Genomic DNA, 72,089 nt, shown 5'->3' with positions numbered 1-72,089 from the left:
ACGTCTATTAGAAGTGAAGGCCACAACAGGAGAGAAAAAAAAATGGATTCAACCCAAATGCTCAGGAAATAAAATCTTAGCGGAAGGACATATACTTAATTTCATGAAGAGATTATTTTAACAAAACACTTAAGTACATGCATTTCTTTGTCCTGCCATTGAGACCTATGGCCTCATTTAACTACAATTTCTTACAAATGATCCTTTCCAATTTTAATTCCATTTAGCAGCGGTATCTGTGGGGGAGGGGCAGTGTTTGAAGCTCCTCCCCTTAAAAGCAGATGGGCTTCAATCACATGATAGCTTCCATTTTGATCTTTTCAGATTCCCTCCCCATCTTACATTACCTGTAAGATTGTTGCTTTATTTGAATCTGGCCTCTCAACAGCATTGATGCATTTATATTTTGTTATTCCTTTTTTTTAAAAAAAAATCCGCCCACCCCCTGAAATAATATTTCTGGATCTCTGATCATTTATTATTTGCGTGAAAAATATGCATCTTATTTTTTTTAAAGGTGGCTTACTCCTGTTTTCGTCTCCTCTCCTAACTCCCCATAATAAAAGGTTAGACCGGCTGAGTGAAAATGGGATAAAATGCACCTTTAAAAAAAAAACGCTTTGCAAAAAAAATATTTTTAAGTATTAAATATTTATTCCGAGAATGACCACTTTGGTCCTGAACAAATTCTGGATGAGGCAATGCCATTCACAAAAGAAATTTTTTTTAAAAAAATGCAACCTGTGCTGTCCCCATAATTACCTTTAACTAATGTAAGATGACTTTCTGGAAATTCAGCCATTGGAAATCTCACAATTTCAGGGGCCTGCAAATTATTCTTCTGCAAGAATAATTTTAAAAATATTTTCTTGCAAGTTTTTTTTTTAAACGGTGCATGATCTGCAGGACGAATGCTAACTTTTGCACCGTCGATGGGTATTCCTGGTTTCTCTTCTTTATGGCTTTGCTCAAACACTATCCCAAAATTTCCCTGGTGAGTGTGAGAAGATTTGCCTTTGCTAATTCTTGTCGACAGCTTGGGCTGAATTGTGAGAAGCTTACACTAACCTCAGGGTCAATTGCAATCAAAGCTCCCTGGTCTGGATCCCTTCATTAAAACTGGGTGGAATTGGGGAAAACTGGAAGTTTATCACTACAACTGTCAAAATATTTGCCAGGCAAAGAACACGGAGAAACAAAGGAGTAAAATTAATAAGATGGTTTATATCTTTGAAGTCATTATATGAAGCTTTATAAGAGCGCTTCTAACTAGATTCGGGAAGATTTTCCTGGCAACTGCTCGTCTACACCGATACTCATCCTTCTCTAGTTTCTGAATATTTACCGTACCAAATTCTCTGTAAAAACACAATCGAGTAGAAAACAAACTTAAACGCACAAACCTGAACTCACAACTTGGCCTATGTTGCCAGAGTAACATCTCAAGATAAAAGCACCTGCTTTCCAATTAAAAAATAAATAACAAAATGAGATACGAGCAATGAAAATCCAAACCAACAGAATCTTGTTTCGAAATCCGATTTCACAACTTCAGATTTAAAAGAACAGCCTTGGTTTAAAAAGAAATAAAACAAGAGAAGAAATTAAAATAAAATTATGAAATTTGTTTCTTACCTTCTGTGTGATTGCCGGACAGGAAATTGCACATTAGAAACACTGCAGTAATGCCAGTCTGCTGGCATTTTAACTCTGTATGGAAAAGAAAATAAATGTTAGTTTCATGGAATTTTCCACCCTATCAATCAATCACAGGTATATTCTAAATGGATGACAGTTCAAATTACATATTCACAAGCCTAGTCCCCCCCCCCCTTTTTTTTCCCTAAAGGCAGAACAGAGAGCAAAGTTTTAAGATTAAACATAAAGGGTAATGAACCTTTTGGAAATGTCGTCCCCATCTTGACTTGTCCATGAAGGGGGGAAAAAAAATTACAAAATATGCATTGAGAATCCTGCCTCAGATTTTACTCTATGTCTACTCCTTACCAGCTGCAAGTGGGGGGCGGGGGGGGGGAATAGCCCACTGGCTTAATTTGCAGTTTTGCACGGCTCCCTGTTCCTAATTTTTGCAGCCTGAACCCAGATGCTGATTACAAACTAGAGAAGTCCAACTTTTATAACAATGCCGCGGGTAACAAGCTTGTGGGGAGTTTCGCTTTGGATGCCAATCTTCCAAGGGTCACCCAGGTGTAGGGAAAGGATCTGCAAGTTACATAACCCCCGAAACATTAGAAGTTGTCAGGAAAACACAACAGTGCAAGAAAAAGAAAAAGAAAACCAAACTCCCGGATCATTTAAACGTTGATCCCAAGCATCCCAATGTGAGATTTGCAGCTGTCTCAGACAGATGAAAGCCAGACCTGATAAGGGGCCCAGATCCAAACCGCTTAACTTACCTTGGATCCCAAAGCAGACAAGTGAAACTAAGGCTGTTAGAGACCTCCAATCTTTTGTCGGGGCCGCTGTCTTCTTTACACCCACTTTTTCTCCATTTTGCTGCCATCTGCTGGGAAGTGAGGCCTTCCACAGGGTTTTTTTATTTTTTTATTTTTTACAGGAGATAAATTTGAATTACACAACCAGCATACAGTAGGAAACAAATGTGGGTCATGCCCCCCCCCCCTCCTCCTCCCCGCCTTGCTGGCATTTGTTCTCCTGGCCAGCCAATCAGACACAATTACAGATTCAAGTCATACATTTTGAAATACAGCAGAAGGGATACAGAGGCTGACATTTGACTTCCTTTCGCTTCGCTTCAGCAGCTGCTCTGGGCAAAAAAAATAATAATTTTAAAACACACACACACACACACCACAAAACAGTGTTTGTGCCTTGCCTTCGCTGCCTCGATTTCCAGCCGAAACTTGCCAGGGGTTGGATGGAAGCGAAGAGGCAAGGTTGCATTGGGCATTGCGTTGAGAAAATTTACCCTGCCACAGTGTTTTCCTGAGAACAAATTAAATGCTGGAGAGGGTCCAGAGGTGGGTTCCTACCAGTTCGCACCAGTTCGGTAGAACCGGTTCGTCAAATCTACTGTATGAACATGGACAGGAACAAAGGAAATGAGTACAAATAAATGGGGACAGTAGGACAGGGACGGTAGGCACACTGGTGGGCTTATGCACACCCCCTTTACGGACCTCTTAGGAATGGGGTGAAGTCAGAGGTGGGTTCCTACCAGTTCTCACCTATTCGGTAGAACCGGTTCATCAAATCTACTGAACCGGTTAGAAGAGGTTCTACCAGTGGACCCCGAAAGCAGGCCACACCTACAGAAGAGGTTCCAAAATTTTTTGAAACCCACCACTGCCACACACACACACACACACACACACACACAGACTGACACACACACACAGAGAAAGGAAGAAATAAATAAAGAAAAAAGAAAGAAAAAGAGTGAGAGAGAGATGAAAGAAAAAAAGAAAAAAGAGACAGAGAGACAAAAGGAGAGAGAGAGAGAGAGAGAGAGAGAACACACATGGCCAGCAAGCCACTCCCACAAAGGAGGCCACACCCACAGAGTAGGTTCTAAATTTTTTTGAAACGCACCACTGAGAGGGTCCATGCCCAAGGGTGGGTTCCAGCTGCCGATGCTGCCGGTTTGCTCAGGGACGCGCCGTGCACACTTGATGTGCGCTGCGTGCATGCGCACATTGCAACAAAAATTGTTCTGCGCATGTGCAGAAGGCAAAAACAAGATGGCAGTTCCTACGGCGGTACCAAGAAGAACCAGTTCGGGAGTGTGGCAGGCCTGGATCACTGCCAGCGACCCAGGCCGTCAATTTACTACCAGTTCGGCCGAACCGGTCCGAACTGGTAGAAATCCACCTCTGGTCCATGGCTTTGTAACTGGAAAATATGTTTATTCCAAATGAGTTTAATGGAAAGAAAGACTAGGGGTGACGTGATAGCAATGTTCTGATATCTCAGGAGTGGCCACAAAGAAGAGGGTGCCAAGTTATACTCCAAAGCACCTGAAGGGCAGGACAAGAAGCAATGGATGGAAACTAATCCAGGGGAAAAGCAACCTAGAACTAAGGAGACATTTCCTGACAGTTAGAACAATTAGTCAGTGGAACAACTTGCCTCCAGAAGTTGTGAATGCTCCAACCCTGGAAGTTTTTAAAAAGAGGTTGGACAACTATTTGTCAGAAATGTTATAGGGCAGTGATGGCTAACGTGTTTTGGCTGACGTGCCAAAAACAGGAGGAGTGCAGGAAGTTCGTGTGTGGGCGTGCCACACCCATAATGCTATGCGTGCGATCCCCAGCACACATGTGCGCGCAACCAGTGCTCGTCCCCACTTTTGGCGTGCTTTTTTCACCCTCCCCAGACTCCTGAGGCTTTCTAGGAGCCTGGGGAGGGCGAAAACAGCCTCCCTGGAGGCCCCCCCGGAGCATGAAAAACCAGCCCTATGGGCAAATCGGAATTTTGGGAACAGACTTCTGGTTCGCTTGTAGGGCTGCTTTTCGCCCTTCAAGGAAGCCTCCGGAGGATGAAAAAAACGGCCTCAAAACAAGGCCAAGGTCAGCTGACCAGCATGCGCATGTTCTGCTTTGGACACTGATTTAAGCCTCAGTTGTGAATTTAAAGTCTCAGCAGGTAGCAATAGGTGAATGGCATTGTCTGAGCTGAGAAGGCCCAGGCTAACTCTTGGATGAGAGACTACCAGGCCTATACACCAGTCTGGGACACAAACACATCCAGATGTGGTATTCAGCTGGTTCGGGTTGGTTCAGCCGAACCGGTAGTGGAAATTGTGGGTGGGCCTGCCCACCCGTCCCGGCTCTATGCTGTCCTATTTAGGCATGTTTTTGAGGCTGGGCTCAGGCGCAGGAGGGGTGTGTGCGCCCCTTCTGTGCATACGAAGCGAATAGGTACGTGCAGGGCAAACCGGTGTGAAACCCACCTCTGCACACATCCCAGAATCAAATAGCGAAGTGCATGTTGTTCCTGAGAAAACATGGAATCCCCATGAGTCAAATTTGACTCACACTTGACCCCTTTCCTTGTTTAACGCTTTTATTGAGTTGTAAGATAAAATAAGACACAAAATACCAGAGTAAATAGGGAAACGGTGGGGAGGAAGAGGGGGAAGAGAAGAGAGGGAGGATAAAAAAGGGAAGAAAAAGAAACATTGATTTCCGACTCCCTCTCCCTCTCCCTCCCTCTCTCCCTCCCCCCCCCCTCTCTCGTAGTAAAACAAGGCCATCCTGGGCCCAACGTTTGGGAAGCCAGGCTCTGCCTGTCACAAGCCAGGACAAAAGGTGAGCGATGGAAGAGTAACACCTCCTTAAAAAAAATCTTGGTCAGCTGGCCTGGCTGGGAGCACCTCATAAGGGCCCCTTTCCAGGTTACAGGAGAAGACAGTCGATGGTTTTGAAGATGGAAGAGGGCTCTACGCCCCAACGGCAGATCAAGCGGCAGAACCATCTTCTAGGAGAAGGGAGACTCTGATTACAAACCTCCACTGCCTTGTGGCTATATCCACTACTGGAAAAGGCTTCGGGAGTCAACCTCCAGGCAAATCTGGAACCGGAGTCCTGGAACCAGTTCGTGACTGTGTACAACCACGTTCTGGTAACTCCCGTGACGCAGCTGGAACCGATCGTATCAGCTCTGCCATTCCACTGGACTATTTCAGTGACGCAGAGAGGGGGGATCTGCTGCTTGGGTAACTATCCAAATCTATCCTCCATATTAATTTACCCAGACCTCGGGCTGGAGAGGACATTCCAGCTTTGATCTCTTTCCAGAGCACGATACCATAGTCTTTTGAGACTGAAGGATGCCAATGCCAACATCAAATCACAACTTTTTGTTTTTTCATAATAATATGAAAAAACCATGTCTATAAAGATCTACCAAGCTAATAGCTTACCTTACAATAGCTCACAGCACTTTCTAACAGCCAGCTTCCAAAACACTCAGATCAGATCAGCCCAGCATCTAACAAACAGAGAGCTAACATCATTCTGGCTCCCTCTTATGGCCGATTGAGGAAAAAGCAACCAATCACATTTCATATGTGAACCAATCACATGTGATTTAAAGAAACAGGTACAACATTGTTACATGATTTATATATTGCCAACCCAACCGTTAAAATTATATTCCTAACAAGTAAAACCCAAAATCAAAGTTTCATTCTTTTCCACTTCAAGCACAAAGTCCAGAAGGGGAAACAAAAGTACTTTTATTCTTCTGTTTAATCAAAACAATCAATTTGCCATTTCAGCCAAATCCATCAACTTCTGCAACCGTTCGTCCATGTTAGGAATCGAAGGGTCAAGAATTGACCCTTTTATTTATGATTTAGAATCATAAACTCATGGTGGAAAGGACCTTCTAGCATAAACCTTGCTCAGACTAGGAATCCTCAAACCATTCCAGATCAAGACTAATATTTCCTTGAAAACATCTAGCAATGGAGCTCCAGAAGAGAGTTCGTGCCACTGCTTCCTTGTTCTTGCAATCAGGAAATCCCTCCTTATTTGAGCTTCAATGACTTCTCCATAAACCTTGCTGGCTGGTGTAGGAAGTTAGCATCCAATCCTCTCCTAAGAAAATGAAATATTTCAGGAAATATTAAAAGGGCAGAATATTTCCCCCTAAAAGGGAGGCAGAAACTCAGCTCTCCCCCACCTTTGTCAATGGGCCATTAAACCAGTCTATTCTACAAAACCGCCCTAAGTCTCTTGAGAGTGGGCGGCATACAAACTCCATAAATGAATGAATGAATGAATGAATGAATGAATGAATGAATGAATGAATGAATGAATGAATAAATAAATAAATAAATAAATAAATAAATAAATAAATAAAAACAAAGATCTACCTCCTTCGGGCAGAGCCATACTAGGAATCGCAAAGCCCTTTCATTACATCATCACCCAGCAAGAGTCAACCAAGCCTGGGAGACAGACAGCCTACAGTTAGCTAAGATCCCCGGCCCTTGGTAGTTTGACCACCAATCAAACTACATTTCTTACACAGGAACAGGAAGCTCCAAGGCGAGGCACAAGAGAGGATATAAAACTCAGGCTCTCTCAGCGCCTCTTCCCTTTTTTCTTCAAGATCTTCAAGGCATGTGATCACCTTTCCCCCCCCCCCCAGGACCTCAAACCATGTGGTCCTGTCCACCATTAAAACCATCTTTCCAAGTAGCCACCATGAATCCAGTGTCTTTCTCCCCACTTGGAACTGAACCCAGAAGGACATTTATTCCAACACTGGGAATTTTGGGACTTAACATCCACCCATCTCCAAGTTGCCAAGCTTGAAAAACACTTCACCATGGGACATCCCATTAGACAGGTGTCTTGTCTCACTTCAGCCACCTCTTCTGGAAGCTAAATTATACCCTCTTCTTTTCCCTGCTCTTCGTGGGAGTTAGACCTCAAACCTCCTATCCTCTTTGTGGTTCTTATCCACAGCATCCTTCTTGTTCTGTGGCAACGAGAAACGGCCAGGTATGGCTTGACCAGTGCAGCAGAGAGCTGAAAAATGCCCATAAATTTAGCCTCACCTGAGAGCATCATTTCAGCTCAGCAGTTCCCATCGGACGATGGCGGTTGAAGGCATCCATCCCTGAATTTGCTGCGAGGATGTTTCCCATGCCACTTCCCCTCAGCCTGCCTGCGGTTCCCACGCCACTGCTTGCCATGCTGCCTCCCAGCCTCACTCCTATGACATCAACCACTTAAATAATGGCCCAAATAAATATTGGCATATGCTATTAATATTGAATGCAAGCTAATGTATCTCACTTGAAATCCCTAGCCTTTTAGCTCCTTGATGAATCGCTGGTCAGGCCCAGCGACAGTTGACATGCTGGGTGTAAAATGAAATAAAGGTGTCTCTTTTTGCTAAAACACATGGGCTTGAATGAATCCATTAAAAAAAATTAATGTTACTGGAGATAAGTGGCTTTTACACTCACTTAAACATGGCACCAGACAGAAGCACATGATAGGCTGAAAAATGGCTGTGGGGGGAACGATTAATATTTTAAAAACCGTGGCATTGGTGGTGAGAAGAGGGAGAGGACAATTGCATGAATTGAAAAGAAAACGCCTTCCATTTTCTCCGCAAGAGTATGAGGAGGCCCTGCCGTTTCTGACAGGGTTTTGTGATGAAAAGCAGGTCAGCTCTGCTTCTGAGCTGAATTTTCGGCAGAAGGTTTTGAGTATGTTCCTAAAAATGTAAGGCAGGAACTTAACGTGTAAGTTCTGAAGGGCCTGTCAAAAATTCAAGATGGCAGCAGTGATGAAGCAATTGAAAGCCCACCTCAATTTTGCTTAGGTGTTGAAGAAGAGAGGCACCAGTGGTGGGTTCCTACTGGTTGGGACCAGTTTGGCTGAACCGATAGTGGTTTGGTGGCCTGGGTCGCTGGAATTGGCAGCGACCCAGGCCCGCCACACCCCCGAACCGGTTCTCCAGGCGGCGCCATAGACACCACCATCTTGTTTTTTACTTCTGCGCATGCGCAGAACAATTTTTATTGCACTGTGCATGCATGCCCATGAGCAAACCGGAACCCACCCCTGAGAGGCACCCCACCTTTTTTTTCCATCTGGAAGCCTGAGTCAACAAGACCACAAGTCAACAAGACCAAGTGGGTAGTCCTCATTGGGGCTAGAAATACAATTCAGAACCCCAGACAACATGGGGTTGGAAAGACATTGGGTTGGTGAAGCCTCAGTCAGACCATTTAGTCCTTTGGTAATCCTAGTTACCAAAGCAAATATGTACCAGACACGTAAAAATTTTGAGGTTATAAAAAACATTCACTAGAATACTTGTAGAGAATAGCAATTGCCATGATTAGTGGAGAAGATAATTCTCCACTATATATGTAACAAATATCTCACTTAACAACATATATTTTGGGCTCAATTGTGATCTTAAGTCAAGGACTACCTGTATATATTAGCTGCCAATGGGAGTTTGTTAACTTGCTGAAATTCTTGTAACTATATCTCTTTCTTTTCAATAAATTCGGCTAAAGAGAAGACTGTGGTTTTAGGCATCTGTTAAAAAGCTGGCTATTTGGGCACGCCAGACTGTATTTCTTGGCAAATTCGGTGGCATTTTTTGAGGGAGGGAATACTGAGGGTGAATTCCTCGGGATGCCATAGCTAGATAACTTTATTTTGGTCAGTGGTCAACTGGAAGCGGGAGAGCCAGCCGTAGAGAAAAGACATTCCTAGGTACCAACCAAATAATGCAATGTTACACTGTGTGAAAACTTAAGATTAAAAACTAAAGCTGAAGTTTACAAGGGGGGGTGTCCAAAATGTTATGCTTATCAACAGGGGTCCGCAGAAGGGAGAAACTGGGCACAATGGTGGGCACAGTGTCTTGATTGAAGCTTAATGACCTAAATTGCAATATCACAATCTGTCACGTTGCAGATGTTGTTTCTCAGTGATGTCCCCATTTTTCAGGAAAGTAAAATTGAAGTTTCTAGACACTGATATCTTGCCAAAGGAGAGAAGACAGGAAAGGTATTGACAATGGATCCTGTGAAAATGCCAAGTTGTGGTTGTGAAATAGTTTGATGTTTCACTACTGGTGGCAAAGACAAAACCCCTCTTTTATCAACCTTTGAATCCGGTTCTGGGAAAGAGTGTTTCAAAACCAACTGTGGCAACCAAGGGAGTATTTCTGGGCAACCAGATAAATGTGAAATTGTGCCCTCTGATATTGTTCAATCCCAGGGCACTTCGACTCTGCCCACCTGGTCATGGTTCATCAATCAATCAATCAGAATAGAGCTGGAAGGGACCTTGAAGGTCTTCTAGTCCAACCCCCTGCTCAAGCAGGAGACCCTATACCATTTCAGACAAATGACTGTCCAGTCTCTTCTTTAAAACCTCCAGTGATGAAGCACCCACAACTTGTGATGACAAGCTTGATCATTTACCTTAATCATTTTACTCAGTTGTTGAGACCGAGCACCAAGGCCTTGAGTTTTCTTAACATCTTCCCTTAACATTTTCCTTAACATTTTCCTTAACATCTTCCCAAGTGAACTTAATGTATCTGTTCACAGACTTGATGTGTTTGGTGAAGGCTTCCAATTCCTGTGTTCTTTCTGTGTGTGTGCTTCGATGCTATAGTTGATGGTTGATTGCCTGACTTTGCCTAGTACGTGTATGTATATATTCCTTGTAGATAAACCACTATTGGAAAGACAAACCTCTGTTTACTGTGTTTTGCTTCTGTGTTGTCTCAAAATAGTCACATTGTGTGCACTCTGACAGAAGGAGTTCAGTGCTTTGGTTCCTACATCTTCTGTGTAGAGTTGACCACAATGGGGATAGTTGCATTCCAAATTTATTAGACCAAACTTCCCAGTTGATTTCACAGCTTCGCCCCTTAATGGTTGACTCTTCCTTTCTAATTTCCAAGACCAGATCTACATTCCTTCCCACCTTTGTGAATATGGAAAATGGGATAACTGAAGAGGTAGGCATGTTAGAATGATGCAATGTTCTCCAACCCAACTAGGTGAAGGATGGAGGTGTAGTTTGATAATATCTGGAAAGCCAGAGATTCCCACTCCAAGTTACAGCAAATACCCTGGAAAGCAACAATTTGGATGTGTCTGCTGAGGTTCTTCCCAGAAATAGATTATCTTTCTAGGTTTTCTGGCAAGTTAATTGCTAAATGGGGGACAGGACATTTTCTCAAAGTTCTAGATTCCATTTTTTTGTTCATACTTTCCTCACAGAATATGTAATTCAGTGTTTTCTCAACTCTGGAAGATGTGTAGTCTTGAATTCCCAGAATTCCCCAGTCACCCAGTCCATACATCTTTAACTTGAAAACACTGATGTCATCTAAGGATACACTCAACCCTAGATGGGACCCCAAGGGAATCAAAATGAAAGCATTCAGAACAACAAATGGGGAAAGATTTTTGGTGGACATTTAATTCAAGAAAGTTTCCAAAGGGCAAGGTGTGGTTAATTTTTTTTAGAATCTGGAACATTTTATTTTATCTTTTGCTTTGCACATTTTGCGAAATTAAAATGCAGATTTATTGCCTTTGGAAAGCAACTAATTTGGCAGTTTCAAATTTTTATATATTTGAAAGAAAGCAAACCTACACATCTTGTGGCCATCTATCAGTCATCAATAATCATTATCAATCATTTCTGCCTGCCTGTCTGTCTGTCTGTCTGTGTGTGTGTGCCTCTCTCTCTCTCTCTCTCTTTCTTCTTTTTTTCCTTCCATTTAATTATATCTGATTCTCACAGACTCATAGGATATGTCTGCAACTTGGCAAGGGTTTTCAGAAGTGGCCCGCCATTGCCTCCTTCCTAGGACTGAGAGAAAGTGACTGGCCTCAAGGTCACCTTTGTGGCAAGGTGGGATTAGAACACTTAGTCCTCCAGTTTCCAGCTCAATGCCTTCACCACCACCCCAGTGGTGGATTGCAGGCGATATGCCCCGGTACGCGCATACCGGTGCCTGCCGGAAGCAGCAGCCACCATACCGGAACGGTGCTTTGGAGGGCCCGCCTCCCCGCCCTCGTTCCTTACCTGTATTTGAAGGAAACGTGCCATCTGCACATGTGCACGCAGCGTACGGCACCTGTGCGATGCTCCGCCAAGCAGCTGGAGCGTGGCAGGTGGTGGGTGCGCATGCGTGCATAGCGTGCGTGGTGCACATCCGGCTCCTGTTGCAGTGTACTGGTCGCAACGGGAGCCAAAACTCACTACTGTACCACATGAAAGTAGTTGTAGATTATCTCTTCTATATCTGGTCTTTCAGTACAAGCGTTGGTGAGAGAAGTGATATCAGAAAGGAGAAATGGAAGCCAGAAGTATGTGGATAAGAATTTCCCTCTTTCTAAAAATTCCATGCCCGTGACATGTATAAAAAGGAGAATCACACAGTCAAATCACCTTCCTTACCTTTTTATTCTCTGAAGATACCACTATGTAACACCTAGCAATAGCACTTAGACTTATATATTGCTTTATAGCGCTTTACATCCCTCTCTAAGCGGTTTACAGAGTCAGCTTATTGCCCCCAACAATCTGGATCCTCATTTTACCCACATTGGAAGGATGGAAAGATGAGTCTGCCTTGAGCCTGGTGAGATTCGAACTGCCAAACTGCTGGCAGAAGTATTTCACGAGAAGACTACTCCACTCCTCTGCTCACAATAGAATCCCTTATGCCCCCGGGCTCAAAGTTTTAGGCTTGGAAAACCTAGAATTACTCCACCTACAGTCTGACCTAAGCACAGTACACAAAATTGTCTGCTATACAACGTCCTACCTGTCAACAACTACTTTAGCTTCTACCTCAGTAATACGCGGGCAAACAATGGATACAAACTCAAGGTAAACCGCTCTAAATTCGATTGCAGAAAATACGACTTCAGCAACAGAGTGGTCAATGCCTGGAATGCTCTGCCTGACTCCATTATTACATTTTCTAACCTTCACAGCTTCAACCTTAAACTGTCGACCATGGACTTCACCCAGTGGTGGGTTTCAAAAATTTTTGGAACCTATTCTGTGGGTGTGGCCTCCTTTGTGGGAGCGGCTTGCCAGCCATGTGACCTGGTGGGAGTGGCTTGCCGGCCATGTGGTTTCTCTCTCTCTCTCTCTCTCTCTCTCTCTCTCCCCTTCCTTTTGTCTCTCTCTCCCTTTTTTCTTTTTTTTCTTTCATCTCTCTCTCTCACTCTTTTTCTTTCTTTTTTCTTTTTTCTTTATTTATTTCTTCCTTCCTTTCTCTTTCTCTCTCTCTCTGTGTCAGTCTATCTCTCTCTCTCTCTCTGTGTGTGTGGCAGTGGTGGGTTTCAAAAAAATTTTGGAACCTCTTCTGTAGGCGTGGCCTGCTTTCCAGGTCCACTGGTGGAACCTCTTTTAACCGGTTCAGTAGATTTGATGAACCGGTTCTACCGAATAGGTGCGAACTGGTAGGAGCCCACCTCTGACTTCACCCCATTCCTAAGAGGTCCGTAAAGGGGGCGTGCATAAGCCCACCAGTGTGCCTACCGTCCCTGTCCTACTGTCCCCATTTATTTGTACTCATTTCCTTTGTTCCTGTCCATGTTCATACTTATACCTGCAATCTTTTTTTAAAATCAATTTCATATATACATTCAATTATATGATCTCATAACTGTTATTATAACAATTTTTCCCTACAGTTGACAATATACTTGAAGATTGCTTTTTTAACATCCCATAGATCCATCTTATCTTACAACGGTCCTACTTCTTCTTCCCTCCCTCCCTCTTTCCTTCCCTCCCTCGTTTCTTCTCTCCTACTCCCCTTCCTTCCCTCCCTCCTTCCCCTTCCCTCCTTCCCTCCTTCCTTCCTTCCCTCCTTCCTTCCTTCCCTCCTTTCTTTTCTCCTTCTCTCCTTCCTTTCCCCCTTCCTTTCCTCCTTCCTTCCCCCTTCCTTCTCTCCTATATTCCCTCCTTCCTTCCCTCCGTTCTTCTCTCCTCTTCTTCCTTCCCTCCTTCCTTCCCTCCTTTCTTCTCTCCTTCTCTCCTTGCTTCCCTCCTTGCTTCCCTCCCTTCTTCCCTCCTTCCTAGCTCCCTTTCTTCTCTTTCTTCTCTCCTTCCTTCCTTCCTCCTCTCCTTTCCCTTCTCTCCTTCCCCTTCCTCCCCTTTACCCTTCCCCTCTTCTTCCCATTCCTCCCCTCTTTCCTACTCTTACATTCCCTCCCATTCTTCCTCTGCCTTTCCCTTTCTCCTATTCCTCTCCTTTCTCCTCTCCTTCCTATCTTTCCTTCTACTCCTCCCTCCATCCACTCTATCCGTTGTTGTGTTTACATATTCTCCTCTTCAGGGGATGACCTGTATACCTGCAATCTTGTACATGTTTGACAAACTGAAAATAAAAATAAAAATACAGTAAAATGTTCCAATCTGTGCATAACGGCTAAGAAGTTTGAGCAAGCTGAAGCTCTGAGCGAGTCTCCTTCAGAGAACTTTGAGAGACTTGAAATTTCTTCGTCCAACACAAAGAAAATTGGTTCCATTTCTACTTGGAATCCAACACATAGAACAGGAAAGAAGGTCTCCGCTCTGTAGAGATTCAGTTTTATGCTTACAGAACGTGGCAGATTTAAAAGCTGGGTTTATTTTTCAGTATCCTTAAAAGACCTAACATTTTTTCCCCTATTCTTTTTGGCAGGCTGCGCTAGCTAGAACTTTGAGTCCAGCCAAAATAGACAATAAAACAGTCAAGAGGCAGAATGCCAAAATACAACAGCATCTGAGTCCAGGGCCTAATTTCTCTTCTCCCCCACCCTCTCAATATGATTTGCACAGGATTTTGCACACTTAAAAAAAAAAAACAATAACCCACAGAAAAATGTTTGTCCTGAAATGAACTCTTCTAATGTTAACATGGTTTGTATAAGATCAGCTGTGCTGATGTAAATATTTCAACAAGTTTTTTTTTTAAATCCGTATGTTCTTTTGTTTCCTGTGAAAAAGACACAAGCACATAGTTTTTGAATGCTTTAATGATCCCCAGATTTTTAACTTAGCTCAGCATAGAATTGTAAGAAAAGGGTTTTCAAATTGATTTTTTATAATTTTTTTTTTTAGATTGCTTAAGAACAAACGATGCTGGTTTATTTCTCCTCTGGGGGTAAAAATTTATAGTGGCCTTTTTTTTTTTTTTTGGAGTGGCCTGGCAAAGGGATAAAATGAAAGCCCACTTTGCTAAAAATTTGCTGATCTGGCGTTTGGGTTTCCTCTAAAACACAGACCAGCAGAAAACGAAGCCATGATCTCATCCAGATTGATTGGAAAGGATTGGGTAGGAGAACAGCATCCTACAGAAATCTCTCTCTCTCTCTCTCTCTCTCTCTCTCTCTCACCCCCACACACACCCCCACACACCCCCCCCCACACACACGGTCAAGATGTGGCATGTAAAAAACAGTAGGGCTTCAACCATAGGACTGCAGCTGCCATTTTGACTTTTTTGACCCTTCCTGCACCCTTCCGCTAGTTGGTTTAAGAGCCCTGCTTTCTAGGGTTCATGGAGAAGAGGGCTTCTTCCTTGCTTTTATGCTGCAGATGGAGGAACCAATAAGCTTTCTTATGTCCCTGCACTCTTTTTTTCCTTACCGTTGAATCAGGAGAACTGGTAGTGGAAATTTTGAGTAGTTCGGAGAACTGATAAATACCACCTCTGACTGGCCCCGCCCAGGGGTGGGTTCCGGATCAGTTCACTCAGGGATGCTCTTTGCATACGCGCACACTTGATGCACGCTATGCGTGCATGCGCTGTAGTAAAAAAATGTTTCTGCACACGCCCAGAAGCAAAAAAAAAGATGGCAGTGCCATAGGCGCTGACTATAGAACCAGTTCAGGGGCGTGGCCAGCCGAGTTACTACCTACTTGGCCAAACGGGTAGGAACCCACCTCTGGCCCCGCCTCCATCTATTCTCTGCCACCCGAGTCCCAGTTGATCGGGAGGGAATGAGGATTTTGCAGTAAACTTCTCATGGAGTGGGGAGGGAATGGAGATTTTAGAGTATCCTTCCCCTGCCACGCCCACCATGCCACGCCCACAGAACTGGTAGTAAAAATATTTGAATCCCACCACTGCGTTGAATACCGTAGTTGTAAGCCCTGGAAGCCATCTTTTCGATTGGTGCTTCAGGACTGCCACATTGAGTGCCTGGGAAAATGGGACAGGGGATTGTGAGGAGATGGTGGAAGATTAGCCATAACAACATTCCTTTCTCTGGGAGTCAAGGGCATTCGACCTGCAGCTGGATGGGTGACTGGGGTATGTCTCTAGTTGGGACAGTGAAATGATTGGGCCATGTGATGGACTTGTGGGTGTAGGGCAGTGGTGAAATTCAATTTTTTTACTGCCGGTTCCGTGGGCGTCGCTTGGTGGGCGTGGTATGGCTTGGTGGGCATGGCTTAGTCGGCATGGCAGGGGAAGGATACCGCAAAATCTCCATTCCCTCCCCACTTTGGGCCCAGCCAGAGGTGGCATTTGCCAGTTCTCTGAACTACTCAAAACTTCTGCTATCGTTTCTCCAGAACATGTCAGAACCTGCTGGATTTCATCCCTGGTGCAGGAGATGGATCTTTGACTTTCTTTTGGGTAGGGAAAACCCGGAACTCTCATATTTGGGCTTTCCCAAATGTGCCAATATGACATCTTTAATTAAATGGAACTTTGAGGCATTGCTAGCCCGGAGTCTTCTTTCATTAGGGGTGCTACTTGAAACCCTGAGAGTAGTAAGCCAGCCATGGCGGATGGGAACTAGGATCCATTAATAGATGGGGAGTATCAGAGATGGTCAACTTTGATACCAGGCACACGGTAACCGAGCTTTGTCATGCTGTAATGATGAGATAGCTAAATGTGTATGTTCATACTTATTTGCTAAACAATTTTCCATCCCCACAACTAGACAAGGTTGGATCAGTGGTGCGATTCAAATTTTTTTACTACCAGTTCTGTGGGCGTGGCATGGCTTGGTGGGCATGGCAGGGGAAGGATATCGTAAAATCTCCATTCCCTCCCCACTCCAGGGGAAGGTTACTACACAATTCCCATTCCCTCCCCACTCCAGGGAAAGGTTACTGCAAAATCCCCATTCCCTCCAGATCAGCTGGGACTCAGGAGGCAGAGAATAGATGGGGGCGGGGCCAGTCAGAGATGGTATTTACCGGTTCTACGAACTACTCAAAATTTCCACTACCGGTTCTCCAGAACCGGGCAGAACCTGCTGAATACCACCTCTGGGTTGGATGTACAATTATTTGCACACAGGTTCATAGCTTCGAGGTCAATAAATCAAAGAACTACCTACCTCAATGGATCTGTCCCTGCTCTAGGTCATAGAGATAGACTTTCTGTTCCAGAAATCAATCAACCTCCAGTAGCATCTTAAGGAGGTTCTCTTCACAAAGCCTCCATGCATGACCTTAGCATGACATCAGGAGATGAAATTACAATTGTACATGTAGTTGCATAGCTTGGCTTTTGCTCCCAGAATACAATCTCCCACACTATTCTTTCTTCTTTTTCTTATCTTTCTGCAGCTTCTAACAGCTATGATTAGGTTGTTCCGATGATGACTGGGATTTCTGCATCTCTTATGCTAAGAGAGAAACCTTTTGCCGTGGCTGCAGGTGCTCAATGACACCCATGGCAGAGGTGGGTTCCTACCAGTTCGCACCAGTTCGGTAGAACTGGTTCGTCAAATCTACTGAACCGGTTAAAAGAGGTTCCACCAGTGGACCCGGAAAGCAGGCTTCACCTACAGAAGAGGCTCCAAAATTTTTTGAAACCCACCACTGACACACACACACACACACACACACACACACACACACAGACTCACACAGAGAGAGAAAGAGAAAGAGAAAGAAAGAAAGAAAGAAAGAAAGAAAGAAAGAAAAAAGAAAAAAGAAAGAAAAAGTGAAAGAGATGAAAGAAAAAAAGAAAAAGGGACAGAGAGACAAAAGGAAGGGGAGAGAGAGAGAGAGAACACATGGCCAGCAAGCCACTCCCACCAGGCCACATGGCCAGCAAGCCACTCCCACAAAGGAGGCCACACCCACAGAGTAGGTTCAAAAAAGTTTTTGAAACCCACCACTGCACACATGGATACATTTTGTTGTCGTAGTGTTATTATGCAGCTGAAGTCCAGTCTCACAATTGACTGGTCTTCTCTCTCCAAGGCAAGGTGAAATCTAGCATAGACCTGCTTTTTTTTTAACACTTTCACTTTGCTAGAGTGATCAACTCCCTATGCTCCTTCGAGGGACATCCCTTTGCCCACCAATCATCCACCTGGAGAACAAGCAGCATGGACCCAATCAGAAACAAAGCGGAAATCTCAGAGGATGGGGTTCTTGAGAGACCTTGACTCCAGGGCCCTTAGACCAGGGGTCGGCAACCTTAAACACTGAAAAAGTCACAAGGATCCTAAGCAGAAGTCCCCCCCCCACATTCAATTCTGGAGCTGACCGGAAGTCCAGTTGCCTCACCACAGAATTCCTCCTAGCGCGGCATCCTTTTCCCTCTACCTGTCCTAACTGAAAGGCCTATCAATTGTGGAGCCGACTGGCGACAGGGAGCCACAGCAGAGGGATGAAAGAGCCACATGCGGCTCCAGAGCCACCAGTTGCCAACCCCTGCCTTAGACCTTCAAAGATCAAAGCCTGCAGCTTGAACCAACCCAAAGGCAAGCTTGGAAATCAGTGAAGGTTGCTGGTACAAGCCGATCATGTCCTTCTGGTGACCCCAGGCAAAGTTGGTTGTAGAGTTCCTCAGTAATAAGTACTTTTGTAGAAGCTCCATTTGTGCGGCAAAATATAGCTCTGAATTCCTGCCCAGTGTTTGGAGAATAGATTGACTCATAGGAAGACAGGCAGTGCTTCCCCCTTGGCCTTGTATTTCTCGTGCCAGCTTTCCCCGTCTCCTCTCCTGCTGACTTTCCACTCGTGAGACTTTTCAAAAACAGTTTTTCTTTTAGATAACCGTGGAGAAAGAATTGCATAACTGAATCTTGACGGAAAATCAACGGCATGTTTAGTTCCAACTTTGCTGTTAGCGAAGGGGCAGGAGAAAAAGAGTGACAGGAAACGTCAAGAAATGTAAATGACCTATAATGAGAAACCAGTATGGACTTGGCTAACCGATTCCGCGTTAAATATATTTTGGCAATGGCCCAGTTCCCCACAGAGCAAAAACCTCAAAACGTTGGAGTTCTGCTTTCAATTCTCTATCCCATGAAGTTTAAGTGGATTTGAAATTAGGCAAAACAGTATTTGCCTGTCTCTCTTGCTTTTCGTAATTCCGCAGAATGCCAGGGAGTATAGATTGGTGGGAAGTCAATCGGTGCCCCTCATCTGTGGTCTGGAGAGTCAGAATTAAAAAAATATGAATGCAAAAGTTTTCTTTTTGCTTTCCAGAACTGTACTTGGCCTTTTCTCACATCTCTTCCATCTCCAACTGGCTGTCTGGCCCCTTAAGTGGAAATTTGTTCAAGTTGCAAAAGTCACTGGCTAGAATCAGAAAAGCAAGAAAAGATTGTTCGGTCAAGCTTGGTTAAAGATTTTTCTCAAGAAGACTTGAATTTAGGAGTTTAGGGCTTCTAGGTATCAAGGCCTGTGTATGTTAGAAAATCCACTAGATGGCAGCAAAGAGAATCAGAGGATTCTGTTTCTGCCCTCCTGTGGTTGTCTGGATTGAAGTTTTGCCCCCCTCCCGCTCCCCACCAGCTTGAGTTCCTTTAGGACGGGGAGTTCTGGGAGTTGAAGTCCACAGGTTATAAAGGAGCCATAGTTGCCCATCGCTACTTTAGAGGAGAAGTGTCAAACTTGATTTGATTGAGGGCAACATCAGGGCTGTGTTCGACCTCGGGGGACCAGGGTGGGCATGGCCAGGGTGTGGGCATGGCTAGCATGACATCACTTGTGTCAGGGGTGCCTGTGGGGGTTTAAGTGCTCTGCCAACAAAAACGGGCTCCCGAGCTCCATTTTCAGCTGTGACGGTCTCCTGCAACTCCCTGCCAGCAAAAACTGAGCTTGAGAGGGCCACTCCAATTTTGTTGGCAGAGGCACTGCGGGCTGGTTCTTTGCTGTTTCTAGGGCAAGTGTGCGGGCCAGATCTAAGCACCCCCCTGGGCCGGTTCCAGCTCCCTCCCCCCACCCATCTGCACATCATCAAAATGAAGAGCAAGAGGAGGAATTCTGGGAGTTGAAGTCCACAAATCTTAAAGCTGTCAAGTTTGAACACCCCTGGGTTTTTTTTCTAAAGGGTTAGGGGTGCAAGGGTCTTGTAACTTGACAGCTTTAAGACTTGCGTGCTTCAAATGGAAGAGTTTCTGAGCCAACGTTTTGGTTGCTAAGCAAGAGCGTTATTAAGTGAGTTTCACCACATTTTACAAGTTGGCTACTCCCACCCGGTCACATGGCCAGCAAGCCACTCCCACTTGGTCACATGGCTGGCAAGCCACTCCCACAAAGCAGGCCACACCTACAGAAGAGATTCTAAAAAAATGTTGAAACCCACCACTGTATATATAACACCTAGAGGCGGGCAGCAGGTAAGTTTAATAAATATAAAAATGAATAAAGTAATAATGTTGATAAAATGAATTAGAACATTGAAAAGGTAAGAAAAACATGTCCATGTAATATTTATGTGCAGCTACCTAGCTCGTTCTATTAACATGTTGCTAACTGTACTAAACATAAAAACTTATTGAGGCAACTCCCGTGCTTCTGTAGAAAAATGATTGGTCATAACACAAATTAAAAAGGAGTGCGGATTTTGTCACATGGTTGTGATTGGTCAATTATGATTTATTTTATCCCTCTGGGCATTTGTGATGCTCCAATGGCTAAGAATATTAATATTTTTTTCAAGAAGGACCAGGGATGGTATTCACTTACCTTCCCTAATGGCTAGCAAATGTGAGCACGTGCTCAACTGTGTGAATGCGCTTAGCCATCCACGCATGCACTTTTAGCGGGAAAAAGGGTCTAAATGGGATGCCATAAAACCGGGGTGGGTGGGCATGGCCACCCACGATTTCCACTACTGGTTCAGGTGGTACTACCAAACCGGTAATAGCATCTCTGAGAAAGACATGCCTCTGGAGTTAACTGTGCTAGCTATTTATTTATTTATTTGTCTTCAAGGGAAGGGGGATAAATAGACAAAGACAAGACAACACTTTAAAAAAGATGCAACATTCACAATTCCTGTGGGGCTGGATGTTTCACAAGCCCCCCGGCCTGCTGAAGCAGCCAGGACTTGGTGACTTTGTGGAAGGCCGGGAGGGTAGTAAGGGTCCGGATCTCCACGGGGAGGTCATTCCAGAGGGCTGGAGCTGCAATAGAGAAGGCTCTCCCCCGGGGAGTCGCCAGCCGACATTGGCTGGCAGATGGAATCCGGAGGAGACCTAACCAGTTAAGGTTGACTTGAAGGACATTTTGCCTTTTAGGAAAGTCAGTGAAGAAATTGGGGGATGATCCCAACGTTGAATGTATTTCCAGTTTGCATTCAACCTTAGAAGCAAAAACAATATTACGCAGCCATTCATGTGAGTCGGAAACCGAATGAATAAATCTAACATCCCATCAGCATTCTAGCATAGCGATTCTCAACCTTGGCAACTTTAAAGAAGTGTGTACTTCAATTCCCAGAATTCCCCAGTCAGCATGCTTTAAGAAGTATGGACTTAATTCCTGTGATGGGATATTGATTTATTTATTCGGTTTCTGACTGGAAAAGTATTGCCGTTCTGTTTCATTTGTTCAGCCAGAGAGCCTTCACAGCTGTGTAATGGGGAAAGGCAGCAGGTGAAGCTGAAGCAAAGGATATTAGAGGTGGGTTATAGCAACCATTTAAAGATTTGTACATGTCCTATTTAAAATATTAGGTAGACATTCATTACTGTAGGAAATGGCTGTGAATGGTTGACTTGCCTGGACCTGTATGGGGTGGATGGAATTTTAGGAGCCGTATGCTTTATAATCGAGGCTCCAACTTACATTAACCAGGAATGTGACGTCCCAATGCGCTTGTCTCTCGTTAATCAGTGTCCAATGTGAAGTTCTTGGCCAACACTCAACTCATGGAGTCTAGTGTGCAAAGCTATTTGTGTAGCAAGGAAATTGAACAGGGGCCATTTCTTCGAGATCTAATAAATGTCTCTGGGTTCTCTGACCCACAGGTATCTACAAGGGGCACAACATCATCACACAAAGGCCAAGTTGTACCTCCTTGGACCAAAAGACCTGAACCAGGAATGTAACTACAACCTTGGTGCGAGGACCCTGCAGTCTTGTTGCTCTTTTCACAGGCACTGCTGCGCATTCACAGGGTGGGACTGAAATTAAAAGTGAGGAGGCCTCTTTCATGTGTTTAGGGTCATCATTAGGGGTGGTATTTACTTACCTTCCCTGCTGGTTTGCGAATGTGAGCAAGCGCGCATGCGCTAAGCCTTCCCTGCCTGCGCTCTTCGCTAAAAAGGTGCCTAAATGGGATGGCATTGAGCCGGTGGGCGGGGCCACTTGTGATTTTTTTAAAACAAAGGTTTTTTTTAAAAAAATTGTTGCATATTTTAACTTCTTTTATAAGCAAAGTATTGTCCGGTTTCCCCCCTCCTTACACTTTCTTTTATGCACATTTCATTTTACATCATATTTTCGTTTTACATTTCAGTCATCTTATTTTTATTCCATATTCTTCCGCTTAGTTTTAATGTCTTCTTAATATACAAACAATATCATTATTTGCCTCTCTAAATTAGTCAAATTTAACATGTCATTTCCATCCATTATTCTGTTTCACTCTTAATAACATCTATCCTCAAATTTAATTTTAAGTAGTAAACATTTCATTTTATTAATTATTCACAAGTAATACTATTAATCTATTTCCTTTCCAGCATATTGAATATATACTCAGGGGTGGGTTCCTGCCAGTTCTAACCTCTTCTATAGAAGAGGTTCCACAAATCTACAGTGCCGTTTAGAACCGGTTCCAGCTCCCTTCCCCCACCCGTCCGCACATCATCAAGATGAAGAGCAAGAGGAGGAATTCAGGGAATTGAAGTCCACAAGTCTTAAAGCTGTCAAGTTTGAACACCCCTGGTGTTTTTTTTCTAAAGGGTTAGGGGTGCTAACTTGACAGCTTTAAGACTTGCGTGCTTCAAATGCCATAGTTTCTGAGCCAACATTTTGGTTGCTAAGCAAGAGCATTATTAAGTGAGTTTCACCACATTTTACAAGTTGGCCATGCCCACCCAGTCACAAGATTGCCAAGCCACTCCCACTTGGTCACATGGCCAGCAAGCAACTCCCACAAAGCAGGCCACACATACAGAAGAGGTTCTAAAAAAATTGAAACCCATCACTGTATATATTGTTGTCTATATTTACCAAATTTCATTCTATTCTACTAGTAAATCGCCACCTGCGATTTCTGCTACCGGTTCGGGTGAACTGATCCGAACCTGTAAAATATCACCTCTGGTCATCATCTTGACCTTCTGACCTTCCATCCCCAGGTGCACCCCTGTCTATGAGCCTTCGTTGAACATTATTCAGTTTGCCAGAAGACAGGTCAGGGAAAGCACTCTCTTAGTAAGTGACATGTCATTTAGGTTGGGAAAAAAATATTTCAGACTTATTAAAGAAATCTGAAACGACATAAATTAAATGCAGTGCAATAAAGCTCAGAAGCTGGGAAAGCAATATATGGAAATAAAGTGGCATTTCTCCAAGACTTTCCCTCTCTCCTTCCTCTCTGGCAAATTGACCGATTCTACTGTTGGGCTGATAAAATTACCCCTGCAATTTCCTGTCTATCTCATTTGATTCAAGCAACATTTTAAAAATTAAAATAGAAAGAGGAAAGGCTGTAACACTATAATTTGTACACGTTTGTTCAAAGATGCTGGCAGTTTTGCCTAAAAATCCATAATTTCTGGCTACTTAGTGATTCAGACTTATTTCAGAAGGGATGCTTCTGGCTGCAACTCATCAAAGCAGCCATCTCTTTTTATGTGCTCACGAGGAAGCCACAGACATTCCAGAGGTGCAGCGTCCTCGGTGATTGATTAAGATGCTTCTCAGCATTTTTGCCAAGTGCATCTTTACAAATAGAGATGACGTATTTCCACAGTGCACTGACAAAACCTTTAAGAAATGCAACGCAGAAACAATGTTTTCAAAAGATCCCAATTAGGGATGAAAGAGGCGGGGTGGGCATGGCCAGCCAGAGGTGGGATTTGCAGATAGTTAGCTAGAGGATTTCCTGAACCTGCAGCAGCCCACCCCTGGCCCAAATGATGGGTTGTTTTTTATTCATATTGAAACAAATTCACGTGTATCTGTGATCTGAAAATTCTTCATCCTAAAGTGTTTACAAAAAACCCCACGTGACCCCCTGTGTGACGCCCCCATGCAGAGCCAAGGTGGCGCAGTGGTTAAATGCAGCACTGCAGGCTACTTCAGCTGACTATAGTTCTACAGTTCGGCTGTTCAAATCTCACCGGCTCAGGGTTGACTCAGCCTTCCATCCTTCCGAGGTGGGTAAAATGAGGACCCGGATTGTTGTTGGGGGCGATATGCTGACTCTGTAAACCGCTTAGAGAGGGCTGAAAGCCCTATGAAGCGGTATATAAGTCTAACTGCTATTGCTATTGCTATATGTGTGACCCCGGCTACGGCCTATTTGGGCTTCGCAGGCCTCCCTGAAGCTTCCCGAGACCAAAAACAGGCCACGCGGTGGTGGTGCGTGCATCACAGATACCCGAAAATCAGCTGGCCAGTGGGAGGCACAAACACATGCGTAGCGGAGCTGAGCTGGGGTGACCGTTCATGTGCCCGCAGAGAGAGCTCCACTTTTATGTGAATCACCATATCTTATCTATGAAAAAAATGCTTTCTGCTGCCCTATTTTGAAACTTTTTAAGGATCCCCATGCTTGTTTAATTTTTTGCTCTTCCTCTGGCTCACATTTTTATTGTCTGTGAAAAGCGGCTTCCTACAAAGCTATCATTCTGTGAAATAGCCTTTGCTTCTCCCCCTGTCCCCCCCTCCTAATTTCCTGAATGTTTGCATATCTTGGCCATTGAATGTTATCATAGTTTCATAAGGAGCCGACTGATAGATTGGGAATCTGTGTAAACAAGTAAGGCAAACGGTTCAATTATTTCCTTCAAAAAAAAATATCACACAATCTAAAAAAAATAACCACTTCCTTAAATTACTGGCTAGACCACCGTTGGTGACAATAATTGCAATCAAACGGCTTCCTATTATTGGTAATTCAATTTCCCTAATCTCTGTGGAACTGCAGAAAAAACAATGGCTACCAACCTGCCTTCCATTGAGGACTTGAACACTGCACGTCAAAAAGAGAACTGTGAAAATATTTTCAGACCCCCTCGCATCCTGGACATAAATTGTTTCAACTCCTACCCTCAAAACGATGTTATAGGGCACTGCACACCACAACAACTACACACAAGGACAGCATTTTCCTGAACGCCATCCCTCTGAATCAAACAAATGATTCCCTCAACACTGTCAAACTATTCACTAAGGCTGCACTACTATTACTATTAGTCTTCTCATCGTTCCTATCACCCATCTCCTCCTACTCATGACTGCATGACTGCAACTTGTTGCTTGTATCCTTACAATTTATATTGATTGTTTCCTAGTATGATTTGATTGCAATTATAGGCAAAAACGATTACTACCAACCTGCCTTCCATTGAGGACCTGCAAATATTTACAAACCCCTCCCATCCTGGACATAAATTGTTTCAACTCCTACCCTCAAAACGACACTGTAGAACAATGCACATCAGAACAACTAGACACAAGGACAGTTTTCCTCCGAACGCCATCACTCTGCTAAACAAATAATTCCCTCGCCACTGTCAAACCATTCACTAAGGCTGCATTACTATTACTATTGGTCTTCTCATCGTTCCTATCACCCATCTCCTCCCACTTAGGACTGCATGACTGTAACTTGTTGCTTCTATCCTTACAATTTATATTGATATTGATTGTTTCCTGATTGCTTATTTGGACCCTATGACTACCATTAAGTGTTGTACCTTATGATTCTTGATGAATGCATCTTTTCTTGTGTGCCCAATCACCCTTGGCCAATAAAGAATCCTATTCTATTCTAAAATGTCTTTTGGCCCATTCCTTTGTGGGAAACGACTTTAGCTCATAGGCCGTTTGCGACAGGCAGCAGCTACGGAAACCCCCTCTTCACTTCTGAGGCTGCCCCAGACACTTGTGTCAACATTTGAGGGTTTTCTAGCCTTAACTGTTCCTTTCAGTTCCTGCCCCCACATTTCTAAGAGGGCTAGGTCTGGTTTGTGACTTGGCCACTTCAGAACAATGAACTTGGTCTTGATCCATCCTTGTGTAGACTTGTTTGTGTGTTTTGGACCGTTGCCTTGCTGTATGACTCACTTCGGCGTTATCTGAGGGACAGATGGCTTGACATTCTCCTGTAGAATTTTCTGATACAAAGCAGAATTCACGATTCTTTTTTTGTGCCGGCAAATAATCGAGGTCCCAAGGTTGCAAAGCTTTCTCCAACCCTGACAGTACCATCACCCTGCTTGACAGTTTGCTATGAGGTCTTTATTGTGGAATGTAGCGTTTGGTTTCTATCACACATAACAACACCCACATAGCCCTTCATGTCCCAATTTTCATTCATCTGTTGTTAGAACAACCTTCCAGAGGGAAATCCAGGTGCTTTTTGTCAAATCTGAGATGAGCAGCAATGTTCTTTGTAGTTAACCATGGTTTCCATCACACCACTCTTCTGTAATTTCCAATTTTTTTCCAATTTTAATAGATTTGTATGCCGCCCTATCCCGAAGGACTCCGGGCGGCTTACATAAAAACAGTTTAAAAACATTTTAAAAAGTTTAAAATACAGGACAGAAACGAGTTAAAAGAAGGACACAACATGCACTCGATCTTAATGGGGCTGAAGGTCAGTCTAGATCAACAGCCCCAGGCCTGCCGGAACAGCCAGGTCTTAACAGACTTACGGAAGGCCGAGAGAGTGGGGAGGGTCCAGATCTCAGGGAGTAGATCGTTCCAGAGGGCCGGGGCAGCTACAGAGAAGGCTCTCCCCCGAGGAGCCGCCAGATGACACTGCGTAGTCGACAGTACTCGGAGAAGGCCCGCCCTGTGCGATCCTATTGGGCGCTGGGAGATATGTTGCAGGAGGCGGTCACGGAAATTCTGTAGTATACCCTCCTGACTTACAGCCAGTGCTTTTCTGATGGTGGAATCATGATTATGTATGCTGGCCAAGTATCGAGACTTGCAGGTCTCGGACATGAATGTACCGTATTTTGCGGAGTATAAGACACACCTTTTTTCTTCAAAAAAGAAAATCTGAAAATCTGGGTGCGTCTTATACACTGAATATAGCATTTTTTGCCTCCTGAAACCCCACCTTTTCACCAAATGGCTGTGCATAGCCTTTAGGAAACTTCCTGAATGCTCCTGGGTGCTGGAGAGAGCAGAAATGAGCGAAAAAATGACCCATTTTTTGCTCAATTTTGCCCCCCAAACCTCCAGGAGCACTATACAAACCTCCTAAAGGCTATGCATGTCCTTTTTTTGAAAAAAAAAACAACAACAAAAAAAACGGGCTGTTTTGGGGAGGTCTGCACAGTGCAAAAACTTTTTGTTTTTAATTTGCCGCTTCAAAATCTTGGTGTGTCTTATACTCCAGTGCGTCTTGTACTCCGAAAAATACGGTAGTTCTAGATTCTCTGTGACTTTCTCAATAATTTTCTTCTATGCTGTTAGACTCTAGTCCAGGGGTCTGCAATCCGCGGCTCTGGAGCCACATGTGGCTCTTTCATCCCTCTGCTGCGGCTCCCTGTTGCTGGGGTTTATCGGGATGAGGACTCGGCTTCGTGTTGCTGTGGAAGCCTAGGTCATAACAATTAACAACATTGAAACCTGCACTTTTCTCGGTTGCTGTAATGATGCTACTTATTCATTTATTTGTAAGGCAGTAGTTGCATGTTGCAGTGGTGGATATACCGAAAAAGGACAAATATTTTCTAAAAATGAAGATAGATTGGCAGCCGGAACAGCATGCTATGGCTTACCTGTAAGGGGCCAAGGAGGGGGAGGCAAAAATTGTCTTAGAGCAATGAAAATCCTTTTGCATCCTTTCACACACAACAAAGGGAAAAATATCCATCATCCTTAGCTCAACGCTCCAAAAAGAGACACGTAATCTAACCACTGGGAACCTGGCTGTTGGTGCATTGATTCAAATGTTTACAAAGGCAGTTTCAAAGAGGGAGAAACAGTATTTTTTTAAGTTTTACCCCATCTTCCTTTCTCATGGGCTATAGTGCATAGGCCAGTGTTTCTCAACCTTGGCGACTTTAAGTCCTGTGGACTTCAACTCCCAGAATTCACAGCTGGCTGGGGGATTCTGGGAGTTGAAGTCCACAGGACTTAAAGTCACCAAGGTTGAGAAACACTGGCATAGGGTCTGTTGCTCGAGCAAGGGTTGGATTAGAAGACCTCCAAGGTCCCTTCCAACTCTGTTATTCTGTTACGGTGTAAGGGAATAATGGTAATTATTCAGTCAATCCTCAACATGTTATCAAGATGAATCAGCAAGGTGAGATGTATTTCTGGCTTCACGAAGAAAATCATCTCAGTGATTGCTGTGAGCAAGACCTGCAAATCCACCAGGCCACCTTTCCCTTTTAAGGACCCCTGAATAGACTGAATTAGAAGCCAGCAAGAATTCTTGCCAAAAAGAAAGCAGGAACTGACACACTTTGTAAAGCTTCAGCTGTGGTATATAGAAAAGTGATCTTTTAAGTATATCTGGTTGTAAATGTGTAAGGTTTTGGATATTCTGAATCTTAGATAGTTACACTGAATAAACCAGTTACATTGCCTGGTCCAAATGACCATTAAGAACACAAGGTTGGACCTAATTCTGCACTGGTGCAAAAACTATGTGTAAAAGTGCTCTTATATATATTGTTACATACCTCCAGTGGGTTTCCGACTGGGAGCCAGCTCTCCTTTCCCAGTTCCAATTCTGCTTTGCAAACTTTTCAAATCCTCAAAAGCTCATTTTATTTCCTTTCCTTTTTTCTTTCCTTTTCCATTGTCACCGGACCAACATACTGCTTCCCTTTTGGAAAGCAAGCTGAGCTGAACAGCTGTAGTACTGTAGGGTTTTTTTAAAAAAAATATTTTTGAATTTTAAAACCTAAGATTTGTGATCTATCTTCTGAGCAACTTATATTTTGCTCACGGTTTTTAAAGGAAAGCCTTTTAACTACAGCTACAGTAAAAGTAATACTAAGAGGGAAACAATTTGTGTAGGATTATTATTGTTTTTCATCCCAATACATAGAGCTCTGACTGTGCTTGCAAAAGCAGGATAGTCAAAAATAAGATCAACAATCGCACAATGCAAGATGGGACTTTTGTGTTTTCCATGTTATTATTGATACACAGGAACTCCAAAGATCTTACTCTCTATCATGGTTGCTATCTTGACTTTTTTTTTGACCAAACATCTTAGGCATTCTTATGCAGCAAGAAGAGACACAAGAAGGATGCCTCTTAAATTCTTTTTTTTAAAAAAAAAAACATAAATCAAACATTTCCAAGATTACAGTATCATTCTGCAAGTCATCTTAGAGATTTCCTGTATCTATTTGATAGACGCAGTAAATTTGCATGAAGGAATGAGTTTTCTAGGCCCGCCTCAATTGGGTGTAGGCATATGTTGTGCATGGATGTTCATATGTATGTCTGTCTGTCTGTCTGCCTGTCTGTCTTTGTGTCTGTCTTTGTGTCCGCCTGTCTGCCTGTCTGCCTGTCTCTCTCTGTGTCTGACTGTCTTTTGTGTCTGTCTCTCTGTCTTTGTGTCTGTCTGCCTGCCTGTCTCTCTCTCTGTCTCTCTGTCTTTGTGTCTGCCTGTCTGCCTGTCTCTCTCTGTGTCTGTCTGTTTTTGTGTCTGTCTCTCTGTCTTTTTGTCTGTCTGCCTGTGTGTGTGTCTCTCTCTCTGTCTGTCTTTGTGTCTGTCTCTCCGTCTGTCCACCTGTCTCTCTCTGTCTGTCTTTGTGTCTGTCTCTCTGTCTGTCTGCCTGTCTCTCTCTCTGTCTCTCTGTCTCTCTGTCTTTGTGTCTGTCTGCCTGTCTGCCTGTCTCTCTCTGTGTCTGTCTGTTTTTGTGTCTGTCTCTCTGTCTTTTTTTTTGTCTGCCTGTGTCTCTCTCTCTCTCTCTGTCTGTCTGTCTTTGTGTCTGTCTCTCCATCTGTCCACCTGTCTCTCTCTGTCTGTCTTTGTGTCTGTCTCTCTGTCTGTCTGCCTGTCTGCCTGTCTCTCTCTGTCTGTCTTGGCGTCTGTCTCTCTGTCTATGACTTTTCCCCAACTTTCCTTTCCAATCTGGGCTTCGCCTCTGACTCTAGACTTCTACTCCTGCAGGAAGCCTACGCAAAACCCCATTTCTGCTGGGAACTTATCATTAAGCGCCGATGCGTCTCAGTTTCGCCTGCACCATAGGGAAACCTGGTCCTGTAATATACTCCAATTACTGGCTTTTGAGGCTGGTTGACGAAGGATTATCTTCTCTCACAGCTCCGGGGAGCTCCCCAGTCTAATCTTCAATTAGTTCAATTCATGGAGCACGCTGACAAGGCCAGCCCCTGGTTTTCCCACGGCTTGCACAAACAGCCTTTCTTCACACCCCACCATTCATCTTCTCCCCCTGCCTCCCCCAAACAATGCACAGATGGTCTCAGGACGGTCTGTTGCAAACTTATTGCATCTGGTCCCTTAAACCTCCTCTACAAAGAAGGGAGCCTCCAATGCACGCCAGGACGGACTTGTTTCAGTAACAGCCGGCCTTTCTTTGCCGGGACAAAGTTATTCACGGAGTCAGAAAACAGGTGGGTAAACAGAAACAACAAGCAACAAATCTCTTCGTCTCTCTCTCCCTCTCTCTCGCCCCCCCCTTTCACTTTGTGGTTCCTTGCCAATAAGTCTGGAATGCCCCCCCCTCCCCAAAAAGAAAGTTCATGTTATCTTGCAACAAATATCTTGATTCTCTCCTTTCAGTTCGGGGTGGGTGGGTGGGTGAACCAGTCCCAAGAACTAGATCAGAGGTGGGTTCGTACTGGTTCGGACCGGTTCAGCTAAGTAGGTAGTAACTCGGCCAGCCAAACCCCTCCTGAACCGGTTCTATTGGCAGTGCCATAGGTGCTGGCATCTTGTTTTTTGCTTCTGCGCATGCTCAGAAGCCTTTTTTAACCTACTGCGCATACGTGCATAGCACGCCCCCCCAAGAGATTATATGACCTGAGACTTCTCAGGAAACAGCAACTGAATGAAAAACTACTGGTGACCTTCTACCGCTGCACCCATAGAGAGTATCTTAACTTACTACACTTGTGTATGGTTTGTCAATTGCACAGTGGCAGATAGGAGAGCGCTCCAGAGGGTCAACGTCATTGCCCAGAGGATCATTAGTTGCCCTCTCCCCTCTTTGGGAGAGCTTTATAGCGCCTGCTGCCTTAAGAAAGTTCAAAACATTCTTAAAGATCCATCTCATCCTGGCCACCCCCTTTTTTTAACTATTACCATCTGGCAGACGGTACAGGATTAATAAAATCAAGGAAAAATGGGCTGAAAATCAGCTTCTATCCCAATGCAGTAACTATATTGAATTCTATGGTATAGTGTAGTGATGGCGAACTTTTTTTGGCTTGCGTGCCAAAATCGGAGGCAGCGCAGGGGGGTCGTGCACGGGCATGTCACACCCATAATGCTTTGTGCATGACCCCCAGCGTGCATGTGTGCACGACCAGCGCTCCCCTCATTTTTGCCGTGGGTTTTTCACCCTCCCCAGGCTACAGAGACTTTATAGGAGCCAGGGGAGCACGAAAACAGTCTCCCCCGCCCCCTGAAGGCCCTCCAGAGGCTTCAGGAGCTTCCGGAGTGCAAAAAACCAGCCCTACGAGAAAACCATAAGTCCGTTCCCAAAATGACTTCCAATTTACTCGTAGGGTCATTTTTTGCCTTCCGGAACCTTCAGGGAAGCATGTGCGCTGGCCAGCTTACAGGGCAACATCTCGCGTGCCCTGACAAATGGCTCCGCGTGCCACCTGTGGCACTCATGCAGAGGTGGGTTCCTACCAGTTTGCACCTATTCGATAGAACCAGTTCGTCAAATCTACCAAACCGGTTAGAAGAGGTTCCACCAGTGGACCCGGAAAGCAGGCTCATACATTCTACACTATCATGCTCATATTTATAAAACTCAGTGCCTCTGTGAAAGGTAAGGATGACTACTGCGTTTGTGGTGCAATCAGAACATTGCGTGTGTTGAAGTTGTTTTAACGCAAACCAAAGATGCCTCTTAAAAAACAAGTTTACATCATATTCTTCTGCATGCCAGTGCTGTGTGTGAGGTAATTTAAGGTGGTTCTGACAAGCGTCATCGGCATCTTCATATCTGGTCACATGGGCGGCAAGCCACTCCCATCTGGTCACATGGGCGGCAAGCCACTTCCACAAAGGAGGCCACACCCACAGAGTAGGTTCAAACAATTTTTGAAACCCACCACTGCACTCGTGCCATAGGTTCACCATCACAGGTATAGTGTAATATTAATGCAATATCGGGTTTTCAGTTTCAATTATATAGCATGTGAAAGATGTGTGCTTGTGTTTTTATTTCTATAGTTATAATGTACACTGAGTATGTTATTTAATTTCGTTGTACAATGTGCAATGACAATAAACTAAACTAAACTAAACTAAACTAAACTGCACTAGTACTGAGACCAGTGTTTCTCAGCACTTGAAGGTAGGTGGAAAATTGAAGTCCGCCCAACTTAAAGTTGCCAAGCTTGGGAGACACTGGAATAGGCAGAGCATTGGGCAGTAGAGATTTAACTTCAACCCTTTGTGGATCTATTGCTTTGAAATAGATTTGATCAGCTTTGATTGGCTCTGCAGCCTCTCTCACTTCCAAATAACTGGCCTGGAGCAACATGTTGTCAAGATCAAAATTGGAAGTCTCTCAAGTGGAGTTTCATTCTCGATGAGTTCATGATCCATGTGGACTTGTTGGACAACAACGAGAAGTGAACTTCTTCTTCTTCCTCTTCCTTTTCTTCTTCCAGGAAGTCCACTTTCCCAACTTCTCTATCTAGTCTACGCCCGCAAGATTTCCTAGCATCCCCAACAATGTGACTGAAGCTTCATCCATTATGGATGTGAGCAACACAGATGCAAACATATTGAGCAGGGATGGGCAACTGTGGCTTCCTTTACAACTTGTGGATCTCGACTCACAGAATTCCTGAGCCAGCTATGGCATGCTTGCTCAGGAATTCTGGGAATTGAAGTCCACCGTTCACAAAGGGGCCATAGTTGCCTACCCCTGATGTAGATCTCCAATCCCACCATTTAGGCTGCCCTATTGATGTCTTCGACCATGTCTTGGGGACATCATTGTCCACCCAAGGATTTAACCAGTCCAAACTTCCTTAGCTTTTGAATGTGAGTGAAGTTTGGCTGGATGTTCCTACTTAGTGGGGTTAAAAAGGAATTGCCCCTTTTCAAAATGCTAAATATATGTATATGTATGTATGTATGTATGTATGTATATATATATATGTGTGTATGTGTATGTGTATGTGTATGTGTATGTGTATGTGTATGTGTATGTGTATGTGTATATGTATATGTACATGTACATGTACATGTACATGTATATGTATGCATGCATGCATGCATAGATAGATAGATAGATAGATACGTAGATGTAGAGATAGATAGATAGATAGATAGATATACATGATATAGATATAGATATATAGATATAGAGATAGATAGATAGATAGATAGATAGATAGATAGATAGATAGATAGATAGATAGATAGATAGATGATAGATAGATAGATAGATATAGGTAGAGAGAGAAAGAGAGAGAGAGAGGGACGCAGTGGCTCAGAGGCTAAAACGCTGAGCTTGTTGATCAGAAAAGTTGGCAATTTGGCGGTTGGAATCCTTAGCGCCGCGTAATGGAGTGAGCTCCCATTACTTGTCCCAGCTTCTGCCAACCTAACAGTTTGAATGCACATAAAAATGCAAGTAGAAAAATAGGAACCACCTTGGGTGGGAAGGTAACAGCATTCTGTGTGCCTTCGGTGTTTAGTCATGCTGGCCACGTGACCATGGAGACATCTTCGGACAGCGCTGGCTCTTCAGCTTAGAAACAGAGATGAGCACTGCCCCCTAGAGCTGGGAACGGCTACCACATAGGTGCAAGGAGAACATTTACCTTGACCTAAAATCCTATAGGTTTGTCCTCCATTTGGCCTGATTAAAAAAACAACAACCAAAGATTTGATCATGGAAGCCCCCACTGCTTCACAAATAGGGCCGTTTTGCCATATATTTTTTTCAGGTTGCTCGACCTTCAAGAAGACTCTTTTGCTTTGTGGGCTGGGATGTGTTTTCCCAAAGGCAAATATTCCCACATTTGAGAGGGGGGGGGCAGCGATAGGCGGTTACCATCTGCCCACCGTAGGAATGCCAAGGCGGGCCTGGCTGGGGGACGGAGGAGGGAATGGGAACCCTTGCTCATTTGCATATCCATTTGAACGCGTGCCAACTTCAGGCTGGGATTCAATTAAAAGCTGTAGCCTGGCTCGGGGTGGGGTGAAGGTGGGAGAACATTCAAAAGATATAAAGCCCAGCTAGTAAATAGGGCATCTGATGTTGCTTCCAGACAATCTGGAGTGCTTTTGAGAATGTATGCTGAAGTGAGAATTCCCACCACTGCTTGCAAAAAGCCATGCATCATTTTGGTCAGTTCTGCTTAATTTAACTTGGGAACGGAGCCTGGCTGTTAAGAGGAAGCTGCAGCTAGTCGAAGGGGACAGACTTTGGAAGAGTAAACATGCATAAAAGAGGCACAGTAAAATAACTTACATCCATTTTAAACCTGTATTGTCCCTAGCGTTGTTTCCATGCCTTACAACGATCGGCGCTATTTTCCTTTGTAACAAAAACCAACGGTCTTATTTCTTTTGTAAATAAAAACAGTGCAGAGAAAAGAAAGACAAAAACGTTTCTAGGATCGCCTTACGAAAACTGCCGTTTCCCCCCCCCCTCTCCGTACGATGTAGTTATTTTCTTGTTGTCAAATATTTAAATAGCTTAAAAATAGTTTAATTTCATGGGTATGAATGAGAAGAGCTTGCTTTCGATCGTGTGCTGAGAATAGGGGCTGCCGTTGAACGTATCTGTCTTTGTGTGTCAAAATTTGTTAGATGATGGGCAGATGATGTTGTAGTGAAAGCCCCATCCTCTTCTCTTTGTATAACTGAACAACAGAGTTGGAAGGGACCTTGGAAGCAGGAGATCAGAAGTAGTATTCTGACAGTTCACCCTGGTTCGGGAGAACCAGTAGTGGCAGCCACGGGAGGCCCCACCCACCTGCCCAGATGTCATCACGGATGCTCTGAGCATGTGCAGAAAGTTCTGTGCATGCGCAGAAGCGCTGTGCATGCACGAAGCGAGCGCGCTCTCCCGGTTCCAAAGGTAAGAGCAAAGGATTTCATGGCTACAGGAGATAGCAATAGCAGTTAGACTTATATACCGCTTCATAGGGCTTTCAGCCCTCTCTAAGCGGTTTACAGAGTCAGCATATTGCCCCCAACAATCCGGGTCCTCATTTTACCCACCTCGGAAGGATGGAAGGTTGAGTCAACCTTGAGCCGGTGAGATTTGAACAGCCAAACTGCAGAACTGCAGTCAGCTGAAGTAGCCTGCAGTGCTGCATTTAACCACTGCGCCACCTCGGATCCTATACCAGCAGTCACTAACTGGTGATCCGCGAGAACATTTTGGTGGTCCGCAGAAAAATCTTTGCATTTTTGCATTTTTTTATATTGCACTGATGGGAAGAGTCGCAGTAATTAAAATGAATGTTCTGCCAAAAATCCTCTACCTATTTCAAACGGCACCGGTCAAGCTAGGGGAAAATTTTTATAATGATTTGGACAAAATGATTCGAAACTTTATATGGAATGGTAAAAAGCCCAGAATAAAATATATGCACCTGCAGGATAAAAGAACTCAAGGGGGAATGGGATTACCGGAATGGAAAACATATCACCAAGCAGCAACAACTATGTGGATAAAAGAATGGGTAATGTTAGCTAATAAAAGAATCTTAACAATAGAGGGCCACGACCTGCAATACGGGTGGCATAACTACCTATGGTGCGAGGGAAATAAAATTCACAATTATTTTAGTAGTCACCATTTAAGGGGGGTATTGATTAAGGACTGGCTCGAAATTAGAAGGAGATACTACACGCAACTACCTAAATGGATATCTCCGACGGAAGCCCTGATATACCCGAATTTGATAAACTTGGATAAAATTGTTACCTACCAACAGTTGCTAGACGACCAAAACAAACTAAACCCCAGGGAAAATTTGGCTGATAAGGGAATAAACATTGATTGGTGTCCATATCTCCAAATTCAAAACAAACACAAATTCGATCTAACACAACCTGGCTTCCAGAACAAGAACCAGGAATTAGATAAAATTTTAATTGGACCAGATGAGAAATTAATTTCAAAAATATACAACTGCTTACTGATTCGAAAAACGGAAGCAGAAAGGGTAAAAGAAGTCATGGTAACCTGGGCCCAAAACATTGGCCACACAATAGACCTAGACGACTGGGAAAGAGTCTGGGAATGGAACCTAAAATTGACAAAGTCGACGGCCTATAAAGAAAATATATATAAAATGTTCTACCGCTGGCATCTTCCACCGACAAGACTGGCGAAAATGTCTTCAAAAGTTTCGGCCATATGCTGGAAATGTAAAACGGTGCTGGGCACGTACTACCATATGTGGTGGACGTGTCCGGTAGCCAAAGCATATTGGAAGCAAATACTAGGATGGCTGAATGGAATCCTGTCAATTAAACTATGCCTTAAGCCGGAAACTTTCTTATTAGGAACAATAGATCAAAAAATTTGCAAATCTGACCAATACCTCCTAGTCCATATTCTGACAGCGTCAAGGATTGTTTACGCACAGTGCTGGAAGAGTGAAAATGCCCCCACCAACACTATGGTGATGAATAAAATTTTAGAACTAGCAGAAATGAACAGACTGACGATGCGAATTAATGACAAAGAAGACACAGACTTTTATACAGTCTGGGAGAAGCTATACAAATGGCTTGATGAGTCAGTGAAGACCTAGACATAAAAAGAGATAGCTGACTAACCTAATACGATTAAACCAATAACTCAAATGAACAATATACAACAACTGAGAGATAAACGAAAGGAGAAATGTATCAGGGGCGAGAACCCACCGTCGAGCAATTTTGTTACGCTACAATGTTGGGAAAACTTAAAAAAGCTGATAGGAAATCCGCTATAATTACCTGCATGAAATTAGCGATCAAACTTCATTTTAGATGAGGCGAGAGGACTTATAATCCTTGCCTCTTCAAGCAAGGAAAGGGAAAGAAAACCAGGTTGTCCTCAGCAGAGGAAAATATGCAAATGTAATAAAGGTTAGAAGGGAGGGAGGGAGGGCAGTAGGGAAGTCAGGATGGAGAGGAGAAAGGAGAGGAATAGGAAAGGCAGAAGAAGGGGGGAAGGATAAAGAGGAGGAAGAGAAAGAAGAGAAGGGAAAGAAGGTGGGAAGAAAGAAGGAGAGGAGAAAGAGGAAAAACTGGGGAAGGAAGGAGGGAGGGAAGAGAAGAGGGTAGTAAAGAGGGAAAGAGGGAGGGAAAGAAAGAGAGAAGGAGAGTTGAAAGGAAGGAGGGAAGGAGGGAGGAAAGGAGGGAGATTAAAAGGAAGGAGGAGGGAAAGAGGCAGGGAAGGAGGAAAGGTATGTGAGAAGGAGGGGGGGACCGAGGGAGAGAAAGGATGGGGAAGGAAAGGAGGAAAGGAGAAAAGAAAGGAGGGAAGGCAGGGGAGAAGGAAGTAAGGGGGGGAGGGAAGAAAAGAGGGAGGGAAAGATACCTAACCTTTGATGTTTATAATGATTTGATAGTATGGGAATATCTCGAAATGTAGTTGTACTGTTTGTTACAAGTTATGGATGTTGTATTTTCTTTTTACCAATAAAATCTTTAAAAAATTTAAAAAAAAAAATCAGGCATCCTCAAACTATGGCCCCCGGGCCGGATACGGCCCACCGAAGCAATTACTCCCACTCGCTGATGGGATGGGGTCCTTCAGGCACTTAGCTTGGCTGCCTGTTTAGTAGCTCCAGCCCTTCCCTCCCTGGGAGTCCAGGCGCTTCAATGAGCAGTGCGCAAAACTTCGGCCAGGCTCTTCAAAACACAGAGTTTGCAAGGGGCCGATGTAGCACCCGGGCTGACTACAAGACAAACATTCATTCCTGGCCGTATTTGAGATTCCTGGCTGCAATAGAGAGCAAACCTAGGGTTGATTCCAGTTGCTTCTCCCTGCTAACAGGCAGCCAAGCTAAATGCCTGAAGGACCCCATCCCATCACTAATTCTGCGGGATTTAAAATTATGAATTTAGTGGTCCCTGAGGTCCGAAAGGTTGGTGACCCCTGTCCTATACCATTTCAGTCAAATGGTTGTCCAATCACTTCTTAGAGACCTCCCCCGCAGTGTTGGACCACCCACCTGTTGTTTTATCTACCGGAGGAGAGCCTTCTCTGTGGCTGCTCTGACCCTTTGGAACGAGTTACCCCCAGAAATCCGGACCTTACCCACTCTCATGGCCTTCAGAAAAGCTGTTAAAACCTGGCTATTCCGGCAGGCCTGGGGCTGTTGGCCTCATTGTTGAGGTCCAGCCCCGATCGTAATTGAATGTATGCGTGTTGATTTTAACTTCTTTATTTTTTTATTTTCATTTTTTATTATTTCTTTCATTGTAAACCACCCGGAGTCCTCCGGGTTTGGGCGGCCTATAAATCAATTCAACATTCAACATTCAACATCTACACAAGGGTATGTGGCTATTCCTACTTTCTTGCAGGTTTTAGCATCCCCACCTCGCCTCTGTACAATAGAGAAGGGCAATATTAGAAATATTTATTTTTAAAAAAAGAAGCCTTAAAAGACATGAGCATTGTGGAAGCAATTCCCTAAGGCAATTGCCACTGTGCTATTTCAGACTTACCACTCGGAATGCACTACAGATACTCCTTGGCTTACGGCCAGAATTGGGACCAGAATTCCCGTTGCTAAGTAAAGCAGTTGTTAAGTGAGTTGCACCCAATTTTATAACCCTTTTGTGCCACAAGTGTTAGACAAATTACTGCAATTCAGTGAATCACACAGTTCTTAAGTAAATCTTGTTTCTCCCATTGTTGGAAAGTTACAAATAGCAATCACATAGCTTTGGGATACTACATCTGGTTGTAAATTAAAAAAAAACAGCTACCAAGGGCCCAAATTTTGTTTACGGGATCGTTGAGATGTTGCAATGGTTCTAAGCGTGAAAACCAGTCATATGTCTTCCCCCCCCATTGTAACTTTGAGTGGTCACTAAATGAATTATTACAAATTGAGGACTACCTGTACCTGCAAAGTAATGTCTTCTCCAGGTGTGGACAGGCTGGTGCACATGAAGAACTTCCAAAATCCCGAAGAGTTGCCGTATTAACAATCCACACTTTGAAAGTGGATTTGTGGAAGGCGAACATTCATCTCGGAGGCTTCCCAATGCCGCACTTTTTCCTTGCTTCCAAGAGAACTTAAGGGGAGGCCCCCATCCACCCAATGCCAGAAGGCTGGTAGTTCGATCCTGACTGGCTCAAGGTTGACTCAGCCGTCCATCCTTTTGAGGTGGGTAAAATGAGGACCAAGATCGTTGGGGGCAAGAGGCTGACTCTGTAAACCACTTAGAGAGGGCTGAAAAGCACTGTGAAGTGGTATCAGAGGTGGGTTCCTACCAGTTCGCACCTATTCGGTAGAACTGGTTCGTCAAATCTACCGAACCGGTTAGAAGAGGTTCCACCAGTGGACCCGGAAAGCAGGCCACACCTACAGAAGAGGTTCCAAAAGTTTTTGAAACCCACCACTGGTCCTTGGATATGATTATTCTACACTATCATGCTCATATTTATAAAACTCAGTGCCTCTGTGAAAGGTAAGGATGACTACTGCGTTTGTGGTGCAATCAGAACATTGCGTGTGTTGAAGTTGTTTTAACGCAAACCAAAGATGCCTTTTAAAAGACAAATTTACATCATATTCTTATGTATGCCAGTGCTGTGTGTGAGGTAATTTAAGGTGGTTCTGACAAGTGTCGTCAGCATCTTCATATCCGGTCACATGGGCGGCAAGCCACTCCCATTCGGTCACATGGGCAGCAAGCCACTCCCACAAAGGAGGCCACACCCACAGAGTAGGTTCGAACAATTTTTGAAACCCACCACTGAGTGGTATATAAGTCTAAGCGCTATTGCTATCCTTGACATTTGAAAGAGCAAGCAATGAAAGTGTGGGCTGGATGATCTTGAGAATCCAATACAGGGGTGAAATCCACTTACTTTTGCTACTGGTTCGGTAGCAACATGAGTGTGTGTGCTTTTCTCCAAGGGGCATCAAGAGTATTACTCAGTTGAATGCTGAGTATTTCTTAACAAACTCTTTGTCCATCCTGCATTCTAGTTATTATTTGGGCACACTTCTCCACTTTGGTGGGGTGGGTGGGGGAGAAGCAAACCAAGCAGTTCTGAATGCTTTTTATTACTAAATAGCAGTCATTCAAGTTATCTTCTCTTCTTTCAATTAGATCGATACATTATTTTTGCTACTCTTAGCAAAATATTGGTTTTTCTGATATTTTTATACAGAATTTTATTGCAGGCCTATCTTCCTTCCTTCCTTCCTTCCTTCCTTCCTTCCTTCCTTCCTTCCTTCCGTCCTTCCTTCCTTCCTTCCTTCCTTCCTTCCTTCTTCCCTCCCTCCCTCCCTCCCTCCCATTAGCATTCTTACTAGTGTAGGGTTGAACAGAGAAATACAATAAAAACAACAAAATACCTCTAAAACAAAATTGCAATATTGTAAAGCGGTGCCTTTTGAATCAATGACGTTGTTCAAATGGTTAAACATTTTAAACGTCCTTCAAGCCTCCAGTCCCTGCATTTTCACGGCTGTTCGATAAACCACAGATTTAATGTTTAGCAAGGGGCACTTAGTGAGCTCTCAAAGACATTGATATTCCATATCTCGACCAAGTTTCTGATACAGCCTCCAAACAGGTTTGAGAAAACATTACCTCAAACTGCCTGGAATCCAGAGGGATCAATAATGCTCCCTGGGTGGATTAATCTCTGCAGATGGAAATATACTTTCTTTATCAGGATATTCAGCTACGAAATTTGTCTAGCATTTCTTTGGCCTTAATCAAAAATTTTCATACAGTCCAAGGTGTTTGACTTCACTCATTTCTAGCTTTCCATAAGATCATAAATTCCTGCAGTATGAAATCATTTCCCTCATGTTTCCACTAATTTAATTCAATTTCCACTTATTTAATCTCAATAGTAGTTAATAGGGGCTATAACAAGTGGTGAAGGGGAGCTGGTCTCTGTATTACGTCTTCTGTTTATGATGCTCCTGGCAGATAAAACCTTGCAAAATATTTTTTTTTCAAAAGAAAAAAAATGGGCAATTGATATTCATAAATTTTAGGGCTTTGCTATAGTCAGATATAAAGACAGCCAGTTAAGAGGGTCAAAGTGAAAGTGATACTTTGGAAATTATCCATTGAAAAATTTGGCCACATTCATTAATTTATTGATTTATGCTTTTATCAACTGACTGTAAAAATCACAAACAGGAAAAAGGTAAACAATATAGAATGTTAGAAAGAAAGAAGGCAAAATAAAAATAACACAACACCTCAAAACATACTAGATCCATACACATTTAAAATATCTCTCTCTTTCTCTCTGCTATGTGTATGTATGTGTGTTTGTATATATGTGTGTGTATATGTACATGTGTGTGTATATCTTAGCCTCTGCTAACATTGTCAGAGTGTAAAAACGACCATTGTAGTTTTACCAATGGCCAAATTGATCAATGATGCATAAAGGCAAATATCTCTTCAACGGTAATTTTTACACTCTGACGATGCTAACAAAAGCTAAGTGGATACTATGTCTGTCTCTCCACCCCCCCACCCCCCCACCCACACACCAGGGGTGGGTTCCTGCCAGTTCTAACCTCTTCTATAGAAGAGGTTCCACAAATCTACCGTGCCGTTTAGAACTGGTTCCAGCTCCCTCTCCCCGCCCATCTGCACCACGCTTGCCCTGCCCACCGCTCACTGATTGGCTGGCTCACCAATCACCCCACCCGCCTCTAAGAGTCCTATCTAAACCTTAAAGTCTTAAAGCTGTCAAGTTTGAACACCCCTAGGGTATTTTTTTCTAAAGGGTTAGGGGTGCAAGGGTCTGGTAACTTGACAGCTTTAAGACATGCGTGCTTCAAATGCCAGAGTTTCTGAGCCAACATTTTAGTTGCTAAGCAAGAGCGTTGTTAAGTGTGTTTCAGCACATTTTACAAGTTGGCCACGCCCACCCAGTCACATGGCCAGCAAGCCACTCCCATTCAGTCACATGGCTGGCAAGCCACTCCCACCCGGTCACATGGCTGGCAAGCCACTCCCACCCGGTCACATGGCTGGCAAGTTACTCCCACAAAGCAGGCCACACCTACAGAAGAGGTTCTAAAAGATTTTGAAACCCACCAATGACACACACACACACACACACACAGAGTATTATGTACAGTATGTATGTGTGTGTATGTAAATGTATATATACATGTATGTATATATATGTATACACACATATGTGTGTTTGTGTGTATGTGTGTATTCTATTTCATATAGTAGATATTATCTACTATCTACTATTATCTACATTTTCAAAAAAGGATGTTTAAGTTCATTTTTATTATATTTAGTTAATTTAAGTTGATCAGTGACTCCTTCATATGTTGCAAATAACACCAATTCTGCAGAAGACTCTTGACCAGCTGGGGACATATGATCTTCTGTCGAGACAAGAAGTCACCAGATTCATCTGATTGCCCAAGAGAAAAGGTTTAGCAAGGGCATCCTATTGACCAAAGCATAAACAATCAAGTCTGAGAGTCAACTGTTGCAGCTCCAACCAGGAAGATTCTATTAGCACAGGTCACTTTCCTGAAATTATTCCTTAGGAACACTGAAAATTAGATACTGAAGGAAAAGAGACCAAAGGGTCAGTGGTATTTAGGTATTGGGTACATTTAAAGTTAGCTGAGATCCTCGATCTACTGGCCATACTATCAAGGATCTCAGTTAGCTTGAAATTTAATGTGCATTCTTCCTTATTCAGTGTGAATTAGAAGACAGTGAGAACAATCAACCAGTGGAACAGAAGTTGCCTTCAGAAGTTGTGGGAGCTTCATCACTGGAAGCTTTCAAGAAGAGACTGGACTGCCATCTGTCAAAAATGGTGTAGGGTCTGCTGGATGGGAGGTTGGACTAGATGACCTACAAGCAAGGGTGGGTTCCGGCACGCACTATTGCCGGTTTTCCCATGTGTGTGCTCTGGGCGTATGCACAGTGCAATTAAAATTGTTCCACGAATGCGCAGTTCTGAAAAACAAGATGACGCCACTGATTGGGGAACCGGTTTGGGGGTGTGGCAGGCCTGGGTCACTGCCGGCTCCAGTGACCCAGGCCACCAAACCACTACCGGTTCGACCGAACCAGTCTGAACCGGCAGGACCCACCACTGTTTACAAGGTCCCTTCCAACTCTGTTAATCTGTATATAAGCCCGGAGTCCTTGAGTCTTGGTTTCAGAGATATTTCCCTCTTGGATTCCTCAATGCCTTCAACAGTGGTAGAGCTTCTTATGTGTTGGAAAAGTTCTTAAAAACCCAGGAAGACCTTTCTGAGATGTATCTGCCTTGAACGTAGCCCAGATTGAGCTGTAAAGCACAGTCAAACATCATCCGTTAACCACAGGAAATGTTTTATGACATTTTGTATTATGTCATAAAACGCTTTATGATCTTTTTATATCATACAATGTTTTATCAAGTCTGCCAAATTTCAATTCCAAGGGTCCTGGAGTTTGGCTGCATTCTGTAAGTTAGTCCATGTGACTTACTTTGGCCGAAAAAGTTTTGTCCTATGATGCATAGTTTGGCCCAGTTAAAGGTTACAGGCGTGAGAGTTTTATTAATATATAGATTAATATCTCCCAGCAGCTAGTAGACTACCGTAGAAGCTTATTCTCACATCCACCCACTGTGGCACAGAAAAAAAATGCCCATTAAGTATTTCTAGAGGAGGTTTTGATTGTAAAATGGCATTGTTAGTTGAGCATGGCCTGCAGACATGAGGATATGTTCTCATGAGTTAGCCTTCCTTTTATCGACACCCAATGCAGTGGCAACTTAAATTTGTCCTTAGCTCTTCCAGTTTTAAATTAAATTTTTCTATCTTCTCCAGACTTGCTGCCCGGATGATTTACTCGGCTTCATTCCTGAACTTGGCGGCTTGGTCAACAGGAGGCATCAGCTGAGCTTCTAAGGACCGATTCAGGCTGCAGCAGGCATGGCACCAATGACTGGCATCACCTTCCACAGCCCACTTGAAGTCAAGTCCACTCACTTCCATGGAGGCCTCTATCCAGATTAGGCCCACCTGTGTTTTGCAAAGTCCCATAGGTTTTTTTTTTTTATAGATTCCATATGTACAGCATTTTTCTGCTCTTCTAGAAAATCAGAAGATTGTGTTTATTGAAATGTTTTATTAGTCCTTCAAAAGACCAATAAGTGAGTCCTAAAAAGTGATGCTGATAATTTTTTTTTAACTTGGAAAAAGATCCATTCGTGATTCTTTCTTGGATGCGGGTGCTAAAGATTTTCTGCTTAGCCTTTTTACTAAAGGTTTTTTTCAGGGATGGGCTTCAAAAATTTAGCAGGGGGTTCTCTGCTCGGTTGCTGGGTGGGTGGGGCCATGGTGGGCGTGGCCTAGCCGGCCTCCTGCACCATGGCCAGGGGAGGGGGGCTGTATTCTTCGAGTCTTCGGGAGGGCAAAAGCAACCTCCCGCAGGCTCTTGAGGCCCATTTTACCCCTCCCCGGGACTCCGCGCAGGCCCTGCATTTACCTTGGAGGTCTTTTACTCCAACCCCCTGCTTAGGCAGGAGACCCTACACCACCTCAGAAAAATGGTTATCCAACATCTTCTTAAAGACTTCCAGTGTTGGAGCATTCACAACTTCTGGAGGAAAGTTGTTCCACTGATTAATTGTTTTAACTGTCAGGAAGTTTCTCCTCAGTTCTAAGTTGCTTTTCTCCTTGATTAGTTTCCACCCATTGCTTCTTGTCCTGCCCTAAGGTACCTTGGAGAATAGCTTGACTCTCTCTTCTTTGTGGCAGCCCCTGAGATATTGGAACACTGCTATCATGTCTCCCTTAGTCCTTCTTTTCTTTAAACTACCCAGTTCCTGCAACTGTTCTTCATATGTTTTAGCCTCCAGTCCCCTAATCATCTTTGTTGCTGTTCTCTGCACTCTTTCTAGAGTCTCCACATCTTTTCTACATCGTGGCGACCAAAACTGAATGCAGTTTCCAAGTGTGGCCTTACCAAGACATTATAAAGTGGCATTAGCACTTCACGTGATCTTGATTCTATCCCTCTGTTTATGCAGCCTAGAACTGTGTTGGCTTTTTGGCAGCTGCTGCACACGGCTGGCTCATATTTAAGTGGTTGTCCACGAGGACTCCAAGATCCCTCTCACAGTTACTACTATTGAGCCAGGTACCACCTATACTATACCTGTGCATTTAGTTTTTCTTGCTTAAATGTAGAACCTTACTTTTTTCGCCATTGGATTTGATTTTGTTAGGTAGCACCCAACATTCAAGTCTATCAAAATCCTTCTGCATCTTAAGCCTATCTTCTGGAGTGTTGGCTATTCCTGCCAGCTTGGTGTCCTCTGCAGGTCTCCTCAGATTTAGTCCAAAGAATTCATTCCTGGCATGAGTGGTTATTATCTCCATCTTACCTTTTTAAAACACCCACCTGTCTCCTGCCATTGCTTACCTGCCATGGCTTAGCCATCGCAGGCTGTTTAGCAAGATTTATGGGGCCTGCTTTGATAAGGATTTCTCCTTACCGTTTGCTTTATGCTTTGATTCCAATGGTTTTTTTATTGTCAATAAATGATATTTTTTTTGGTCTTAAAATAATCTTTTAAAATCTGTAGAGTTGCAGGAACAAGATGAGTGCCCAACATGGAGTAATGTTCAGGGCAGAGGTGGGTTGCTTCCGGTTCAGCCCAGATTGGGCAAATCGCTTAGTGGCGGTGGCGGGAGGCTCCGCCCACCCGCGTGCGCGCGCATGAGCAAAACGGTAGTAAAAGAAAATGGAAACCCACCACTGGTTCAGGGAGATAGAATATGGTTCCAGTGCTTCCAAGTCTTATGCATAGAATTTGATTTTTGATTACCTTAATCCAAGATCACAGTGCAAAGGACAGTAATCTTTTGCCAGGGGGTGTAATCACTCCCTGCTTGATCGTCGTAATTCTAGACAAAATCGTTCTCTCTTTTTTTAATGCTAAGTACAGTTTGGTTCCGTGTCTCGTTCTTTGTTACCCCTGGCCAGGACTGAGACATGTAAACAAACACAAAACATTCCCAGCTTGTAAACCAGCCCAATTTAGCCTTACCAAGCAGGCGTGAAGAAGGTCTCTGCAGGATGCCCAACTAATCATCAGCTCGAAAAGGCCTTCCTGCCGAAGGGATGGCATCTCCATTGTTCTCTCGGCACATCATCTCAATCCTTTCTTTCTCCTCCTTTGTGTACCCCCACAGAACAAAGGTCTGACCAGGCTTGAACTGGGCACCGGGCCATGCGAACAGATGGGTAGGGCGACATGGGCAGCCAGATGCCCATGTCTGCTCGTGAAGGGAGGGGATGGAGAGCAGAGTTAAGTAGCCGGCTTCAACGGCTCTTCATTCTCCTGAGCCTCTGGGACCAGAGGCAAAATCCAGACAGGGAAAGCTGCCCTGGGGAGAGTTTTAAAAAAGGAAAACCAATTCGGCTTTCACGTTAAGTGAAAAATGTACCTGTGGGCTGAGAAGGGCAGGATCAAGGAACACTATAGCAAGGACAGAAGTTTAACATAAGTAACGATAGTAGGGATGAGAAGGAGGATTCTATGCCAACATTAGACTGCTGGGTCACCACATCAAATAAAGCTAGACTCCGATGTCTGTCGTGCAGTCATATTCCTTTTAGAACAGTGTTTCTCAACCTTGGTCACTTGAAGATGTCTGGACTTCAACTCCCAGCATTCGCTGGCTGGGGAATTCTGGGAATTGAAGTCCAGACATCTTCAAGTGGCCAAGGTTGAGAAACACTGTTTTAGAATCTTTGGCCTGCCACACACACGCTATTATTTTACTATGCTGTTTCATTAGTGGGGTAATTGGGAGGGGGAATAGTAAGGAGTAGAATTGTAGAGTGTGTTGTTGTCAAAGTAGAACATTCCTTTCTAGAAGCCCAAGGCCATCCTTTGTCTCCGCACCTCTGCACCTGACTGGAACTAGTTGGGTGGAAATGCCAGCGTGGCAGAGGAAGATCGGACCATGTGATGGCCTTGTGGGTGTGGGGACAAGATCATGAACTTTCAACTGGGTGGGAAACCCAGGAAGCTTTCAGATTCGGGTTTTCCACAGATGAGTCCCCCTTCGGGGGAAAAGGGCGGCATACAAATACAATAAACTGAACTGAACTGAGATGTACCAACATGTCTCTGTTATTAAATTGGAACTTTGATGAAAGCTCTGCCTTGAACGCTGATTTAATTCTGGATGATATTTGGAACGCTGACATTCAATGTACAATCAGTGGTGGGATTCAGCCGGTTCGGACTGGTTCAGGCGAACCGGTTGTTAAATTTCTGGCTGGCCCCACCCCTTCCTGCCCCTCCATTTCCAGGAGCCCCCATGCACCCCATTTTGGCTCCCAGGTAAGTGCATGGAGGCCTACTAGGTCCAAAATGAGGCATGGTGGGCATCACAGGTCCCCCACGGCCCATTTATGCTCCCAGGAGGCTGCAGGTAGGCCTACTAGGCCCAAAACAGGGCCCATTTTTTCTCCCGGGGGAGGGTGCAGGAGGCCAGGTGCTGCTTGCCATGCCCCCTGGCCGTGGCCACCATGGTTACACCCACAGCTGGTCATTAGGACAGAGAACTGGTTATTAAATTATTTGAATCCCACGACTGTGTACAATCATTTGTTTTTCAATCATTCTAGTTACAACGGTACTGAAAAAAGTGACTTATTACTGATCCTCACACTTACGACGGCTTCAGCATTTCCAGAGTTGCACGATCAAAATTCAGGCGCTTGGCAACTGGTTCACAATCTTTATAGCGTCCCGGGGGTGATTGCCATTTTCTTCCTTCCCAGCCTATTTCCAACAAGCAAAGTCAATGGAGGAAACCAGATTCGCTTAATGACTGCAATCACCTAACTTAAGTAATACAAATACCATAGCAGAGTTGGAAGGGACTTTGGAGGTCTTCTAGTCCAACCCCCTGCCTAGGCAGGAAACCCTATACCGTTCCAGACAAATGGCTATCCAATATCTTCTTAAAAACCTCCAGTGTTGGGGCTTTCACAACTTCTGGAGGCAACTTCTGTTCCACTGATTAATTGTCCTAACTGTCAGGAAATTCCTCCTCAGTTCTAAGTTGCTTCTCTCCTTGATTAGTTTCCACCCATTGCTTCTTGTCCTACCCTCAGGTGCTTGCTCTACCCTCAAGTGATTGATTACATTTTAGTGTTTTGCAGGATATGCCAGATAAAATGTATATTATTATATTATTGTTTTGATATTTTCTTTATTATAAACTGTCATTCCAGTTTATTAACAGAAGGGTTACGTTTGCGTGTCTATGATACTTAGGATGGAGCCGTTCCTTCTTCTGGGAACACCGGTCATTAAAAATCAGGCTTGCTCCTAAATAGGACATAATCTGGTAACGCTTTTTTGCACTAACGCACTCAGTTCAAAGGCATCAGTTTTGGTGAGCAGCAGCTCCCTTCGTCCGATGCATCGGGTGGCTAAACGGTTATAGGCTTTGGATGACGGAAGCTGCCATTCATTCACTGAGGTCAGAGGAAATGCTAGCCAACTTTTCATTTTTGCCCAACAAAGCTTAATATAGAGGTAGTCTATATGTCTAAATTTAAGCCCAAAATTTCTGCTGTTAAGTGATACATTTGTTAAGTGAGTTTTGCCCCATTTTAGGACATTCCTTGCCTTGGTTGTTCAGTGATTCACTGCAGTTGACCAGCGAGTAACCCGGTTTCCAAAGGAGATCACGTGACCTTGGGACACAGCAATGGTCATAAGTATGAGTCAGTTGCCCAGCAGTTGCATTTGGATTGCATGATTATGGGGATGCTACAAAGCTTGTAAGTGTGGAAAGTGGCCATAAATCACTTTCTTCCGTGCCGTTTTCACTTTGAATGGTCACTTAATAAACTGAAATGTAAGTTGAGGACTACCTGAAGTTCTTAGAACTATGCTAGAAGTTAAAGCTTAGAACTTCTACAGAAGACGTCTTTCTGGTTTATCTGTGCCTTCCCTAAACTGTATGGTTTGGTCATTATAAACACAGGTGGTCCTTGACCAGGAATGGGATTGAAAAATTTCAGCAACGGGTTCTCTGCCCGGTTGCTGGGGGAGCGTGGCCATGGGGGTGTGGCCTAGTTGGCTTCCTGCACCACGGTGGGGGGGGGGGGGAGAGTGTTTCCCGCAAGTCTGAAGACCTTCTGGACACTGGAAACGGGCCCGTTGCCCATTTCCAGACTTCTGGTACTTCCAGGAGACACATTTTTGGGCCTCCCAGAACCTCCATGCAGGCCCTAGAGGTTTGTTATTAGTAAAGGTAAAACTTCCCCTTGCACATATGTGCTAGTTGTTTCTGACTCTAGGGGGCAGTAGTCATCTCCGATTCTAAGCCAAAGAGCCAGCACTGTCCAAAGACGTCTCCATTGTCATATGGCCGGCATGACTAAACGCCAAAGGTGCACGGAACGCTGTTAACATCCCACCAAAGGTGGTTCCTATTTTTTCTACTTGCATTTTTATATGCTTTCAAACTACTAGGTTGGCAAGAGCTGGGACAAGTAATGGGAGCTCACTCCGTTACACGGTGCTAGGGATTCAAACCGCCGAACTGCCGACCTTTCCGATAGACAAGCACAGGGTCTCAGCAACTGAGCACCGTGTTGGTATCTACTCAACAAACTGCTCATCCTGTTAGTTTTTGTCTCTCCCTCACTCTCTGCTGAACATCAAGAGTGGAGCTAAGAATAGACTAGAACAGAATGGAATTCTTTGTTGGCCAAGTGTGATTGGACACACAAGGAATTTGTCTTTGGTGCAGATAGCAATAGCAATAGCAGTTAGATTTATATACCACTTCATAGGGCTTTCAGCCCTCTCTAAGCGGTTTACAGAGTCAGCATATTGCCCCCAACAATCTAGGTCCTCATTTTACCCACCTCGGAAGGATGGAAGGCTGAGTCAACCCTGAGCCGGTGAGATTTGAACCGCCGAACTGCCAAACTAGCAGTCAGCTGAAGTGGCCTGCAGTACTGCACTCTACCCACTGCGCCACCTCGGCTCTCAGTGTACATAAAAAGACAAGATACATTCGTCAAGAATCATAAGGTACAACACTTAATGATAGTCAGAGGGTACAAATAAGCAATTAGGAAACAATCAACATCAATATAAATTGTAAGGATAGAAGCAACAAGTTACAGTCATGCAGTCCTAAGTGGGAGGAGATGGGTGATAGGAACGATGAGAAGACCAATAGTAATAATAATACAGCCTTAGTGAATAGTTTGACAGTGGCGAGGGAATTATTTGTTTAGCAGAGTGACGGCGTTCGGGGGAAAACTGTCCTTGTGTCTAGTTGTTCTGATGTGCATTGCTCTACAGTGTCGTTTTGAGGGTAGGAGTTGAAACAATTTATGTCCAGGATGGGAGGGGTTTGTAAATATTTGCAGGTCCTCAATGGAAGGCAGGTTGGTAGTAATAGTTTTTGCCTATAATTGCTAAATATGAATCTGCCTTCAGATACCAAGCAATCAGTGGAGCCGAGGTGGCGCAGTGGTTAGGGTGCAGTACTGCAGGCCACTTCAGCTGACTGCTATCTGCAGTTCAGCGGTTCTAATCTCACTGGCTCAAGGTTGACTCAGCCTTCCATCCTTCCGAGGTGGGTGAAATGAGGACCCAGACTGTGGGGGCGATATGCTGACTCTGTAAAACCGCTTAGAGAGGGCTGAAAGCCCTATGAAGCGGTATATAAGCCTAACTGCTATTGCTATTCCTACCGATTTTGACCGGTTTGGCTGAACTGGTAGTGCTTTGGTGGACTGGGTCACTGGAACCGGCAGTGCCCCAGGCCTTCCATGCCCCCGAACCGGTTCTTGTTTTTCGCTTCTGTGCATGTGCAGAACGATTCTTACTGCCCTGCGCATGCGCAGTGTCCCCATGAGCGAACCGGCAGTGGTGCCTTCCAGAACCCACCCCTGCAAGTAACGGTGTCCTGGATTCTGTTCCATCACATACTTTTAGCCTTGGTGAACTGCAGCCACTTCAGCTGACTGTTAGCTGCAGTTTGTGCGGTTCAAATCTCACCGGCTCAAGGTTGACTCAGCCTTCCATCCTTCCGAGGTGGGTGAAATGAGGACCCAGATTGTTGGGGGCAATATGCTGACTCTGTAAACCGCTTAGAGAGGGCTGAAAGCCCTATGAAGCGGTATATAAGTCTAACTGCTATTGCTATTGCTGTTGAACTGTGAAATTTCTCTTTGTGTGTGTGTGTGTGTGTGTGTGTGTGTGTGTGTGTTTTAAAAAAGAACTTCTTCCCAAAGACAAATTCACTTGATCTGTTCAACTACTCGGTAGTGGGTGGGAGGGAGAGTCTGGGTTGTCTCATTTGAATCCAGCCCGTTGAGCCACCTCTTAAAGGAGAGTTTTTCAGGCGGCTGCTTTTTAAAAGCTGGTTATTTAAGGCCTCTGGAAGCCTTCCAGCGTTCTCGCCGAGAGCAAATGGCGTACGTCTTGAGAGACAACCACCAGATGTTTTGTGAGGAAACGGTCAAAGGGTATCTTTGCTCTTCTTCTGGGAAGGCGCACTTTTTTCTCTTCTATGCTTTCATTTAACATGCCAAACGTGAAAATCTTTTTTCTCCCCTTTTTTTTCCTTTCTTTAAAAAAAAAATTGATGCATGAGTGTCTTGTTTTCAGTAGGAGGCTTAGCTCCTTCATCCCACAGACGCCAAAGAAAGAGTTCAAACAGGCAATAATGCCCCTTCCTTTGAGGCAGGGAGAGGGGAGGTTCTCCTCCTCCTCCCCTCCACCATTCAGAGTAACTCCTCTCCATCCAAAACAGCAGGTGCTTCCGAAGCCCAGCTTTGAACCCAAGGATGTCCAACCTAGTCTAGTGAAGAGAAGGACCAGGGGAGACATGGTAGTAGTGTTCCAATATTTGAGGGGCTGCCACAGAGAGGAGGGGGTGGGGGGTTCAAGCTTTTCTCCTGTTGAAAGAAATGTCCTTCTGGGTTCAGCTCCAAGTGGGGAAGAAGACACTGGAGACATGGAGGCTGCTTGGAAAGATGGTTTATTGTCGGGCAGGGCCACATGGCTTGAGCCCTGAACAGGAAAGGTGATCACATGCTTCAATGTAGGTGGAGAAGAAGAGAAGGGCTGAAGGAGGGGCTTGCTAGGCTTTTTATACCCTGTTTAGTCCCACCTCTCTGTTTCCAGTTCCTGTGTAAGAAATGTATTCTGATTGGTTGTCAGACTCCCATGGTGCCATGCAGGGGGCTACTCTCTAGGCTGTTTTGAATACAGGTATGAGTTCTCAGATGCCATGTGGAGAGTTGAGTAATATCCCTTCCCCCTGCAACTGCAGTGGAGAAGTCTTTATTGTGTAAAGTTGGCTAGCCTGACTTTCCCAATAGCCTATTGACAAAGTGTGGATGGGCAGGAAGCTACAGGCAACTATTCTGTCTTTTAAAGCATGTTTCTTTCTTTTCACATCCAGAGAAATATTCTGCCTTTTCAATATTTCCTAGGATATTTCATTTTTCTGGGAGAGGGCGAACTGGTAGGAACCCACCTCTGATACCACTTCACAGTGCTTTTCAGCCCTCTCTAAGCAGTTTACAGAGTCAGCCTCTTGCCCCCAACGATCTTGGTTCTCATTTTACCCACCTCAAAAGGATGGAAGGCTGAGTCAACCTTGAACGAACCTGATGGATAAAGCTTATAACACCTGAAAACTAATACTAGACCTGGTGAATGTTTCCATTTGAACCTGGTTAGCTTGAATCGGGGGTTGAAGAACTCCAAATGGCAGCTCCAACGCATGGGGGGTGGGGGGTGGAATGGCAGGGCTTCAATAGGAGGACCGGGGTTGCCATATTGACTTTTTTGACCACTTCCGTATGTGGCCTGAGTTCAGAAAAAGCACAATCAACTTTTGAAAACAGTGAAAAAGGTAACTCCAGACATGCTTTTGAGACCAATCTGAAACTGAACGATTGATGGAGGTTTTCAAGAAAAGAATAAAATAGAATAACAAAGTTGGAAGGGACCTTGGAGATCTTCTAGTCCAACCCCCTGCTTAGGCAGGAAACCCTATACAATTTCAGACAAATGGCTATCCAACATCTTCTTAAAAACTTCCAGTGTTGGAGCATTCTCAACTTCTGGAGGCAAGTTGTTCCACTGATTAATTGTTCTAACTGTCAGGAAATTTCTCCTTAGTTCTAAGTCGCTTCTCTCCTTGATTAGTTTCCACCCATTGCTTCTTGTTCTACCCTCAGGTGCCTTGGAGAATAGTTTGACTCCCTCTTCTTTGTGGCAACCCCTGAGATATTGCTATCATGTCTCCCCTAGTCCTTTTTTTCATTAAACTAGACATACCCAGTTCCTGCAACCGTTCTTCATATGTTTTAGTCTCCAGTCCCCTAATCCTCTTTGTTGCTCTTCTCTGAATGAACAACCATCTATCCAAGATGGAATGAGGATTCCTGGCTTAGGCAGGGGGTTGGACTAGAAGACCGCCAAGGTCCCTTCCAGCCTCCCTATCCTATAAAACCATTAACAACAGGAATTGGAGTTCCAGGAACACCATTTGGTTCCACCATTTGGTTCCAGGAATACCATTTGATATTTTCATCATATCTGAGGTAACGATAATGCAATATCATCCCTGAAAACTGGGCCTGGCTGAGTTAGAGATGACACTGACTTTGTCCCCCTAAGACATTGCCAAAGGACCTATACTTTTTTAGTATAAGATGCAGCATGATTTTAAAGAGGTAAATTTAAAAAAAAAGTTTTTGCACTCTGCAGGCCTCCCAAACCCTCTGCACGCCTCATTTTTTTGCAAAAAAGAGGGTGGGCATACAGAGCTTTGGGAGGCTTGTAGAGTGCATCTTGGGGCTGGGGAGGGCCAAAACTGAGCAAAAACGGCCCATTTCTTGCTCACCTTTGCCCTCCCCAGCCGCCAGGGGAATTTGGAAGCCTCCCAAACCCTCTGCACGACCATTTTTGCGAAAGGGGCGGGATTTCGGTAGGCGAAAAATGCTGTATTCAGTGTATAAGATGCACCCAGATTTTCACCCTCTTTTTGGGGGGGAATAGGTGCGTCTTATGCTCTGAAAAATACAGTAAGTGTGTCATCTGAACACAGGACTATGCTGCACCTGCTGCTGTGAAGAGGAATTTGTGGCAGTTTAATTCATAGTTAAACTAAATCCTTGGAAGCAAAGAAAGTCCTTGAGTTATCACTGTATTGAAGTCTGTCCTTAGGATTGTGACGGTCTTAGGACTGATCCAATTTTGCAATTTTTGCGGCCATCATTAATAGGTCACCATGATCATCAGAAGTGGTATTCTGCCGGTTTGAACCAGTTCGCCCGAACCGGTAGTAGAAATCGCGGGTGAGCCCGCCCACCTGCCCCACTTCCATGCTGTCCCAAGTAGGCACTTTTTTTTAGCCAAAGGGCATGCATGAAAGGCTGAGCGCATGCATAGACATGCGCAGACTCACATTTATGAACCTGTAAGGAAGGTCAGTGAATACCACCCCTGGTGATCATTAAGTGAATCTATGGTCATTGAGCAAATGCCATGGTTGTTAAGCAAACTCATTCTTTGCTATGGAGTGCTTTTGATGAAAGCTGGAAGTAAATGCTGGCTTTTGGCAAAAACATCCTAAATCATATTTATGTGACCACAAAATGCTGCAAGCATCTGTAAATGCAGGTCATGTAAATGTTAAGTCCCTTCCTGGGGCTCCTTTGTAACTTGGAACTGGTCGCTAAGCAATCGTTCATAAGTGGAGGACTTCCTGTAGCATTGTCCTGCATTCATTCAATATATGTTTAAGAGGGACAGAGGAAGAACTACATGCAAAAGAATTAGCCCAGATATTTTTTAATACCGTGCTAAAATACATCCAGAGCTGCGTTTGAGCTCCATCTTATCCAAGGAAAATATTGCCAGGACTAAAATCATGCTGAACTTGGGAACAGCAGGAAACAGGAGGAGTTTGGAAGGCAGATTTTGGGCCTGTGATGCTACAGCTCCTTCACCCCTCAAGAGGGCGGGCAAATCCAGGGAGTGGTTTTTGTTCTGATTTTTGGGGGGGACTCTGTTGTTAGTTGTGAAGTCGTGTCCGACCCATTGTGAACCCATGGACAACGTTCCTCCAGGCCTTCCTGTCCTCTACCATCCTCTGAAGTCCATTTAAGCTGACACCGGCTGCTTCAGTGACTCCATCCAGCCACCTCTTTCTCTGTCATCCCCTTCTTCTTTTGCCCTCAATCGTTCCCAGCATGAGGCTCTTCTCCAGTGAGTCCTTCCTTCTCATCAAGTGGCCAAAGTCTTTTGAGTTTCCTCTACAGGATCCAGCCTTCTAAAGAGCAGTCAGGGTTGATCTCCTCTAGGACTGACCGGTTGGATCACCTTACAGTCCAAGGGACTCAATGCAGGAGTCTTCTCCAGCACCATAGTTAAAAAGCCTCCATTCTTTGGCACTCAGCTTTCCTTATGGCCCAACTTTCACAGCCCTCCATTGCAACTGGGAAAACCATAGTCTTGACTATACGCACTTTTGTTGGCAGGGTGATGCCTCTGCTTTTTAGTCTGCTGTCTAGATTTGCCATAGCATTCCTCCCTGGGAGCAAGCAGCTTTAAATTTCTTGGACTCTGATTAGAAGAATGCAAAAAATAGTCCATGCAGATGGAGAGGAGCAGCAGCCCATGTTGTTGAATGCTTTAATTCACCGAGGATACACTTAAAAAAAAAACCAGAAGTATTGTTCGGATTAAAAAGAAAAGAGGTTAGTTAGTCTTTAGCTTTTGGGTGGGGGAAGAAAGAGGCTTGGTAAGGTTTTCAGGAAAAAAATGGGAAGTGTTCCCTCTTTGCAGAAGAGGTCTGTTGCCCCCTTGTGGGAAAGAAACCTGATTAAAAACAGGTCCAGCTTCTCAGCCTTTTGATGAGAACCCCACAGCCTTCTTTTCCTTCCCTTAACCAGAGGTGGGTTCCTACCAGTTCGCACCTATTCGGTAGAACCGGTTCGTCAAATCTACCGAACAGGTTAGAAGAGGTTCCACCAGTGGACCCTGCGATTTCTCCGCGGGTTGTTCATGAAGCCAATGAGGAAGGAACACTTGGACACGAATTCCCTTCGGGACGAACCGACCCAGAACGGAGTCCGGGGGTCCTTTTTTATTGAGCATACACAAGGGAGGGGTGGATTTACATAGCCAATGGGGACCAATCATGATTGTGCAAGTTTACAGTATATGGTAACTCATTTACTTCCATGTAGACCTAAGGAGTACTCATAGTCAATAAACCTTTTATCATCGTGTAAACTTCCAATCCTTAATTAATGTTTGAGAGTTAATTAGTTGTACCCCTGATTTAATCAAGCTTGTAATTAAGAGTCTGTGATTACTGATCTGCTTAGTGTTAGGAGTTAAACAGTTTGTTTTACTGATTCAATCATATGGTTAATCATTGCTTCTATTCTATACGCGTTTCAGCATAGCTAATGTATGCCTGCGCGTATTGCAACAGGACCTGGAAAGCAGGCCACACCTACAGAAGAGGTTCCAAACCTTTTTGAAACCCACCACTGGTCCTTGGATAGGATTATTCTACACTATCATGCTCATATTTATAAAACTCAGTGCCTCTGTGAAAGGTAAGGATGACTACTGCGTTTGTGGTGCAATCAGAACATTGCGTGTGTTGAAGTTGTTTTAACGCAAACCAAAGATGCCTCTTAAAAAACAAGTTTACATCATATTCTTATGCATGCCAGGGCTGTGTGTGAGGTAATTTTAGGTGGTTCTGACAAGTGTCGTCGGCATCTTCATATCCGGTCACATGGGCGGCAAGCCACTCCCATCCGGTCACATGGGTGGCAAGCCACTCCCACAAAGGAGGCCACACCCACAGAGTAGGTTCGAACAATTTTTGAAACCCACCACTGCCCTTACCCCATTCTTCACTCTTTAAAAAAAACAACCCAAAACTGGATGTGTAGGAGAAATATTGAACATATTTCAACATCACAAATCCATTAAGGTAGAGTTTAGTCATGCTGTGGTTTGGGTTCATTGTTTGTTTTTAATGTTTATCCTCTTTTATCATTAGCATGGAAAAATTTCATTGTATTTATTTTGTACAATGACAATAAAGATAATACTATAAAATGCAATTCTATTGTATTTGTCTAATGCAAACATTATTCCAGTACATATATAGTTCTAATACACGTGACTATATTTATACTCTGTATAAATGAGTCTCATATTTCATTATACTTAGAATAGAATAGAACAGAACAGAATAACAGTGTTGGAAGGGACTTTGGAGGTCTTCTAGTCCAACCCACTGCTTAGGCAGGAAACCCTACACCACTTCAGACAAATGGCTATCCAACATCTTAAAAAAGTTCCAGTGTTTGAGCATTCACATCTTCTGGAGGCAAGCTGTTCCACTGATTAACTGTTCTAACTGTCAGGAAATTTCTTCTTAGTTCTAAGTTGCTTCTCTCCTTGAATAGTTTCCACCCATTGCTTCTTGTCCTGTCCTTGGGTGCTTTGGAGAATAGCTTGACTCCCTTTTCTTTGGGGCAGCCCCTGAGATATTGGAAGACTGTTATCATGCCTCTCCTAGTCCTTTTCATTAAACTAGCCAAACTCAGTTCCTGCAACCGTTCTTCACATGTTTTAGCTTCCAGTCCCCTAATCATCTTTCTTGCTCTTCTCTGCACTCTTTCTAGAGTCTTTTTACATTGTGGCGACCAAAGCTGGACGCAGTATTGCAAGTGTGGCCTTACCAAGGCATTATACTTGTCTATAGAAAGTCTATGTCTCTAGACAAGCCACTCGTAAGGGGCAGGTGCAGTCAGACATTCAATCCATTGAATAAATGATGCCATGGATGTATTTTTCCAATTGGCCATAATAAGGACATGGAGAATCCATTGCATTATCCGATTGTCAAATTCCATTTACTAGGTATATAGTTCAAAAGAATATTAGCCTCTGAACAAAGTCACCATGTGCTTTACTGCTCAACTATATCACTGTAACAGGAAACAGGAATTTCTACTTAGAACAAAAGAGCCATAGAGTATATACCATAGATCCAAAGATTGTAAATACTGACATCTACTGGCTGAATGCTACAGTAGTTGTTGCATACAAATATATTCCAGCAATGAATTTTGCATTCTTCAAGTAGAGCAGTGATGTGCAGTGAGGTTTATGGCTGGTGAGGCAAAAAGAAAGAAAGCAGCTTTTGGCTGCTGTTAAGAAAGAGGCTTTTGGCCGCTCCAGCACTATGTCCGCCATAGGGGAAAAACTTCCTTAGACCAACGGAAGACTTTAAAAGCAGAGAGGACCTATGGAAAGCTTCAAAGAATCAATGCTGGATGGAACCAAAGCCGCCCTGCCGCCCTGGCGCTAGAGGCAAAAGCCGCCCTGCCACTATGTCCAAAACCCTGCCGCTATGTCCGACATAAAAAAAGTGCCAGCCCACGTGCCAGCAGAGGCAGGTAAAACACACACACACACACACACACACACACAGAGATACACACACTACTTACAATAATACAATTGCTTACAAATTACATTAATTTTGAATTCCTCCCCTTCCCTCCGACCCACATACCTTTTCCAGCTATGTCACAGAGGATTTCAACTCTGCTCTTGTCTGCCATGACGAAAATGTAAAAATGTAAAAGGAAAAAGGCAAGAGCTGCTGAGGTCAGGCTGGATTAGCTGCTGCCAGAGTCCCCAATGGACGACTCTGCTTAACTGTTTAAAAAAGCCTCTAAAAAAAACGCCCTCTACAGGAGGAGGCGAGAGAACCACGTGCCTCATCTACATAAGGAATTTTTCGGCTTTTAACCCTTGCTTAACTCTGCTCGAGTGATCATAAAGATAGACTAAATGAGGCACGTGGTTCTCCTGCCTCCTCCTGTAGAGGGCACTTTTTAAGAGGCTTTTTTAAACAGTTAAGCACTAAGCAGAGTCATCCACTGTGACTCTGGCAGCAACTACCTCAGCCTTTTTCCTTTTTTCTTTTCTTTTCATGATGACAGTGGTGAGGCCCTGCCTCCCCTAACTTCACGTCACTGAAGTAGAGGTTGATAGTCCAAAGTAGATTCCCCAGGCTGTGGGCTAGTTTTGAATAGAAACGTATTACCCTAAGCAAGGATTAACTTTTGGGTTTGGTCTTTAGGGCTCCATGGTGCCAACTTTAACCTTTTCTTCCATCTCTAATTTGCCGTTGACACCTCTGAAGATGAACTTCATGAGTAACAATTTTTCAGGATTTGGCCTTTATGTTATGGAACCAGCTTCAAGCTTTCTAGCAACCAATCTTAAGCTTTCTTAGAAGGGTTTAAAGGCAGATTTCTTTCTGTCCAGGAAGAAGGCAGTGAAATCTGGGCATTACTGAAAATACAACTCTTAGCTAGGCATTTAAGACCGAAGCTTGTATATTTCATTATTTTATGGCTTTTTTATTTTCTTGAATTAGGTTATTGATCATTTGGGCTGGATAAGGAATGACGTGTTTCATTACTGTTGCTGCTTTAGTGACTATAATTTATTTCTGGCTAAGCATCAATCTTTTGTAATTCAATGTTGTTCGATATTTGTAACTATTGATTGTCTTTGACATTCTGATGTTTTTTTTTGTCTTTTGAGATTTAAAATCATGTTGAAGATGATGCAAAAATTCTTAGAATACCCTGAAATTTCACCAATGCGAATGAATGTAAAATAAGAAAAAGAAAAGTAAATAAATAAAATAAAAGCATACGAAAGGGAGAGGAGAAGTTTAAAGAAAAGGAAATGAAAAAAATTCAAGTCGCTTCCCATCTTCTTTACAGCAGTTAAAAAGTACAATTATACATTTACCCCTTGTTGTATAGTTACAACATAGCTCTCTTCTTTCTATAATCTATTTTGTCTAATCACCAAGGCCATAAATCATAAGTTCATTGGTTTCTGTTTTACACAAAATGTCCATAAGGAATTTCCAGTCAGCAATAAACGTAGATGCTGATTTTTCCCCCCTCTGCTCAGAGAAGTCATTTTGGCCATCTCAGCAAGTTCACTCATCTCCACCAACCATTCCTCCAAAATGGATTGTCCCGAATCTTACCATCTTTTTGCATACAATAATCTTGCTGAAATTGTCATGTACCCAAAAAAAAGTCCCATAAGCTTTTCCCAACTGTCTGTCCATCAGTCCCATTGGAAAAACTCTTGGTCCCAATTTATAGATAAATCTTTACTCAAATTTTCTACTTCCAGTTCACCAAAAACGGTCAGAAGCGGCTGAATACCATCTCTGGTCAGAATGGTGTCATGATCATGCAGTCGTGAACACCAGTGTCAGGCCCGCATTTATATTCCTTTTAGAATTTTGGCCTGCCACACTTTCTCTTATTTCATTATGCTGTTTCTTTAAGTATAGTCAATGGGAGGGGGGATTAGAAGGAGTAGGATTTTGGAATGTATTGTTTTTCATTCTTTGCTAGAAGCCAAGGTCATCCTTTGTTCTCCACACCAGTACACCTGACCGGAAGAAGCTGGGCACGGACGCCAGCGTGGAAGAAGGAGATTGGACCATGTGATGGATTGCGCGTGTGGGGACAAGATCATGAACTTTTAACTGGGTGGGATTCTGATGTAACTTCCAGAGTTGGGATCCCACAGCTATGTGCCAACATGCCTGCTTTATTAAATTGGAACTTTAAGCATAGTTTTGCCTTCGATTCTGATTTGATTCTACATGGTATTTGGAATGCTGACAACCAGTTTGAACCACCACAACCACTGGGGGTGCCCTTAAAACACTCACAGTGAAGTAGAACTAGAACACTTAGCCTTTTGGGGGCATGCATATGGTCCAGTGGTGGGTTGCAGGCGGTACGCCCCGGTACGGGCATACCGGAGCCAGCCCCTAGCACCGGGTACCTCTCCGGTACAGTGCTCTGGAGGGCCCACCTGTCCGCACGAGCTCCTTACCTGTCCTTTAAAGCCTTCTGCGCTTCTGCGCATACGCATGGCGCATACAGCGACAAGCATATGGAGCATCATGGAGGCTTGCGGAAGCGTTGCTGGCAGCTACAATGCACATGTGCACCACACGCATGTGCGCTCACTGCGCGCGTCCATGTGGGAGACACCAGGCCCATTCCAACCATACTGGTTGGAACGGGATCCGGAACCCACCACTGATATGGTGTCAATATATCTGCAGGGCTCCTAACTGGAAAAGGCGTATCCCATTTTTCTCCCCCCTATACAGATACCCACAAATCCTCAGAATATAAAACCGTAAGAAAGCTGGTGATCTGGTCGCCTTCCTTCAGAATCTCTCCGCGATGGAGGCTAAGCAGCCTTACGTAACCCAAGATGAGGAATATCTAAGGCCAGCGGTGGTGAAAGGAAGATGAGCTGTTGAAAGCAAAATAGGAACCAAACGTTCTGCCAAGCAAATCCCTCCAGGGAGTTTTTGAGGTTTCCAAGGCCAGAAGAGAGCTGTGTCAAGTCAGAATGGATGTGAGATTGCTGGAAAGCACCACTCGCCGTGATGTGGGAAATGTACATTGAAATTTCCCGTGGTTTCTTGAAAAATGAATTGCAGCTGCAGTGTGTGTGTGTGTGTGTGTGTGTGTGTGTGTGTGTGTGTGTGTAGGGTTGGGAACACTGCACGCACACACACAAGAGATGGAACATTGGGAGGAGGAATGAGGGGCTGTTCTTTCCTTGAGCTGCTTTACTGGGAGAAAATTCTCCTAGTAAAGCTGGGTTAGCAAAACACTGCAAGGATCACTGGTTTCTCTTGGTATCTTTTGTCCAATTAAACATTTGCTTGAATATCCCATGAGAGAATTCTGTTCATCCCAGATTCACGACAGTTTTTATTTCTCCTGCAGAATATTTCTGACTCTTGGCAACTTTAACATGTGTGGATCAGTGGTGGTAAGGCAGGACATAAAGCGAGATTTGGACATAAGAGTCAACATGAAACGGGGTCAGACTATAAGATCTCCTGGGGACCCCCGCCTATCCCTTCTTTCCTGTTATTCAATTACTGAGTCTTGAAGTACAACAGGGAACTTGAACTCAGGAAATTCAAATGTCAAACCACAACACCTGATGTAAGTAGGCCAAGTCAATTGGAGGTCTCACTTGTGAGTCAGGCATATAGCTTAACCACAAAAAGCCTGTATGTACAGTAACTAGTGCTTCCTGCATGCCAACTGCAGCCTAGACATCAGAGGTGGGTTCCTACCAGTTCGCACCAGTTCGGTAGAACTGGTTCGTCAAATCTACCGAACCGGTTAGAAGAGGTTCCACCAGTGGACCTGGAAAGCAGGCCACACCTACAGAAGAGGTTCCAAATTTTTTTGAAACCCACCACTGACACACACACACACACACACACACACACACACACTCACACAGAGAGAGAAAGAGAAAGAAAGGAAGAAATAAATAAAGAAAAAAAATAAAAAAATAAAGAAAAAGTGAGAGAGAGATGAAAGAAAAAAAGGAAAAAGGGACAGAGAGACAAAAGGAAGGGGGGAGAGAGAGAGAGAGAAAGAAAGAAAGAAAGAAAGAAAGAAAGACAGAAAGAAAGAAAACACATGGCCAGCAAGCCGCTCCCACCAGGTCACATGGCCGGCAAGCCACTCCCATGAAGGAGGCCACACCCACAGAGTAGGTTTAAAAATTTTTTGAAACCCACCACTGCTAGACATGAAAGGGAAATATGGTATAATCTGATTCTTTGCTTAGAATTAAGGAACTTAGCCAATAGAAATGCTTTAACATATTTCCGTGTTTTCGATGCTTCGCACATACTATAAGAACGCATGCTTGGATTAGAACGCTGTTCAGATGTTAGAAATTGTTATCGCTGTCTGAACTATTTGGCCAAATAAAGCTTTTTCTTGATCTCCCAGTCCAAATCTTCTGATTTTCAGCAACAGTCGGGTTCAAATATTTTTACTGCCGGTTCTGTGGGTGTGGTGTGGCCTGGTGGGCGTGGCTTGGTGGGCATGACAGAGGAAGGATCCTGCAAAATCCCCATTCCTTCCCCACTCCTCCTTTGCCACTTCTCCAAACTACTCAACGCTTCCATTACCGGTTCGCCAGAACTGGTCAGAACTGGCTGAATACCACCTCTGGTGTGGATTTCAAGTCCCAGAATTCCCCAGCCAACAAAATGCTGTGTGGAGGAATCCTGGGAGTTGAAGTTCACACATCATAAAGTTGCCAGAGTTGAGAAACACTGCTCTAGCCCATCTCTGTTTCTCTGTTGCAAACCACATTTTTACATATTTTGGCAGACTGGCTTTGGAGTTGACCTGCAGTTGTTTCTTAGCCTGCTTAAGATACACCTTCAACTCCTCCCAAAATCTTATTTTTATTTATTTATTTATTTATTAGACTTATATACCACTTCATAGGGCTTTCAGCCCTCTCTAAGCGGTTTACAGATTTTTTTTAGCAAATTGAGTCAGTAACTTGCCCCCACAGTCTGGGTCCTCATTTCACCCACCTCGGAAGGATGGAAGGCTGAGTCGACCTTGAGCCGGTGAGATTTGAACTGCTGAACTGCAGATCACAGTCAGCTGAAGTGGCCTGCAATACTGCACCCTAACCACTGCGCCACCTCGGCTCTTCCATGCCTCTTTACATTTCCCGTGGTTGTTTTGCCATTGTTATTACTAACTAGGTTGTGTTGGATCATGCAAAAGATATCTTACTGATACAACTAAGTGGGAAATACATGTATGTATGTATGTATGTATGTATGTATGTGTATGTATGTATGTATGTATCAGGGGTGGGTTTCTCGCCCCGTTCCAACCGGTTCGGTTGGAACGAAGCCGGCGGCGTCCTCGTGCACACACGCGGCGCGCGCGTGCACGCGTGCGGTGCGCGCATGCATACTAGCGTCTGCGCGATGCTCCAGCTGCTCCTGGAGGATCGCGCAGGCGCTGTATGCGTTCTGCGCATGCGTAGAAGCACAGAATTCGTAAAAACCAGGTTAGGAGCGGGCGCGGGTGTGCGGGCGTGCGCGGGCGCGGGGGGGGGGGGGGCTTCGCCATTCCCGGAAGTTACTTACTTCCGGGTTCGGCGACCAACCGGATCGCAGGGACCGGTGCGAACCGGTCGAAACCCACCCCTGGTATGTATGTATGTATGTATGTATGTATGTATGTATGTATGAAATTGGCAGATTTCAAGGGTGTCCTGGTGGGGAGGGATTTCAAGGAAATCTCGATAGTGGCCAGGACCATATAGTTCAAATCCTGGTGGCCATCATCTTGGTTATTTTGACCCCTTCTGCAAATTCCTCGATTTGAACGGCACTTGGGGGGAAAACAGAAGAAAGGAATGCCAGTCTATTCTTATTTCTCTCCACTAGATGGTAGCATTGCCCCAGTGGTCACCTATCACAGTATTGACATGCTGGCTTTTTATCCACTAAGGGGCGATATTCTCAGGTGGAATCGCCCCGTCCCTTTGCAATGTTTCTGGATTGTAAGAGATGGATTGTAAGAGAAATGCTCCTCTCCCCTGTGGCCATTCCTCGTTCTTCCCAATCTCCAACCAGGATTGGAAGCATCTTAGTCACTTTTGGGGGCCAGTACAGGAGCCCTTCTATCAATTCTCTCTGTAGCCCAAAATCCCAGGGCCTGTAACCAGAATGAGGATAAAGCAAAATGCAATAACATGACAACTTCATAGCACTAAATAAGAAACACTCACATGTTCTGAAAAAAAAAAAAAATCCCTGCTGGGACAGAAAAATAAATTTGGGGTTTCCAAAGACCCTCTGTGAAATCCCACCTTTTTGGACTAAGATGCTAAGGTGCATTAAAAATGGTTGGTAGGTAAGGGATTCAATTAAAAGAAAAGGAAATATAAAAGAAACAATCAACCAGAGGGTGGGTTGCTGCAGGCTCGGCCCGGATTGGCTGAACCAGTAGTAGCGATGGCGGGAGGCTCCACCCACCCGCCCAGATGCTTCTGCACATGCGCAGAAGCGTCGCACGCACACGGGAGCGCGCCCGAACCAGTAGTAAAAAAATTAGCAAGCCACCTTTGCAATCAACACAATCTAGAGAATTGGCAACTTTATGATATCTGGACTTCAACTCCCAGAAATCCCCAGGCAGGATTTTGTTGACTGGGGAATTGTGGGAGTTGAAAGCTGCACATCTTAGAAGTTGCCGGTCACCTAAAGGCACCTGACAGATCTTGGTCAACCTAAGTAAGCAGGGTTGCTCCTGATTAGGCCTTGAAAGGAAGACCACAAGGAGATCTCAGCCTGCTTAAAACAGACTAACAAAACCCATAATATCCTGAAGGAAGGTTAAACTTCCTTAATTCTGCTGATAAACCTCCATAGGTAGAGTTGTTTAATATGACACATGGGCATTCAGGATTGCCAAAAGGATTATTAAGTGCTGGAACAAGATTAATATGCCCCCCCCCTCACCTACACCTGGATCCATAAATCAATAATGTCATAATTGTACATTTACAATGTACAGCTTTTTTGAGCTCCGGATTTTCGAGATGACATTTCATCGCCATTCATAAACTGAAATGAAATATAAAATATATATCCATAAACGAAATGAAACCAAACTTTCAAACTTAAATAAATAGGTAATGAAATTAAAATTCAATAAATTTCATAAATAACAGTTCACTGACTTTCAGATTAATAAAGGTTATGTCAAACAAGGCTGCAAGGCGGTTTTGCTATACACACGAAGTATAGAGTATGAAGTATATATCCAATACTGTTTTTCTTTTTAAAAATGTGGTTTTGTAAATATATTTTTTTAAATTCTCTTTATGGGCCCCTCCTTGAGATCCATGGAAAATGTACCGGCTGCACCCCCCTGTCCTCAGGCCTGTGGGCGTTTTTATCTTTCTAGTGCAGTGTTTCTCAACCTTGGTGACTTTAAATCCTATGGACTTCAACTCCCAGAATCCCCCAGCTGTGCTGGCTGGGGGATTCTGGGAGTTGAAGTCCACAGGATTTAAAGTCGTCAAGGTTGAGAAACACTGTTCTAGTGGCTATTTGCAAAACGCTCTAGGGAAGCAGACAGAACTAATGTAGTGTAGTGTACAATACAGTCTTTTAGAAAATGCTTGGCTCTTTTGCCCTCAAGTCGGTCTCTGTTGTTCTTTTACTTGGTAATGATCATTGTTATTATATCAAATTACTCATCCAGCAAATATTACATATTATTATATCAATTGCAGTACCTGGATAAATAGGGGAAACAAGAAATGGACATCAGTAATAAATGGTAGACATTTGCTGTATTGTTTCAATTCATTTCTTCAGTGAATTGTGTGCCACCATATACACAATTGTTTGCAAAAGTTTAACACAGCGGTATAACCTTCCGATTTTGCTGCTGCTTAAGTCTGTCCTCAAAAATGGATACAGATAATCCTCAATTTACAACTATTTGACCTTTCAAAATTACAAGTGACTTATGAGTGTTTCTCAGAGTTATGACCATTGTAGCATCCCTATGGTCATATCATCAAAATTCAGATGACTGCCTGGCAGCTGATTTATATTTATGACGGTTGTCGTGTTTTGTAACCTTCTGGCAAGCAAAGTCAACGGGGAAGCCAGGTTTATTTTATAATCCTGTTATTAACAACTGCAGTGATTTCCCTTAACAATTGTGGCAAGCAAAGTTGTAAAATGGGGCAAAGCTCACTTAACTTGCTTAGCAGCAGAAATTTTGGGCTCTGTGGTGGTCGTAAATCAGGACTACCTGTATTATCAGGCATCCTGAACCAAGAACGATGTTAGCTACTCAAAGGTTGCTTCAACATGTTTCCTCAACTTTGGCAAACATGGGCCTCCGAGGAGTCTGTTCCAGAGGGATGGAACCATTGTGAATCTAGACTCTAATGGAACCCTCAAAGTCAAGGATCTTCCCATTCAGGGTCATCGTCAAAACAGACCAAGCATCGTACAATTTGTGGACTTCACCTGGCTCCTTCTCAACTCCCAATGTTCTTGGCTTGACCCAGGGTCATTGAAGTTAACTCAACCTGAATCAATAGATGAACCTCTCAGAATGGCTTTGTGCAACCAGGAAGTAGGAGAACCCCTATAAAACAGTGTTCCACATCCCCTTGCAGGAAATCCAGGAAGGTAAGGTGATCAACAGGGACCATGGGCCATGCTTGCTTCCCCTTTCCAGATCCCAGTGAAGATCCTCCCCGATGTGATCTGACACTTGACTGAAAAGGATCTAAATAATTTGCTTCTTCTATAATCTCCGCAGTTGTATTTGTTGGTTAAAAACAATTACCTTGACTGGAAGCAATTCAGAATACCAAAACGAAGATAGCACATGTAAGTAAAAGCATCTATCTATGGAAATGTTGCATATCTCGATCATATTCATGAGATAAACCTAAGAGAGGGAAGGGTTGAATTCTAGATTCACACAGGCTGGCCAATTGTCATTCTTAAGGGATCTTTGTCTCAGTCTGGCACAAATGTTAAAATGGAGTCTGCCCACAGGCCAACAGATAACTAAAACGCATCACAAAGGGAAAAATGCAGGAGCGAAAAGGGAAAAACAAAGTCTGAAATAAGTACATAAATAAGATCGTTTTGGCTGATTGGTGGAGTCAAACTGTCTCCACCTTAACCTAAAATTCTCTGGGAGTGGGGAGACTTTGCTCTCCTAGCTACTGATGGACTCTTCCTTTGCAAAACTCCTCGGTGTCCCTTCAGCAATTATGATTTGATAGGTCTTCTTAACAAATACATTTTGGAGTGCTGTACTTGAAGAAAGTTGTTTTGGATTAATGCCATTTCTTCTGCTACTCCTTAGCTATTGTACTGTGAGTTTGTGACCTGCAATAAAAAAAACATTCATTTATTCATGAGTTTTGTTTTAGCCCCTCCCTGCTGCAAGTTTGGAAATCCAAGGACAGTTCCACCACAGCTAAAAATATTCCCTGTATTGTATTAAATATAGCATTAAATCAATGTTATGTCCTTATTTCTGCCAATGTTATTTTATTGAACTATCAACATCCCTATAGTTTCACAGGGCTGCAACAGCTGGCTTCTACATTCTAATCACTATTTATTGTACATTTCTTCAATTCTTCAAATTCATACCTGCATGCTAGCAAGAGTTAATATAACATGACTAGCAAACTTCCTGCTTCCTACAATGGGAACCCTGCTTCCCATTGGCTAAAGTTTCTTAAATTGACTTTGTCAACAGGATCTCTCACCGCAAAACCATTGTTGCCCCAAAGTCTAATTGGTAAAAATTAAATCCTACTATTAATTGGGAGTCAATTTTCCTGTACAATACTTTCTCAATTAGTAGCACTCCATGGTTATCACACAATGAAATGTATGGAACTAAAAAGATTTATTTTCTTTTAATTCTTTGTTTGCCTTAGCATTGGATCAGCATGGGTGAGAACGTATCTATCAATACGATAGATATGATTATATACTTTCTATTGTACAGATGTTGTGGCATACTGACTCCAATTTGCAATCCAATCGATGAGCTGCGTTTTTAGTATTTTTACAATCTGGAAGGAAGAACTTGCTACTTTTCTGTCATCTGTCATTCCTCATTTCAAATGAAGGTGAATAGGAGATTTCCTAGGTATTCTCTTATAATAGAAAACAAAAAATCTTCTCTCACTGCCCAGAGTTCCTCTCTGAGGAAGATGGGTGGTTAACAAATATGAAATATGTGTAAGTAAGTAAGTACATACGTACGTACAAATGGTTTGTGTGTGAAATCCAACTGGGCTCAACCGGTAGTGGTTTGGCAGTCTGGGTCACTGGAACCAGCCTGCCATGCCCCTGAACTGGTTCTCCTACAGGGCCGCCATCTTGATTCTCGGTTAGTTTAGTTTAGTTTATTAGTTTTGTATGCCGCCCACTCCCGGACGACTCTGGGCGGCTTACAATAAAAAGGGAGGGGGGAATAAATAAGACAATACAACAGTTTAAAAATTACACCAACATACACAAAAGTGGAAAAGCAATATAATACCGAACGAAGATGAGGTGATAAGGAAGATCTTAGAATGCGCGGAGATGGACAAATTGACGAAGGAAATACAAAGGAAGGAGGAATCAGAATATTATTTAGTGTGGGAAAAACAGTACAAATGGTTAGATGACAGAAATAAGAAACTGGGAGTTGTAAAATTAAGGTATAGTAGAAGAATTAGGATACATGCCCAGAACAATTGTAATTGCACATATTCAATTTTTTTTCTTTTTTTAACATTTTGCACATGTGTAGACCTATTTTTGTGCAAAGGTGGGCAAGCGAAGCAGATATGTGCACACAAAATTTTTGCATTCACCAAACTGGCAGTAATGCCAGGAGCAACTCGCCCCTCATCCAGGCTCGGAATGTATATGCAAAATAAATGCATTTATTTAAAAAAAAATCGAGGTGAGATTTTCTCTGGAGTTCCAACTTAAAAAAACCTCTCATTCTCGGGCTGAGCATCTCAGGCAAGTCAACGCAAGGAAAATAATTCTGGAAATATATCAGAACGTCTGGAAGTGGAAGTTAGATAGGTGTTTCTCAACCATGGCAACTTTAAGACATATGGACTTTCCCTCATGCTGGCTGGGGAATTCTGGGAGTTGAAGTCCACCAGGCTTAAAGTTGCCAAGATTGGAGACCCCTGCTCTACACAGATATGTTTAATTAGAATGCTTGTTATTGCTAAGGCAGTTTTTAACTGAAAATCATTTGTTTTCTCCGAAATGGCCATTTGGAGAGTACAGTATATTTGCATGATGAAAAATGATGCTCCTTCTTTTATTGCTCCTGAAAAGATCCTGTTTCCACTTCATTTGGGGGGGGGGGGGAGAGAAAAAAGGGGATTTACTATCACACATGATGGACATGCAAGGCAGCCAAAAAATACTGGACTAAAATTAAAAAGTGGTTGGAAGAAACAACCGAATAGACTGGGAACTGGAGCTATTTTTAGTAGGTTTAATTACAATGAAGTATAGCAGAAAAATACTATACCTAATTCTACATATTACAACAGTGGCCCGAATAACATATACACAAAAGTAGAAAAGCAATATAATATCGAACGAAGACGAGGTGATAAGGAAGATCTTAGAATGTGCGGAGATGGACAAATTGACGAAGAAAATACAAGGGAAGGAGGAATCAGAATATTATTTAGCGTGGGAAAAATAGTACAAATGGTTAGATGACAGAAATAAGAAACTGGGAGTTGTAAAATTAAGGTGTAGTAGAAGAATTAGGATACAGCGAGAAGATGTGGGGGGTAGGAAAGATAAATTAAGATATACTAACATAAGAAAAGCATATACAACATAATTCAGGCAAAATGATAGTCTGATATAAAAAGCTAAATGTAAACAACTGAGGAATAATACATGAAAAGGAGTAAGAAGCAAGGTAACCACAAATGTAAAATTGGAATGTATAGGAGGGGAAATATTCACTGTAATGATACACCGATAAGTAACTGCGGTATGACAAACACATAACTTAAAAGTTACGTGTTTGTCTTTGTTGATGTGTGTGTTTAAAAAAAAATTTAAACGGGGGGGGGACACGCATATTTACTGATCTCAGTAAATGCCAGTGATGATATCACAATAGCACACCCCCAGTGAAACAGTGTATTGATGACGTAACCCAAGGGTTAGCCTTTTCTTATATTCCCATCCCAATGAATGGACTTGGGACTTCGTGAAGACCTATCACAGAATAGCTGAGGAGGCCAGAGATGTCGGTCTGGACATCTGCATTTCATGGCTCAGTTATCAGCACCTGCAGAAAGATCATTCTCCTATTGCAGATGCGGTTTCTCCATGTTTTAGAGATGTGCAGGGCATGCTATTTAGGTCCAAAATAGAGAGTTGTAGCATAAGAGCAACACCCACAGAAAGTCATTGGGGACTTTTTGTGGGTGTTGGACAGGACAGGTACAGTATAGGTGGTACCTTGCTCAATAGTAGTCACTGTGACTACTATCCCACTGTGAGAGGGATCTTGGAGTCCTAGTGGACAATCATTTAAATATGAGCCAGCCGTGTGAAGCAGCTGCCAAAAAAGCCAACACGGTTCTAGGTTACATAAACAGAGGGATAGAATCAAGATCATGTGAAGTGTTAATACCACTTTATAAGGCCTTGATAAGGCCACACTTTGAATATTGCATTCAGTTTTGGTCACCACGATGTAGATAATATGCTGAGACCCTAGAAAGAGTGCAGAGAAGAGCAACAAAGATGATTAGGGGACTGGAGGCTAAAACATATGAAGAACGGTTGAAGGAACTGGGTATGTCTAGTTTAATGAAAAGAAGGACTAGGGGAGACATGATAGCAGTCTTCCAATATCTCAGGGGCTGCCACAAAGAAGAGGGGGTCAAACTACTCTCCAAGGTACCTGAGGGCAGGACAAGAAGCAATGGGTAGAAACCAATCAAGGAGAGAAGCAACTTAGAACTGAGAAGAAATTTCCGGACAGTTAGAACAATGAATCAGTGGAACAGAAGTTGCCTCCAGAAGTTGTGAATGCCCCAACACTGGAAGTCTTTAAGAAGATGTTGGATAGCCATTTGTCTGACTATCTTGACTCAATCCCCCTCAGATGTCCTTGGTTGGAGGTCCTTACTCCCATAGTCCCAATCAAATTTATTTTATTACTTGAAAAAAAACAACAGGTAAATGGGTGGAGAGAAGAGAATATAAGAGAAGTGAAGT

The sequence above is a fragment of the Thamnophis elegans genome, chromosome 7 (genome assembly GCF_009769535.1).
Source record: "Thamnophis elegans isolate rThaEle1 chromosome 7, rThaEle1.pri, whole genome shotgun sequence".
NCBI classification, from domain to species: Eukaryota; Metazoa; Chordata; class Lepidosauria; order Squamata; family Colubridae; genus Thamnophis; species Thamnophis elegans.
This window is presented reverse-complemented; position numbering follows the sequence as displayed.